Below are 71459 nucleotides of genomic sequence, written 5' to 3'. Positions count from 1 at the left end.
TGTCAGCACAGAGCCCGATGCAGGGCTCGAACTCACGGACCGCGAGATCATGACCTGAGCTGAAGTCAGCCGCTCAACCAACTGAGCCACCCAGGCGCCCCTATTTTTTTTATTTTTTAATTTACATCCAAGTTAGGTAGCATATAGTGCAACAATGATTTCAGGAGTAGATTCTTTAATTCCCCTTACCCATTTAGCCCACCCCCCTTCCTACAACCCCTCCAGTAACCTTCTATTTGTTTTCCATATTTAGGAGCCTCTTATGTTTGGTCCCCCTCCCTGTTTTTATGTTACTTTTGCTTCCCTTCCCTTATGTTCATCTGTTTTGTATCTTAAAGTCCTCATATGAGTGAAGTCATATGATATTTGTCTTTCTCTAATTTCGCTTGGCATAATACCCTCCAGTTCTATCCACGTAGTTACAAATGGCAAGATTTCATTCTTTTTGATTGCTGAGTGATACTCCATTGTGTATATACCACGTCTTCTTTATCCATTCATCCATCGATGGACATTTGGGCTCTTTCCATACTTTGGCTATTATTGATAGTGCTGCTATAAACATGGGGGTGCATGTGCCCCTTTGAAACAGCACACCTGTATCCCTTGGAAAAATACCTGGTAGTGCAGTTGCTGGGTCGTAGGGTAGTTCTACTTTTAATTTTTTGAGGAACCCCCCATACTGTTTTCCAGAGTGGCTGCCCCAGTTTGCATCCCCACCAGCAGTGCAAAAGAGATCCTCTTTCTCTGCATCCTTGCCAACATCTGTTGTTGCCTGAGTTGTTAACGTTAGCCATTCTTACAGGTGTGAGGTGGTATCTCATTGTGGTTTTAATTTGTATTTCCCTGATGATGAGTGGTGTTGAGCATTTTTTCATGTGCCGATTGGCCATCTGGTTGTCTTCTTTGGAGAAGTGTCTATTCATGTCTTTTGCCCATTTCTTCACTGGATCATTTGTTTTATGGGTGTTGAGCTTGATAAATTCTTTATAGATTTTGGATACTAACCCTTTATCTGATGTGTTGTTTGCAAATACTTCTCCCATTACGTCGGTTGCCTTTTAGTTTTGCTGATTGTTTCCTTTGCTGTGCAGAAGCTTTTTATTCTGATGAGGTCCCAATAGTTCATTTTTGCTTTTGTTTCCCTTGCCTCTGGAAACGTGTTGAATAGGAAGTTGCTGAGGCTGAGGTCAAAGAGGTGTTTTCCTGCTTTCTCCTCGAGGATTTTGGTGGCTGCCTATCTTACATTTAGGTGTTTCACCATTTAGAGTTTATTTTTGTGTATGGTGTAAGAAAGTGGTCCAGGTTCATTCTTCTGCATGTCGCTGTCCAGTTTTCCCAGCACCATTTGCAGAAGAGACTGTCTTTATTCCATTTGATATTTTTTCCTGCTTTGTCAACGATTAGTTGGCCATATGTTTGTGGGTCTGTTTCTGGGTTCTCGATTCTGTTCCATTGATCTGAGTGTCTGTTTTTGTGCCAGTACCATACTGTCTTGATGATTATAGCTTGGTAATATAGCTTGAAGTCCAGGATTGTGATGCCTCCTGCTTTGGTTTTCTTTTTCAAGATTGCTTTGGCTATTCAGGGTCTTTTCGGTTCCATACAAATTTTAGGATTGTTTGTTCTAGCTCTGTGAAGAATGCTGGTGTTATTTTGGTAGGGATTGCATTGAATGTGTAGATTGCTTTGGGTAGTATTGGCATTTTAACAATATTTGTTCTTCGTATCCAGGAGCATGGAATATTTTTCCTTTTGTGTGTGTGTGTGCCGTCTTCAATTTCTTTCATAAGCTTTCTATAGTTTTCAGTGTATAGATTTTTCACCTCATTGGTTAGATTTATTCCTAGGTATTTGCAATTGTAAATGGGATTGATTCATTGATTTCTCCTTCTGTTGCTTCATTGTTGGTGTATAGGAATGCAATTGATTTCTGTGCATTGATTTTATATCCTGCCACTTTGCTGAATTCATGGATCAGTTCTAGCAGTTTTTTTTTTTTTTTTGTGGAATCTTTTGGGTTTTCCCAATGATACACATATAGCGTATCATGCCATCTGTGAAGAGTGAAAGTTTGACCTCCTCCTGGCCGATTTGGATGCCTTTTATTCCTTTGTGTTGTCTGATTGCTGAGGCTGAGACTTCCAGTACTATGTTGAATAACAGTGGCGAGAGTGGACATCCCTGTCATGTTCCTGACCTTGGGGGAAAAGCTCTGTTTTTCCCCAAAGAGGACGATATCAGCATTGGGTCTTTCATATATGGCTTTTATAATCTCGAGGTATGATCCTTCTATCCCTACTTTCTTGAGGGTTTTTATTAAGAAAGGATGCGGTATTTTGTCAAATGTTTTCTCTGCATCTATTGAGAAGATCATGTGGTTCTTGTCCTTTCTTTTATTGATGTGATGAATCACAGTGATTGTTTTGCAGATATTGAACCAGCCCTGCATCCCAGGTATAAATCCCACTTGATCATGGTGAATAATTTTTTTAATGTATGGTTGGATCCAATTGGCTAATATCTTGTTGAGAATTTTTGCATCCATGTTCAGCAGTGAAATTGGTCTATAGTTCTCCTTTTTAGTGGGGTCTTTGCCTGGTTTTGGAATCAAGGTAACTCTTCATAGAAAGAGTTTGGAAGTTTTCCTTCCATTTCTATTTTTTGGAACAGTTTCAAGAGAATAGGTGTTAACTCTTCCTTAAATGTTTGGTAGAATCCTCCTGGAAAGCCATCTGGCCCTGGGCTCTTTTTTGGGGGGAGATTTTTTATTAGCAATTTGATTTCATTACTCGTTATGGGTCTGTTCAAATTTTCTGTTTCTTCCTGTTTCAGTTTTGGTAGTTTATATGTTTCTAGGAATTTGTCCATTTATTCCAGATTGACCATTTTATTGGTGTATAATTGCTCATAATATTTTCTTACTGCTGTTTTTATTTCTGCTGTGTTGGTTCTGATCTCTCCTCTTTCATTCTTGATTTTATTTATTTGGGTCCTTTCCTTTTTCTTCTTGATCAAACTGGCTAGTGGTTTATCAATTTTGTTAATTCTTTCAGAGAACCAAGCTTTTGGTTTCATTGATGTGTTCTGTTTTTTTCGATTTCGATAGCATTGATTTTTGCTCTAATCTTTATTATTTCCCATCTTATGCTGGTTTGGGGTTTTATTTGCTGTTCTTTTTCCAGCTTGTTAAGGTGTAAGGTTAGGTAGTGTATCTGAGACCTTTCTTGCTTCTTTAGGAAGGCCTGGATTGCTATATACTTTCCTTTTATGACTGCCTTTGCTGCGTCCCAGAGGTTTTGGGTTGTGGTGTTATCATTTTCATTGGCTTCCATGTACTTTTTAATTTCCTCTTTAACTTCTTGGTTAGCCCATTCTTTCTTTAGTAGGATGTTCTTTAATCTCCAGGTATTTGTTACCTTTCCACATTTTTTCTTGTGATTGATTTCAAGTTTCATAGTGTTGTGATCTGAAAATACCCACGGTATGATCTTGATCTCTTTGTACTTGTTGAGGGCTGATTTGTGTCCTAGTATGTGATCTGTTCTGGAGAACATTCCATGTGCACTGGAGAAGAATATATGTTCTGCTGCTTTAGAATGAAATGTTCCGAATATATCTGTTAAGACTATCTGGGCCTGTGTCATTCAAAACCATTGTTTCCTTGTTTATTTTCTGTTTAGATTATCTGTTCGTTGCTGTAGTTGGGGTGTCGAAGTCCCCTACTATTATGGTATTATTATCAATGAGTTTATGTTTGTGATTAATTGATTTATATATTTGGGTGTTTCACATTTGGAGCATAAATATTTATAATTGTTAGGTCTTCTTGATGGATAGACCCATTAATTATGATATAATGCCCTTCTTCATCTCTTGTTACAGTCTTTATTTTAAAGTCTAGATTGTCTGATATAAGTATGGCTACTCCAGCTTTCTTTTGTCGACCATTAGCATGATAGATGGTTCTCCATCCCTTTACTTTCAACCTGAAGGTGGCTTTAGGTCTAAAGTGGGTCTCTTTTAAACAGCATATAGATGGATTTTGTTTTCTTATCCATTCTGTTACCCTATGTCTTTTGACTGGAGCATTTTGTCCATTGACATTTAGAATGAGTACTGAAAGATATGAATTTATTGCCATTATGTTTCTTGTAGAGTTGGAGTTTCTGGTGGTGTTCGCTGGTCCTTTCTAGTCTTTGTTGCTTTTGGTCTTTTTTTTTTTTTTCGTCTTTTCTCCCCTCAGAAAGCCCACCTTAAAATTTCTTGCGGGGCTGGTTTAGTGGTCACAAACTCCTTTAATTTTTGTTTTTCTGGAAAACTTTTAAACTCTCCTTCTATTTTGAGTGACAGCCTTTCTGGATAAAGAATTCTTGGCTGCATATTTTTCTGATTCAGTACATTGAATATATCCTGCCACTCCTTTCTGGCCTGCCAAGTTTCTGTGGGTAGGTCTGCTGCAAGCCTCATCTGTCTTCCCTTGTCGGTTAAGGACTTTTTTCCCTTACTGCTTTCATGATTCTTTCCTTGCCTGAGTATTTTGTGAATTTGACTTTGATACGCCTTGTTGATGGTTGATTTTTGTTGAATCTAATGGGAGTCCTCCATGCTTTGTGGATTTTTATGTCTGTGTCTTTCCCCAGGTTAAGAAAGTTTTCTGCTATGATTTGCTCACATACCCCTTCTACCCCTTTTTCTCTCTCTTCATCTTCTGGAACCCCTATGATTCTGATGTTCCTTTTTAATAAGTCACGGATTTCTATATTTCTTAAATCGTGCTCTTTTGCCTTAGTCTCCCTCTTTTTTTCTGCTTCATTATTCTCCATAAGTTTGTCCTCTGTATCACTGATTCACTTCTCTACTTCATCCATCCTTGCTGCCGTGGCATCCATTTGAGATTGCAGCTCGGTTATAACATTTTTTATTTCATCCTGATTAGCTTTTACTTCTTTTATCTCTGCATAAAGGGATTCTAATCTATTTTTGACCCCAGCTAGTATTCTTATTATAATGATTCTAAATTCTGGTTCAGACTTCTTGCATGTATCTCTGTTGATTAAGTCCCTGGCTGTAGTTTCCTGCTGCTCTTTCTTTTGGAGTGAATTCCTTCATTTTGTCATTTTGAAGGAAGAAAAGGAATTAACAAGGTAAAAAAAATTAAAATAAAAAAACTAACAACACACACACACACACACACACACACAAATCAAATAAATGATGCTAGATCCTAGGTGTGTTTTGGTCTGGGTGTAGAAAGGAGCTTGATAGATTAGAGGAAAAAAGGGGAAAAAAGACAAATAAAAAAAAGAGAGAGAGAAAAGGAAAATGTTTGAAAAATTTTAAAATGAATACAATGAAATAGAATAAAATTAAATGATTTTGAAAATAATTTGAAAATAGAATTTGAAAAATTTACAAAAAAGTAAAAAATGTAGTAGAAAAAAATTAAAGAAAAATATTTTTAATAAAAATTGAAAATAAAAATAAACTTTTTCTCTTTCTGTATTCAAGAAAAAGAGAAGAAACAAAAAGAAAACAAAAGAAAATTGAATAGACAGACAAGCGAACAGACTGAAATATGATTGAAATTACATTGTTTTCCCCTAGAAGTCAAACTATGAAGCACTTTGTAGTCCGGAAACTAAGCAGGTGGAGAGACTTGTGGTATTTGTGAAGAGTGAGGTTGGCCCAGTTCCGCAGGACTTAGTGTAACAGCTCCGCTCTCCACTAGATGGCGCTGCTTAGCTTACTGGGGTGGATTGTTGTGGTGTTTGTAGGTGTGTTTGTGGATGTGCGGAAGGGGTGAAAATGGCATCCCCGGCTATTCGGTCTCTAGCATCGGAACTCTGCTCTCCCTGATTAGCAATTGTGCACCCATCCTTCGTCTCTGGCTTCCGTTCACTCCCCGCTTTTACACTGTCCTTGACCAAGCTGTCAGGTTGCCAGGTAGCACCTCCCTCCTGAGTTTTATCTCAGATACGGCTGTGTTTCCCAACCCCTCACTTCAGAGAGACTGCAGCTTTGACCTGCTGAGACCCTCTGCAGAAGGGTCTCACCAAGCAATGGCCAGGTGCCAGTTGCACCAGGAATGTTCGTGGGACCGTGCTGCTACCTATTCCCAGAGACTGCAGCTGGGTGCCAGCCTGCCCCAGAAAAAGTTCACATGATCGGGTAGCAGCAGCATTTCAGGGATTATGGAAAACCACAACACACATCTGGCGCCAGGCATCAGCCTTGACGACCTTGTTCCAACACCGACGAATGTGGTTGTACTCCGGGGTCTCCTGGCACCTTTGCCTGTTGGGGGGCGCACTGCCTCTACCTAATGTCCTCCCAGCAGGGAAACTGCCTCTGCCGTGTGGCCCCCCCAGACTTCACTCTGCTCCTGAGGATTTGCCTTTCCCACCAGAGCACCACCAGGTATAAAGCTGCGGAGTTTCAGACTCTGCACTCCCTCTGTTTATAGAGTCTTAATGGAATTTAAACCCTCTCCTTTCTCATTTCTCCATTTTTAGTTCAGCCCCTGCAGTCCCTGCGGCTGTTTCTACTTTTCCACTTTCTCTCCAGCTGCTTTTAGGGGGGTGCTTTTCCTGTACTTCCCCCCGCCCCATATCCGTCCACTCTCCACAAGCAAAAACAGCTCCCTGCCCTCTGTGGCTTCTCTCTCCCCCAGTTCACCTTTTTGCGCCACCAACCTGCTGAGTTCTGTGGTTCAGGTTGTACAGGTTGTTGTGTTAATCCTCAAATCAGTTTTCTAGGTGTGCAGGATGGTTTAGTGTTGATTTGGCTATATTTCATGGATGCAAGATGCAAAAAAAACTTCCATGCTGTTCTGCCATCTTGGCTCCTCCCCTACCAATAAATTATTAATTAAACATCATACTGTACTCAGATCTTCTTAGTTTTTAACCTGATGTCTTTTTTTTTTTCTGCTCTAGGATACCACATGCATGGTTCCTTAGGCTTCTCTTGGTTATGACGGTTTCTCAGATTTTCCTTATTTTGGATGACCTTGACAGTTTTAAGGAGTACTATTTGGGTATATTGTAGAATGACCTTCAACTGAGATGTGTCTGATGTTTTTGGTGGTTAGATTGGGGTAATCTGTTTTTGGGAGGAAGAGCACAGAGGTAAAGCACCATTCTCATCACATCACATCAACTATCAATACTCCATACTATCAATGTGAATTATCTCCATTAATGTTGACCTTGATCACCTGTCTTGAGATAGTGTTTCACAAGCTTCTCCACTGTAAAGTGACTCTTTTTTCCCCTCCCTTTCCACTTTCCATCTGTGCTCTTTGGAAGAAAGTCACTAAGCACAACCTACATTTTAGGGGTGAGGGGGTGTTATGCTTCTTGAGGGCAGAATATCTGCATATACTACTTTAAATTCTTTTGTGCTAGATATTTGTTTGTTCTCTCCCATTTATGTATGTACTCAATCATTTTATTTATATCATTGTGGACCTGTGGATATTTATTTTATACTTTGGGTTATAATGTGGTACTACTTTAATTTTTTTGCTCAAATTATTTCAGCTTTGGCCATTGGGAGCAGTTTCAGTTGGTTCTTGTATCCTTTTGACATACCTTGATCAGTGTGTGTGTGTGTGTGTGTGTGTGTGTGTGTGTGCGCGCGCACGTGTGTGCGTGTTTGAGCACTTCCTTATTTTCTGGTACTACAAGGTGCTTCAGACTCATCCTGTTTATTTCCTGACCCAGTCCAATGTCAGCCATTTCTCTAAAGAGTCCTGATTTCTTTTATTGGAGAATGGTATTAGAAATGAAGATTCGGGTGCTGGATGTACTTTTTGCTACTGGGGTGTCATTGGTTGTAGGCCCTCTCAGCTGACAGAGCAAGGAGCAGCAAGGACCTACTCATCAAAATACCTATAAAATTTATTTATGTAACCATTTCTATCTCTGTTAAGCTAAACATGAGTTTGTGCTAATGTCCAACTGTTTTTTTTCAACTCTTTTTTTAATGTTTATTTATTTATTTGAGAGAGAAACAGAGAGAGAGTGGGGGGTGGGGAGAGAGGGAGAGAGAATCCCAAGCAGGCTCCACATCGTCAGCACAGAGCCCAATGCAGGGCTCAATCTCATGAACCATGAGATCATAACCTGAGCCAAAATTAAGAGTCAGGTGCTTAACCATCTGTGCCACCCAGGTACCCCATTATTTCCAATTCTTATCCATTACCTCATGGATTATTCTAGCCTCCTTCTTTTATTTTTTAAAAATGTTTATTTGTTTTTGAGAGAGAGAGAGAGCAAGCAGGGGAGAGGCAGAGAAAGAGAGAAGGAGACAGAATCCCAAGCAGGCTCCACGTTATCAGCGCAGAGCCCAATGCAGGGCTCGAACTCACAACCATGAAATCATGACTTGAGCTGAAACCAAGAGTTGGACACTTAACCAACTGAGCCACCCAGGTGCCCCTAGCCTCCTTCCTTTAATTAATTGTAACATCCTACTCCAACAATAAGAAACCTGGCTTTCACCATCAGCCACTCATTACCTAGTTGTTCAGTTCCAGTGTATATGTATAGCAATAGCAGATTCGTTAGCCTGTATCCCCATGGGAAACAATTTGATCAAGTATAGTATACTACTATGTATATCTTCTTTTGCCTTTGGTTTTGCACCTTCCATTCATTTCTGAAGGATTTATATCAACACTCTTCTCCCCCACTCTATTCAGTGAAGTGGTTGCATATATTTGTAATACAGTTCAATTGCTTTGTCACATTCTGTGTTCCATCCTGGAATCCCCTGACAACTCCTGAATGGTTTTATAAAATTTGAATATACTAAGATTCACTCTTTGCGCTATAAAAGTTCTGAGTTTTAAGAAATAGTATCAAGTACTCATTCTCATATAGAATAGCTTCATCATCCTAAAAAAATCCTCTGTGCTTAATCTAATTACTCCTCTTCCTTCTCCTGGTTCCCCTGGCAACCACTGATCGTTTTTACGGTATTTATAGTCTGGCCTTTTCCAGAGTGTCATATAGTTCGAAGTATACAGCATGTAGCCTCTTCAGATTGGCTTTTTTTTTTTTTACTTAACAACATGCATTTAAGATTCCTTCTTGTCTTTTGTGGCTTGATAGCTCAGTTCTTTTTAATGCTGAATAATATCCCATTGCACGGATGTACTGTAGTTTTTTTTGTCCATTCACCTGTCAAAGGACATCTTGGTTGCCTCCAGTTTTTAGTGATTATCAATAAAGCTGCTATAAACATTCACATGCAGGTTTTTGGGTGGACATGAGTTTTCAGGTCAGCTGCATATACAGCTAGGAGTGGGACTGCTGGATCATGTGCTATAAGCTATCTATATCTTTATAGGAGATTGCCAAACTGTCTTCCAAAGTGCCTGAACCACTTTCCATTCCCACTAAAAATAAATGAGAATTTCTGTTGCTCCACGGTCTCACTAGTGTTTGGTGGTTCAGTTTTGGGTTTTTTGGTTTTTGGTTTTTGGTGTTTTTGGCCATTTTGATAGGTGCCTTGTAGTATCTCATTGTTGTTCCAATTTGCAATTTCCTTATGACAATAATGGTGAGCATTTTTTATATGCTTATTTGCTATCTCTGTATCTTCTTCAGTGAGGTGTGTTCTTATTGCTGAGTTTTAGGAGTCTTGAATGTGTCTATTTTTGGATACAAGTCCTTTACCAGAAAAGTAATTTGCAATTATTTACTCCCAGTGTGTGGCTTATATTGTCATTCTCTTAACAGTGTCTCTTGCAGAGAGTTTTACTTTTAATAAAGTAGTAAGTCCCACTTTCATAGATTATTCTTTTGGTATCATATCTAATAACTCTTTACCAAACTCACGCTCATATTGATTTCCCTCAATATTTTCTTTTAGATGTTTTATACTTTCATGTTTTGTATGTAAGTCTCTGACTAATTTGGGGTTAATTGTTGTGAAAGGTACAAGGTCTCTACCTAAGTTTGTTTTTCGCATGTGGGCATACTATTGTTCTAATGCCATTTGTTGAAAAACTATCCTTCCTCCATGGAATTGCCTTTGCTCCTTTGTCAAAGAACAGTTGACTATACATATGTGGGTCTATTTCTAGGCTCTCTATTCTGTTCCATTGTTCTACCTGTGTGTACTTTCACCAATACCATACTCTCTTGACTACTGTAGCCTTATAGCAAGTGTCGAGGTTGTATAGTATCAGTCCTCCGACTTTGTTGTTCTTCAGTATTGCGCTGGCTATTTGAGGTCTTTTGCCTTTCCATATAAAAGTTAGAATCAGTTTGTTTGTTTTAATGTTTATTTATTTTGAGAGAGAGAGAGAGAGAGAACACACATGTGTGTGCATGTGCACAGGTGAGGGAGCAGAGAGAGAGAGGGAGAGAGAGAATCGCAAGCAGGCTCCATGCTGTCAGCACAGATTCTGATGCGGGACTTGATGTCATGAACCCTGAGATCATGCTCTGGGCTAAAATCAAGATTTGGATGCTTAACCAGGATCAGAATCAGTTTGTTGATCTGAGCCCCAGAATCAAGTTTGTTGATGTCTATAATATAGCTTGCCAGGATTTTTATTAGGATTATGTTGAACCAATAGATCAAACTGGGGAGAACTGACATCTTCATGGATTGTTTCCTCAGCTACATCCAGTCTACTAATGAGCCCATCAAAACTATTCTTCATTTCTATCATAGTGTTTTTTATTTTTAGCATTTCCTTTTGATTCATTCTTTTTTTTTAAATTTTTCTTAACGTTTTTTAATTTATTTTTGAGACAGGGAGAGACAGAGCATGAACAGGGGAGGGTCAGAGAGAGGGAGACACAGAATCTGAAACAGGCTCCAGGCTCTGAGCTGTCGCACAGAGCCCGACGCGGGGCTTGAACTCACGGACCGCGAGATCGTGACCTGAGCCGAAGTCGGCCGCTGAACTGACTGAGCCACCCAGGCGCCCCTCCTTTTGATTCATTCTTGAAGTTTCCATCTCTCTGCTTACATTGCCCACCTGCTCTTACATGTCGTCTACATTTTCCATTAGAGCCCTTAACATATTAATCACAGTTATTTTATTTTATATTTTTAATGTTTATTTATTTTTGAGAGAAAGAGAGAGAAGTGAGTGGGGAAGGGGCAGAGAGAGAGGAAGACACAGAATCTGAAGCAGGCTCCAGGCTCCGAGCTGTCAGCCAAGCCTGATGCGGGGCTGGAACCCACGAACCATGAGATCATGACCTGAGCCAAAGTCAGATGCTAAACCGACTGAGCCACCCAGGCACCCTAATCACAGTTATTATAATACTCTGTCTGACATTCCCAATATCTGTGTGATATCTGCATCTGGTCCTGATGCTTGTTTTGTCTCTTCAAACTTTTTTTCTCATCCTTTAGCATGCCTTGTGATTTATTTTATTTTATTTTTTTGTGGGAAGTCAGGCATGCTGTTTTAGTAAATAGGAACTGGGGTAAATAACCCTCTAGTGTGACTATTTATGGTAATCTGGCTAGGAGCTGGGCTGTGCCTAGTGTTTCCTGTACATATAGCTGCTAGAGGGTTCGCATTCTTCTAGCATCTTTGTTTTCATCTTCCCTGTTGACTTTGGGCTTCCCTGGATTCTCCTCCTCAGAATCCGCATCTTGCAGCTCTTTCCACCTTAATCTATTATTATTCTAGAGCCCTGTTGTGGTGTGGGAAGGGGTGGAAGAGGAGAAGCGGTTTATAATCTTATGATTAAATGTCAGTATTTCCATGCACCTGTGTCCCTGGTCTGTGACTCTTGTGCATGTTTCTTAGCTTAATTCCTCTACTTAAGTTGATGCAGAAAGGCTAGTGGGAGCTGCAGTGAGAGAAATGTCCTTCCCCCAGATAGGATAAGGATTGGTAAAAGCCTTTTTCCCTCTAGAGCAGGCCTTTGTTTGGGAGAATACTCTGGGTGTATTTCACTACGGTTACTCTTTGCCTCCCCTGTCAAAACTGGGAGGAGATGTCTCTTGGCCCTTCATTCTGGGAATTTGGTGAAGTTCCTGGAGGTAAAACTCATGAAAGTATGGGGCTCTCCTTAAGAGTGTGACCCCCAGGAGTTTTTCACTCTCATGCTAATGCATACTCAGCCTCTGGAAACTTTTAAAAATCACCATCTCAGGATTCCTATCAGTTTATGATTCTAGTGGCTTTTGTTCGAGGTAAGCAGGTCTCAGCTATGACTTTTGGTATTCTATATGGTGGGAGATATGGATCTAATTTTATATTTTTCCAAATGGTGACCCAAGTGCCTGAGCATCATTTAGTAACAAGTTTACAAATAAAAGGAGTAGTACAAGGTAGTTTATTTGTGGTGGTATAAAGCTCCGTATATTGATTTGGTGGTAGTTACATGATTGTATACATGGACTAAAATGCATAGAAACCATGCACACAACTGCATACATGTAAAAAATTACGAAAACAGAATAAGGTGTGTAGGCTAGTTAATGGTGTTGTACCAATGTCAGTTTCCTGGATTTGCTCTTGTATTACATTTATATAAGGTGTCACCATTGGGAAAGCCTGGGTGAAGGGTATGTGGGACTCTATTATTTTTCCTGCTTCCTATGAGTCTATAATTTGTATCAAAATAAAGTTTTAAAAAATCCACCTCTCCTATAGTACTTTGAGATGCCTACATTGGATTTCTTTTTTTTTTTTTTTTTAATGTTTATTTTTGAGACAGAGAGAGACAGAACATGAACGGGGGAGGGTCAGAGAGAGGAAGACACAGAATCTGAAACAGGCTCCAGGCTCTGAGCTGTCAGCACAGAGCCCGACGCGGGGCTCGAACTCACGGACTGCGAAATCATGACCTGAGCCGAAGTCGGCTGCCTAACCGACTGAGCCACCCAGGCGCCCCACCTACATTGAATTTCTTAAAGTCCAGTTTGGTCAGGTGGCAGAACTGGTCCATTTATATTCATTATGATTACTGACATGGTTGGCTTACTTTTATTCTCACTTATATTTTGTGCAATTTACCCTGCCTTTTCTTTGCTATTTCCTGCTTGTTATTGGATAGGTTGAATTTTCTTTATCCCTCCCTTCTTTTCCCTTTGATGGAAGTTGTACATTCTATTTTATTAGTTTATTTTTTTAAGTTTATTTATTTTTATTTTGAGAGAGACAGAGAGTGTGAGTGGGGAGGGGCAAAGAGAGAGGGAGAATACCAACCAGGCTCTGCGTGGTCATTGCAACCCAGGTGACTGAGTCACCAAGGCGCCCCTCTAGTTTATTAGTTTAGGGATTATCTTTAACATCTAAAGACAAATTAATGATATCAAGATAATTAGGGATTATCTTTAACATTTTAACAGACAAACTTGATTTACCAAAATCCAAATTTAATTTATAAGTTAATACCTCTACTCACCTCCTGGATAATACAAGTATCTTACAATACCTTAACTCCAATATATCCAGGCTGCTGTGTATTATTGTTTATCACAAATTTGAATTCTACCTTGTATTTATACATCTCAAGTTATGTATTATTTCAGAGAGCACTTAGATTTACCCATGTTTACCAATTCTCTTTACTAATAATTCCTTCAATTCTTTTCTTCCTTTTGTGTTCAATTTCTTTTTTCTATTAAAAAAATTTTTTTTAATGTTTGTTTATTTTTGAAGGAGAGGGAGAGACAGAGCATGAGTGGGAGAGGGAGAGGGAGAGGGGCAGAGAGAGAGGGAGACACAGAATCTGAAGCAGGCTCCAGGCTCTAGCTGTCAGCACAAAGCCTGAGGTGGGGCTCGAACTCATGAGCTGTGAGATCACGACCTGAGCTGAAGTCGTACACTTAACCAACTGAGCCCCTATTTCTTTTTTCTTGATCTAGGAAATCATGAAAGTTTTTTTTTTTTTTTTCCCAGCAAAAATCTGGAAATGGTAAATGTACTCACTCTTTGTCTGCCAATGTCTTTATTAAGCCTTTGCTCTTAAATATTTAGGTGGATTTAGAATTTGAAGTTGATAGTTACTTTGTTTCCGCACCTCGAAGACATGGTTCTTTGTTTTCTGGTTTATATTGTTGCTATTTACATGTCTGCTCTCATTATAGCTAACCTTTCCAGTATTGCCTCATGGTCAAATACTGCTACTCTGACTCTTGCCATCACCTCCACATTCCAGTTGGAATAGAACTTTCTCTTACAATCTATTGGCTGGCCACACATAGGTATTAGAGCACTCGGAAAATGTAATCTTTATTCTGGTAATCATGTGCCCAGCTATTAATCTAGAATGAGGGTCAGAACTGGTTAATTCTTGAACTTTCCACCAGTAGGTGCCCAATAGATGTCTGAAGATGGGTTTTGTCAACAAATCTTCCTTCTCACTCATACTGGTCCGTGGTCAGGGCTTAAGGTGTTGCCAGAGGAGAAGGCCCAGGCATCAGAACCAATTTCTCGTCCCCAGACACACCCCTCTGGCCCAGGGGTTATTTCACTTGGTCCCAGGGAGGACAGGCTCCTCCCCCTAGGTCCCACTTCTGCCTGGATCTCAGCAGGGCTGTCTGCCCATCTCCTGGTACTCCATGTTGTGAGATCCCAGACCACCTCAGAGGTGCCTGGATAAATTCTTTCACTTTCTACCTCAGAACTAAAAAGAAACACTCATTGAGCACTCTCAGACACTTTTTCCTGTGGTAGGTGATTTCTCCATTTGACCTATGAAGAAGATGAGGCCCAGAGAAATTAAGCAATTTGGCTAAAGTCACACAGCTGGAGCCAGAACTCCATAACTGGAGACCTCCCAGCTCTCAGCTTTGGGCTATTTATAAGACTACACTTTTTTCTGAGATGGAGAAAGATGTTTGTGGCTTGAAGCAAACAAAGTTAAACTCTTGTTCTATCACAAATTTGAGGAGTGAATGAGGCAGGCAGGGTGCTGGGAAAGGGTGGCATACCCCCAGCCTTGGGGGGAAGCCAAGGATTTAAGTGAGTGTCCCTTTAAGCCTTTACCAATGAGCCAGGCCATTTGCAAGGCACAGGAGGATATAGAGGCAAGCTGAATAGAGCTGCAGCTTAGAACAACTACTTTGTGGGAAAATAGAACTAAGTCTGGGTACCCTCTAGCTGTGTGAGCTTGGGCAAGTGACTCAATCTCTCTGAGTCTCAGTTCAACATCTGTAAAATGGAAATAATGACACCTACCTCAGGAGGTAAAGCTTTTGGCAGAATACCCGGCACACGGCAAGCCTGTAGTGAACGGTAGCTGTTAGTTGTTGCTGTTTTATTATCATCACACCTACCGGGGAGACATACGCTGATGTGTGATGGCTGAGGGAAGGACTATGGGAATACAGGGGAGAGAGGTGGGATGCGTGAGTCAGGCCTTGAGGAGCGGGTGCGTCCTCCAGGCAGACAACTGGGTGCCATTCCAGACACACAGGCTTGCATCTGAACATCCGCAGGCTTCATCAGTGGGTGTCCTGGGCCTGCCCTTGACGCCCATGGACAGATGTGTCGTGTGACATCTGGGCTTGAGCTCAGTCCAGACAGCACTTGCAGGAGAGTCACTTCCCAGAGTTCTTAGGAGAATTCCCTGGCTGAAGGCCCTGTCTGCTCTAGCAGAGATGAGCTATTTCCAAACACTTGGTCTTAGATCTCAAGATGCTCTCCAAAGCTTCCTTCCTTCCTCCCTTCTTCCCTCCCTCCATTTATTTTTTCTTTTTTTCCTTCCTTCTCTCATTTCCTCGCTTCCTTTCTCCCTTCCCCCATCTCTTCTTTCCACTCTATTTGTCATGAAAGTTAACAACTCACACTTCCCTATTTACAGAGATTGCCGAGCCCCTTCTACAGAACACGACTGGACTTGCAGGTCAGACAACACCAGGACAATTCACAGTTCGTGGCTAGTGTTTCCCGCTAGGAGTCTCCTGGTGTCCCATTGCTAAATGCTTCCATACCGGCTTTCAACAAAGACATGGAAGCCACAGTCCAGATGCTACTGAAGAACAGGACCACCTCTCAGATGCTGGGGAATGCGGGTCCAGTGACATGCTGCATTCTTAAGAACTTTTGTTATGGAAACTTCAAACATACACAGAAGTAGAAATGATTGTATAATGAACTCCCACCTACAAATCACCCAGCTTCTGCTCTTATCAACTTTAGCCAATTGTGATTCCTGTCTCCTGCTCCCACATTGTCCCCCTTGCTGAACTGCTTTAAAGCACACCTTTAAGACACAGTGTCGTAGCACTAGTAATCACTTCACTGTGCATCACCAACAGATCACGTTGTTTTTACATAACTGATGTGCTATCATCAACCTAACAAACAATAACAGTAGACCTTAAATAATCTAATATTGAATCCACATTCACACTTCCCAGATTGTGTCAAAGATGTCTATTTGCAATTAGTTTCTTAGAAAAATATATTATCATCCCCATTCTACAAATGGGGAAACTGAGGCTGCCCTCCCCCAAAGTCTCAGAGTTAGTAAATAACAGATATGTTTCATATCAAAGACACTCCTGGATCTTTACCCTGCACTGCTGAGTCAAAGCTTTAAGAGTCCTCAGAAAGAGAGAGTATGGAGTTGCAAAGATTCTAGTCTAGGCCAGAGGCTAACTCCTCAAAGATGGATTTCAATGACATGCTCAGGGACTTCTCAACCAGGAGCTTAGGTCGGGGGTTCTGCATGGAGGAGTAGAAAAATCCCAGCTTTGAGTTCAGGGTAACCTGGCTTCGAATCCTGACCCAGCCACTTCCCAGTTAGTTATGTGATTTGGAAATCATTTCAGCCCTCTGACCCTCAATGTTCTTGTCCATGAAATGGGGACAACGCCTCCTGATTTAGAGGGTCCATTTAACAAATGTCTCGAGGTGATTAAGACAGGCTCTGCCCTCGGGACGCCTGGGTAGTTCAGTTGGTTAAGTGTTTGACTCTTGGTTTTGGCCGAAGTTGTGATCTCGCAGACATGGGACCAAGTGCCACGTAGGGCTTCTTGCTGAGTGTGGAGCCTGCTTGTGATTCTCTATTTCCTTCTCTCTCTGCCTGTCCCCTGCTTGTGCTCTCTCTTTCTCTCTCTCTCTCTCAAAATAAATAAATAAATATTTGGGGGCACATGGGTGGCTCAGTCGGTTAAGCGTCTGATTTTGGCTCAGGTCTTGATCTCGCGGTTCCTAGGTTTGGGCCCCACCTCGGGCTCTGTGCTGACAGCTCAGAGCCTGGAACCTGCTTCGGATTCTGTGACTCCCTTTCTCTCTGCCCCACCCCTGTTCGCACTCTGTCTTTCAAAAATGAAAAACATTAAAAATAAAGACATTGATAAATAAGTAAATAAACATAAAAAAAAAAAAAAAAGACAAGCCCTGTCCTCACATACGTCCATTTGGTGATTAAGCAAAAATTCACATAGAGAACCAGACTCCTGGGTGTTCATAGTAGGTACACATTCTTTCCCCCCTACACTTGCAGGGCATAATTCTCAAACCCAAGAAGTCCCTGGGTAGTTCCCACCTGCCTGAGAGATCCCGGTGGCCTCATCACAAGAATGCCAAGGGGGTATTGAGGGCTGACTGTATGCAGACACTGCTCCAAGCCTTGTATACAAATAGTGTCTCCGTGGATAGGGACTGCCATCTCCCCATTTATATGGATGTGGAGACCGTACCCACACGCTGTCTGTTGCCTCCAGAGTGCACGTGCTTGCTGAATCAGGTGGCCCCCGCTGGCAGTTCTGGAATGCAGGGAAGCCGGATGCCACGCTCATCTGCTGACCTGGCTTCCCTGGGGCCATCAGCTGTGCCCATAGGACAGTGGGAGGTTCTCTCATGAATCACGACCCCTCCCCCACCCCCCACAGGATAGTGAGGTCACCTAAGGAGGGAGCTGAGCTGGAGCCTCCCTTAAACCTCTGGTAGCTCTGTCGCAGTCCTGGCAATCTGCCCATGTCCAAGAGATAGGAAATGCCCTGAGGCTGTGCCTCTATCCTGTGTCAAGTTCACATACAACCAGGTGCTGCAGGAAGTAAAGTCTTCATTTGCCCCGAGAGGGGAAGTACCTTCACCTGGGATTAGGAAACAAACAGAAGGTGAAGATGGTTTGTTTTTTTTTTTGAGCACCTACTATGTGCCACTCATTGAAACCTTTAAATGACAGGAAGTATTCTATAGCCCAGTAATTCTTTTTTTTTTTTCCCCAGTAATTCTTTAAAAAAAAAAATTTGTTTTTAACATTTATTCATTTTCGAGAGACAGAGGACAAGTAGGGGAGGGGCAGAGAGAGGGGTGGACAGAATCCAAAGCAGGCTCCAGGCTCTGAGCTGTCAGCACACAGCCTGACGCAGGGCTTGAACCCGGGAACCTTGAGATCATGACCTGAGCCAAAGTAGGATGCTCAACTGACTGAGCCACCCAGGAGCTCCTGTAGTCCAGTGATTCTTAAACTTGAACAGGTATCAGAAGCACCTTGAGGGCTTGTTAAATACAAATTGTGGGTCCCACCTCCAGAGTTGCTCATTCAGTAGGACTAAGATGGGACCCGAGTATTTGCATTGCTAAAAGGTTTTCAGGCAATGCTGAATCTGCTGGTCCAGGGACCATGTTTTGAAAATAACTAATCAACTCAACTTCCTTTCCTCTGTGTAATGGTGGTTTTCAATTTTCTTCTTATCGACCTCCAGGGACAGAGGACTCATTGCCTGTTCTGCTGACCTGTCTCATTTCTGGATAGTTCTTACTGTAAAGACAGGAATTTTGTGTGTGTGCTTATGTCGAGATGAGAACTTACTCTAACTGCTTCCTCTGTAGCCCGTTCTTTCTGCCTCTAGACCACGGTCTCATCAGAAAGGAGCAGCTGGAAGGGAGAGACCTGTAATTTAAATGAGGGTCTCCCTCATCCCCACAGTCCACCAACCAATCCCTGTCTGTTCTACCTTCTAAATCAGGGCTGTCCAGCAGGAATGATTGTGAGATCTATGTACCCACAAAAATTTTTAAATTTTCCAATAACTACATTAAAAATAGCAAAAAGAAGCAGGTAGAACTAATTTTCCCATATTTTATTTCACCCAGGGTATCCAAAATAATATCTTTTTAACAAGTAACCAATACAAAAATTATTAGTGAGCTCTTATATATTCTTGTGTTTCATAGCAAGTCTTGGAAATCCGGTGTGTATTTTACACTTACAGCACATCTCAATTCTGACCAGCTATATTTCAAGGGCTCCATAGCCACACATGGCTGGTGACTACTGTTTGGGACAGTGCAATGACCACTGTCCCTAGTCCTTATCTCTCCTGCCATGGCTCATGCTCGCTGGATGCCTGCCCCTCACAGCCTCACCAATCCATAACATGACAGCCAAATTGTTGTCTAAAATATAGATTTGATCATGTCCCTCTTATGTGACTCCCCGTTGCTCTCAGGATAATATCTAGCCTCCTTGGTCTGGCTTCCGAGTCCCTGACTCTCACTTTCCCTTCTCCCACCCCCAGCATCCCCTACTCTCCTACTATACTGAATGATTCACAGATCCTCAACACAAGCAATGCCTCTTACCTCTAAGCCTTTGCACACATGGTTCCCTCTGCCTGGAATACCCTTACAATGCTTCTTGGGCTTCCCTTTCAGGTCACACAATCATTCAACAAAATTTATTGAGCACCTACTATGTGTCAGACACTGTTCTAGGTCCTGGAGCAAACAATACATAATGAGGAAATATGCATAATAAAAAACATACAGTATGTCACATGGTGAACAATAAAGCAGGATGACCAGGAAAGGTGGTGGTGGCAGTCACCACTTTGTACAAGGTAGTCAGGGAAGACCTCTTGGAGAAGGTGACATTTGAGTAGATACCTGAAGAAGTGAGGAAAGGAGCTAGGAAAAAGCATTTGAGGAAGAGGGAACAGCCAGTGCAAAGGCCCTGAGGGTGGAACCTAACTGGAGTGTTTGGGGCACAGTTTAGTGTAGCTGGGCAGAGTGAGAGAGGTCATTGAAATTAAAGTCAGAGAGAGCAAGAGGTGGGTTTTAGATGGTGGAGGGCTGTGTAAGTACTTGAGTTGTTTTTTGTTTTTTGTTTTTTAAGTTTATTTGTTTATTTTGAGAGAGCAAGAGAATGCGAGAGAGTGGGGGAGGGGCAGAGAGAATGGGAAAGAGAGAATCCCAAGCCGACTCTGCTCTATCAGCACAGAGTCCAACACAGGGCTCAATCCCACAAACAGTGAGATCATGACCTGAGCCTAGATCAAGAGTTGGGCACTTAACTGACTGAGTCACCCAAGTGCCCCAAGAATTTGAGTTTCATCCTGAATGAGGTGGGGGTCCTGGGAGGGTGCTTAGCTGAGGAGGGACATGAGCTGACTTGGTTTTTAACTGGATCCCTCTGGTTGTCACAATTAGGACAGCCACTGGGCTAAAGGCAGGAGCAAAGAGACTAGGGATCATGTTGCCTGGACCAGGGTGGCTGCCATGGAAGTAGAGAGAGGAGGCTGGATTTGGGATATGTTGAAGGTGGGGCCAACAGGGTTTTCCAGGTATGTCAGACAGAGTATGAGAGAGCAAAGAGTCAAGGATGACTCTGAGATTTTGGCCTGAGCTTAGCATTGAAATGACTCCTCTTCCAGGAAGCCCTCCTGGGAACCCACAGCTCCCTGGGCTGTGCCCTCATGGGGCCTGTCATGGCCTGTCTCTATCTGGCCTGGGTGCTCCCCTGGGCAGTGTAGGACTTGTTTACTATCCTGTTTCCAAAGTGTTCAATAAGTGAGTAAGAGGCAGAGGCAGGCTGAGCTGGGGTTACTCTTGGCCTCAGTGTAGGAGGTCAGGCCCCACCCCTCACCCCCGTGGGACCTGTGTTTTCCTGTCTGCACACAGCAGTGGATATTCTAGCCTTGGCCCAGTTTCCTCACCAGGAGAGGGCACTGCCAGTCCCATTCACAGGAGACCCCCAGTCCTCTGAACCCCGGGCCTCCTGTCCTGCTGCCTGCCCAACCTCACCCCTTGGGAAAGCATCGGGTTGGCCCACATGGCTGCATCCTGAGTCAATCTCACCCTTGAGGTGGAGGTGGGATCTGGGACACACCCCACCTCCTTCCTGCCCAGAGCTTGGCCCAGCCAACGGCAGTGCAACTACCCCCTACATCACTGCCTCCTGAGTCAGCAGTCATGGCCATGCCCAGGGGGTGGGTTTGGGGGTTTGGCTGCTCCATCTGCTGTGCCTGGGGTGTCATGAGCAAGACTCAAGTCAGACAGAAAGGCCTGGGCCCCCTGATAGCACCAGCAGGAAGGAATGCCACCCTGGTGAGTGAGTGGGGCCCAGGGCAACTCATGCCCCGCCCCCTCCCTGTCACTGGGGTGTGGCCTGGCCTCTCCTGCCTCCCTCTTCCCCTGCCCAGCCTGGCATCGGCACAGTCCACACACTGCTCTCCTTGCAGCCAACACAGGCCTCCCGACCACAGGTAATGGGACATGTGCTGGGTGAGGGGCAGGGTGAAAGGTTAGTTTTCAGAACAGCCTCTTCCACCGGCTGACCTGTTGTGGTTCCTAGGTGGGCCTGGACTTGAACCCCAGCTCCATGCCTTCCTAGCTGGGTGAGTGCCTCCGTCTCCATCTCTGGAGGTATCGGGGGAGGATGACAAATATTCACCTCCCTGGGTTGTTTTGAGGCTTCAGCCAGCCCGTAGCAGGTGACTGACTCCTGATTCTGTTGCTCACTTGCTGCAGGACCTTCAAAAACCCCTTGGTGCCTTTGAGCCTCAATTACCCCATTTGTGAAACGAACGTCCAGACTAGATCTCTAAAGGCTTCGCCCACTCTGCCCTTGTGGAACCAAACACTTGGGAGAACAAAGATGTTTCCCCCCAAAGCATCCCGGTCTCTGTGCTTTGCCAGCAGGTGAAGGCAGCTGCTCTCTAGACACTTCCTTCGGAGGCACCCTGGGTCCTCTGGCCAGGCCCAGTAGACTGGAGAGGGTGAGGAGGCCAGTCCTCTGCCTTGGGCTCAAAGGCACCTTTGGGGAGAAAATGCTGAACAGGCAGAGCCAGGCCTTGGGGGAGGAGAGGCCTGCTCCCGTCAGAGAGGCCCACCCAGGTGGCTTGGCCTGGAGGGAGCCCCACCCACCCCAGTCTCGCCTCCCCCCCACTTGCCCCTCCAGTGTCTGGAGCCCCCTCTGCTGGGAGCATCCCAGCCCCTCCTCAGAGACAGCCTTCCGGCTGGAGGCCCAATCCATTTTCTTTTTAAGGGCGACTAGAAAGATGACAGTCATGTGCTTATTATTTTATACTGCTTTGTTTAGAAATTGCCAGAAAAGTTGAGTCAGGAGTGTGTGTAAGGGAAGTGTGTGGTGTGTTTTGTTTGGGGTCCAAACCATGGAGATCTATACATAATGGGACCTCCCCCCACCCCCTCCCCCTGTCTCTGAAACTCCTAGAACTCGGCTAGTGTAGCCCTCTAAAATGCTAGGGTACCTGTGCTTTGAAATCCTCTCCAGGCTACCGTTTCAGAGAGATCTCTTTCACGCACTGGTTCCACACCAGGGATGTACTGGGCATGGTGCTGCCAGAGGCCTTATTTCACTCTTAACAGCAACCCGTGTGAGAAGTCCTCTTTTTTTCTTTAGTAACAACTTTATTGAGACATTATTCACATGCCATCAAGTTCCCTTTTAAAGTGTACAAGTCAGTGATTTTTAGTATATTCACAGAGTTATGCAACCACCACCACTTATATCTAATTTAGAATTTAGAATTTTTATCATCCCCAAATAAACCCCATACCCTTTAGCAGTTAACCCGCATTTCCTCCTTCCTCTGGCAACCACTCGCCTACTTTGTGGATGATCTCTATGGATTTGCTCATTCTGGGCATATTATTTAAGTGGAATCATACAATAAGTGATCCTTTCTGACTGGCTTTTTTCACTTAGCATCACGTTTTCAAGGTTTATCCTTGCTGTCACACGTCATCAGTCCTTCATTCCTCTTTGTGGTTGAATGGCGTTGTGTGATCATATCACGTTTTGTTTCTTCATTCATCAGTTGATGGGTTGTTTCCGCTTTGTGACTGTTGTGAATAAAACTGCTGTGGCCATTCGTGTACAAGTTTTTGTTACAATCCCACCAACTCTACACGAAGGCTCCAAATTTTCCACACCCTTACCAGCATTTGTTATTATCTGGACTTCTTATTGTAGCCATCCTAGAGGGTATGAAGTGAGATCTCACTGTGGTTTTGTTTTGTTTAAGTTTTATGTATTTCGGTATTCTCTACACCCAATGTAGGGCTCAAACTCACAACCCTGAGATCAACAGTCTTCAGCTCTTCCAACTGAGCCAGCCAGGTGCACCTCTCATTGTGGATTTGATTTACATTTCTGTATTGATGACATGTGGAACGGCATTCCGAGTACTACTGACCATTTCTTTAGAGAAATGTCTGTTCAAATCCTCTGACAATTTTATTTTAAATTAAATCTTTTCTAAGTTTATTTATTTATTTTGAGAGAGAGGGAGAGAGAGCACAAGCGGGAGAGGAGTGGAGAGAAAGAACGGGAGACAGAGAATCCCAAGCAGGCTCTGCGCTGCCAGCACAGAGCCAGACCTGGGGCTCGAACTCACTAACCGTGAGATCCTGACCTGAGCAGGAACCAAGAGTCAGAAGCTTAACGGACTGAGTCACCCAGGTGCCCCCTTTTGACGATTTTTTTTTTTAATTTTTTTTTCAACGTTTTTATTTATTTTTGGGACAGAGAGAGACAGAGCATGAACGGGGGAGGGGCAGAGAGAGAGGGAGGCACAGAATCGGAAACAGGCTCCAGGCTCCGAGCCATCAGCCCAGAGCCTGACGCGGGGCTCGAACTCACGGACCGCGAGATCGTGACCTGGTTGAAGTCGGACGCTTAACCGACTGCGCCACCCAGGCGCCCCCTTTTTGACGATTTTAAAATGAGGTTGTCATTTTATTTTTGAGTGGTAAGCATGCCTGTTTTTCCAAGGGAGGTTTCTGAGGCTCTGAGAATGAATGTGGTATGCAGTGATCTCAGTCAGTGGAAGGGATCTCAGTTCAGTGGTGGGATGGTGGGAACTGAATCCAGGTCTGTCCGACATTCATGAGCAAGCAAGCTCCTTCTCTCACTCTGGATGACTGCTTTCTGGTGTTCACTGTTGCCAATTGCATGTGTGAGGGGCGGGAGAGGGGGAAAGAGAGAAACAGGAAAAAAGATGGAAAAGAGAGAGAGGAGACAGACAGTGAAACTAAGATGACAGAATGAGAAAGGAGGCTGGATTGGCTTTGGCTGTTTTTATCTATTTACCTAGATATCTAGTTATTTATTTGAGAGAGAGAGAGAGAGAGAGAGAGAGAGAGAAAGTATGTGCAAGGGGAGGGAGGAGTGGAGGTGGAGAGGGAGGGGCAGAGGAAGAGGGAGAAAAAGAATCTTTAAAAAATTTTTTTTAATGTTTATTTCTGAGAGAGAGAGAGAGACAGAGACAGAGAGACAGAGAGACAGAGAGAAAGCATGAACAGGGGAGGGACAGAGAGAGGGGGAGACCCAGAATCCGAAGTAGGCTCTAGGCTCTGAGCTGTCAGCCCAGAGCCAAACATGGGGCTCAAACCCACAAACCATGAGATGGACACCTAACTGGATGCCTAATCGACTGAGCCACCCAGGTGTCCCAAGGGAGAGAAAGAATCTTAAGCAGGTCCACGTTCAGTGTTCAGAGCTCAGTGCAGAGTCCAATGTAGGGGCTCAGTCTCATGACTGTGAGATCATGACCTGAACTGAAATCAAGAGTCAAATGCTTAACCGACTGAGCCACCCAGACACCCCTGGCTCTGGCTGTTTAAATAGGCACCCACCTTGGAAAGTCAGAGCTGGGGAAAACCTTTTCAGAGTTTTTGGTTTCTTCGCATTAATCTGCAAACACTGGGGCGGGGAGGGGCTCTAAAATTTTTACTGGGGGCTACACCGCCCCCCCTAATTTTTCTTTGTTCCTAAATCTGAAACAAATCTGATTCAACCCCATAACCCAAACAGGGAGCAGTGTCCCCTAGTGTCTCACTGGGTTTAAGGATCTGGAGCCGTGGTTGTCACACTTTTTGATTGCATACGCTTCTCCAGAAAAATGCTTTAGGCACCCCCAACAGATACATATTTACTGACTTAGAAATTACATACAAGTACGTGATGATTGACTAATGTCTAAAGGCCCAATATACACTTAGAGTGAAATTAATCACGGACAATAGTGGATGGGAGTCCAACTCTAGAGTAGTTTTTCTGTTCTTATGTCAGTCGGCAATATACTGAGCGTATGAGATCCCATTCATTGTTGTTTTCAGTTGGTAAGGTGGCTGACGTAAGACTTGAGCGGCCAGCAGTCTGTCCCGCACTTTTCCTGCTGCCTGCTTGTATTTTCTCGATTGGCGTTATCTCCATCCTCAGTTTCTCTGCAGGGCTCTTTGAAGCCATTTGTCCATTCCGTGGAGGCTGATTTGCTTAAAATGCATTGTTCAGATCTATCCAACCTGGCACCACAATGTATGGCAGTAGGCTGAATGTAGAGAAACGAAAGACAAGGCCACAGCTTCCCGCTGGCCCTGGGAACCTCCCCCTTAGTAGACACGATGTTCAGTATCTGGTATACAGCTGGGGGTGCACATCAAGGTTGAACTATATACTGTTTAACTGTCTTTAGTCAAAAGTTAAGTAGAGAGACATAGACTGAGATTATAATTTGAAAGACTAATAGGTTCTGAGCTAAGGACATCTAAGCCAACCTCTGCCATTCCTCAGCTTGCCACCTCTCCTGGCAGGGTGCTCATGACCACCCAGAGTAGTGCCCTGCTCCTCCACCCACTTCTCGTGGGTCTGATCTTAATACCCCCCCACATCACCTGGATTATCTCTGTTTGTCCAGACTCTATTCTGTTCAAAACCTAGAATTGAACCTAGGATGGGAGATGGTGAGATATGGGTCACCTTCTTCATTTTAGGCTCTGTGCTTCTGTTAATGTGACCTAAGACTGTGTTAGCTTGGCTCTGTAGCTCTATCACCTTGTTGGCTCATACTACACTTCAACAAACATTGATTATGAACTTACTGTGTGCTAAACATCAAGTTAGATGCTTGTGCTAACATTTATTTACCTTTCAGAGGGTCTTTTAAAAATCCTAGGTCTTTCTCTATGAACATCCTCTAAGCTGGGCTCACCCACCTTCTTTCTGCACACTTGATGTTGTCGCGTTTTAGCCTTAGTGCCACCCTGCACTGCTCAGAGGCAACCTTAGGCCCTGGCTGCTTTGTTGGGTATGCTGTGGCCAAAAGAGTCCCCTAGATTCATGACAGGTCTGTCTGGCTGTGGTCAGCTGGCTGGGCAGCACGGCTTGTCGTCCCACCACTAAACTGCCCGGATGGACTTGGGACAAGATGGTGGAAGAGGTGCATGCTGCGGCGTCTTCCTTCTTCCTCTGTGAGGTTCCCTCCGTGCTTAGACTTCAGACTCAGATCTGAGTTCATAGCCAGATGCCCCACTGTGTGACCTTGGGCAAGTCCCTTTCCTTTTAAGGGCCTCGGTTTTGGTCTCTCGGCTACAATTCTGTGGGATTCTAGCTTGGAGAAAGGGAGAGACGGCCAAACCTGGGGAGCTGGGGTGGGTAAGGTGAGCCTGGGGCAGGAAGGGGGAGGGTGCTGAACGAAGAAAAAGGAGTGTGAACAAGTAATATAAAAGAAAGAAGGAGATGCTAAAGAAACTTTGCCAGCCTACCATTTCTTTAAGCTCTTAAATTTAGTATTTTATGACTTCTTTTTATGAAGCCCTTTGTCTAAGCCAGGGGCTAGAATATAGTAGAGAGCAAGAAAAACATGATTTTTATTCCCAGGGAGCTCAGAATTAGCGTTCTTTTCATCTCAATGCTCCCAGCAACCCTGCAGGACAGTGACACTGATCCCCATTTTACAGACAGGGAAACTGAAGCTCAGAGAGGTAAAGTGATTTACCCAAAGTCACAGAGCTGGGAGCAAAGTGATGAAGCATGACCTGAGTGGGCTCTGTCAGACCCCTTTGCTGCAGTGACTTAATCAAGATACCCTCAGTATAATGTCCTGGCTAAGGGCATGATAATTTTGTCATGAACTTTCCTATCTACAACCCCATACGAGCTCCAAAATGTGAATAACACATTATTCTCTCTTGTAGATGAGAAAAACAACCTACAGGGGGGAAGTGATGTACCCGAGGGCACAGAATGTGTTGGGGGCAGGGCCAGGACCAGGCTCTTGGTCTCATGAGAGCTGACTCAGTTTCCTCTCCCAGCCCCTGCCCTGGGACTGCTGAGAGGATTGACCACCCCACACCTTGGGATCCCAAAACTGCTGATAAGCTCTGCCCCTGGCTTCTGAGGGTCTGTTTCTGATTCATTGCCTTCTCCAACTATCCCGATGGAGGAATGGAGGAACTCTGGACTTGGGAATTGGCACTGTCCAAAGTGGGCAGCGACAGGGCCCAGGCCTGGACTTCAGGATGGAAAGGCTGACCCTGGGCATGTCAGGGATTGAATCAGATGGCATTTCCCAAAGCTGTGCCAAAAGACATTGAATGACATTCTGGGGAAAAGGACAATGCTCTTGCATAGTTTGGGGAAGGGTTGGATTTAATAGGGCAAAAGAGCTTTCACTCCTGCAGGCCTTTTCAGAGCCTTTAATATTCAATTGCACATTGTGGAGCTCCTAGATGAGGGCTATGAAAAATAGTGTTGCCCAAACTTCTCTGACTACAAAATCCCCTTTTTACCTGGAGTATTTCAAGGGGCTGCTGTTCCCTACAAGATACTGTATGTATCTTATTATTAGAACATGCTCTTCTGGGCTTTCCTGCAAGTCACATCAACCCTGGGGCCCAAAGTTCTTTGCTCACTCGATGAATCTTGAAGAAGTTAACTGGAGGGTCGGACTGGTTTTCTAGAATGTCAAAGCTGGAAGAACCTTATAGAGCGCATCCCAACTTCTAGATATGGGGAAACTGAAGCCCAGGGCAATCCGGCAATGCGTTTGGAGGGATGAGGCCAGAGGCAGGCAGGGAGGCTATTTTTTTAACACTAGGGAGAGGTTCTGGCAGTCTGAGTGGACCACACTCTGCCTAGCATGTGATGCCTTTGTTAACGATGCAGACTTCCCTGAGCCACATCCTAACCCTAACTTTGCTCCTAACACCAGCCCCCTGAATGAGAACCTTCCAAGGAGAGAGTTCTGGGACTCTGCCTGTCAACAGTGCTCCTGGGGAAATTGGATCATTAGCCAAATTTGGGAGACACTGAGCATGGACAAAGGGAGAGGATACTCTCATTTATTTATTAAGCCAGTGTGGTAGGCTTGTTGTGGGCATAATATCATTTAATCCCCACAACACTCTCAGAGACAGATATTAATACCCCATTTTATAGATGGGAAACTGAGGCTGAGAGGAGCCAGGCACCTAAGGACAGGGATAAGAACATAGTTACAACCAACTCCAAAGCCCTCAGTCCCCTTATCAAATCTCTTGGGAGGGAGGCAATGGAAACAGAAAAGCCAGGCCCTAGGGGCGCCTGGGTGGCTCAGCTGATTAAGCGATTAGATTAAGCAAGTCTGACTTCAGCTCAGGTCATGACCTTGAAGTTCGAGGACCCCTCGTTGGGCTCTGTGCTGACAACTCAGAGCCTGGAGCTTGCTTCAGATTCTGTGTCTCCCTCTCTCTCTGCCCCTCCCTCGGTCATGCTCCGTTTCTCTCTCTATCTCAAAAATAAACATTGAAAAAAAGAAGAAGAAAAGCCAGGCCCTCCTGATGGGAAAATGGGACAAGTTTGGGCTTTGCCTGGCTGGGAAGGAAATATTGGAGGCATCCTTCCTATCTCTGGAGTTTGGGGGCCCAGGAGCATGGTGGAGTCAGACAAGGAACCTGGTTTAGGAAGGAAGAGGCTCAGCCTCTGCAGGGCTCTAGGTTGTGGCGGGCACTGGGGGTTAGAGACTGTGGCAAGCTGACTAACAGCCCCCAAAATGTCTGCATCCTAATCTCTGGGAGCTAAGTTAGGTTACATGGCAAAGGAGAATTAATGTTGTGAATGGAAGTAAGGATGCTCATCAGCTGACCTTAGCACAGGGAGATGATCCTCGATGACCTGGGAGGGCCCAATGTCACACTGACACGAGGATCCTTAAAAGTGGAAGAGGGAGGGAGCACCTGGGTGGTTCGGTCGGTTGAGCATCGGACTCTTGATTTTGGCTCAGGTCATGACCGTAGGGTCATGGGATCGAGCCCTGAATTGGGCTCCACACTGAGCATGGAGCCTGACTGAGATTCTCTCTCCTTCTGCCCTCTCCCCTACTCTCTCTCTCTCTCTCTCTCTCTCTCCCTCTCTCTCTCTAAAATTAAAAAAAAAGTGGAAGAGGGAGGCAGAAGAGGTCAGCGTGGTGCAAGGTGAGGAGTTGAGCTGACAGTGCTCGCTTTGCAGATGGAAGAAGGCACCAGAAGCCAAGGACTGTGGGTGGCCTCTAGAAGCTGGATAAAGCAAGGAGATTAAGGGGGGTTGGGGAGGAGAAGCAGCAGCAAGGAAATTTATTTTCTCCTAGGGCCTCCAGGAAGGAACACAGCCCTGCTGACCCCTTGCTGTTAGCCCAGTGAGACCTGTGTTGGACTTCTCACCTATAGGACTGTGAGATGCTAAACTGGTGTTGTTTTAAGCCACTATGTTTGTATCACAAGTCAGAATCCTGAGAGAGAGAGAAAGAGAGAGAGAGAGAGGCTGATGGTCTGACCTGAGTTCAGGGCAGTGACCCGTCTAGAATTTCCATATCAAAGGAACTTAGGGAGCAGGTTGATCAGTTTGGGAGATGCTTGTCCTGGAGCTGTGTCTGCCAGACCAGGATACACTTTATTTTAGGGTGTGTGCCCGTCTGGGGTGGCTTGGGAAGCCCGAAGGAGATTCTGGAGATTCTTGCCCCCTTGGTGTAATCACGAGAAGAAGGGGCTTCAGTCCCAGGTGGACAAAAATGACACATGTCCACGCCTTGGGCAGCAGCTGCTGTTTCTGTTTCCAGTTCCCTTTACTGGCCGGGACCTGTTTAACTCTGGCTCTGCGTTTGTGGCTTCTAGGCACAACGCTGCAGTCTACCTACAGGAAAATGGCCATTAGCCTGACCTTCAGGGCCCAGGATGATTTTCCCCAACCTCACGGGGTTCCTACCCCTTCAACTTCCTGCCACATGCTTCTTCTAATAAACCTTTATCCCGTTCTGCCTTTTACCACCTGTTGAAATCCAACTCGGTACCCCCCAACCCCCGGCCCCCTCCCCAAGGCGGGGCACCGGAGAAAGGGGACCAGCTCCTGAATCCAGAGTCAGGGTTCTGGATCCAGCCTGGCCCCTGAGTTGCCATAAAACCTTTTACAGTTCCCTCCATTTTTGGGTCTCAGTTTTCCGTCTGTAAAATGGGACAATAATCCCTTCTCTGCCTCCCTTCTGGTTAGCATGAGGATCAAATGAGCTGCATAGGGAAGGCACTGTGAGGCTGTCATGGCTCAGTGTCCCCTAGTATCCCTCCCAGCCTGGGCCCAGGCCCTTGTGACAGCAGGAGCTTAGGAATTTGGGGCTGAACTGAAGGGGAAATCCAGTTTAGCAAGATCTGTGGGTGCAGAGGCCCTGGCATCACCCATGACTCAGCAGGGCTGGGCCTTTTTGGAGAAAAGCACTAGAAAGGCATTCCTCGCAGGCTCAGTCGCCGATAGGGGGTTACCTGCGAGAGGGGGTTTTAGGGGCCTCTAACCAGGATCAGGGAATGGAGGCTCTCAGCTGGAGCAGGGATTGGATTCGAGTCCACCGGTCAGCTGGGCGACCTTGGACAAGTCACTTGTCTGGCCGAACCTCAGCTTCTTCCTGTGTAAAATAAGACTTGCGCTCGTGAAGTGAGATCTTGGAGAACATGCCATGTTCTCTTTCCTCTCTCTGCTTTCTTCTTTCCTCACTTCTGTCTCAACACCCCTTGGTCCATCTTGCTTCAAAGGAGGTCACACACTGTGAACTTGACCTTTTAGAAGCCCGTCCCAGCGATCCCTCTGCCAGTGCCTGATGCTCTACCATTAGTGCTGTCCTTTTGAGTTAAGCATTGCCCTGCACATGGATTCTCGAGCTTTAATTTTTTTTAATTCTATGTATCCTTTCTCATAATAGAAATATGGGTGGAGGAGGGATGGGGCAAGGACGTTAAAAGGAGAAAGAGGGCTGCCTCAGTTCCAACCTCCATGACAGTTCCATTAGTTCCATTGCCCTTGCTTCTGATGGCTGAGCTGACAAAGTGCCGGAGGAAGTTCCTTTGGCTATGAGGACCCTGCTCGGGGCTCCACCAGTGGCTGACTACAAGCCATGTCAGCATCATTTGCATAGCACTCCCATGACTTAGTGGCTTCATTCCTGGTGCTAATGACAAGGGCCTGAGAAGAGGTGGCAGCTCACTCCTTCCATCTCCCATCGTGGACAAAGCAACTACTTTGTTCAGCCACTTACTAGTTATGGCCCTGAGAAAGTTTCTTAGTTTCCCTGTGCCTCAGTGTTCTTATCAATAAAATGGACGCAACCAGCGTGAGCCCTCACAGAGTCGTGGTGAGCACTCCGTGAGATAACATGTGTGACGTGCTTACATCGTTGCCTGACAGATAGTAAGTACTTTGTTGTCATGGTTGCCATCGTCATCATCACCATCATCATCATCACATCTTTCCTTTAGCCACGCCCTGTGTAGGGTTCAGTGACACAGAAATGAAGCAGTCTTAGTCTCTCCCTTCACCCTGGGTTCCAGCTCTAGTGGAGGAGACACACCCTGGGTGTGTCAGACCCTCTGCTGAGCCCTGAGCAGAGAGATCTGAAGGTGAATAAGAACAGTGGTCCCTGGAATTGTGCAACAAAGTGCCCTCCCTTGAGGAAGAAGAGTCTGGTATGAGGCAGAATTGACTAGGCTCAGGAGAGCAATATGCCTGGGGATAAGGTGGAGGTCCACTCTGGGCCTCCCCCAAATCCCTTCCTTCTTTAGAGTTGTTTCCTGCAACTGTTTCCCATGTGGGACAAAGCCCCTTGCCTGTATGCCTTTGCACATTGTTCCCTCTGGCCCTTCCAAACTCACCCCAGCATTCCCTCCTTCAGGAATCTTCCCTGACTAACTCTGGTCTGATTTGTCCCCTGGGCTCCCACAGCCCCCTGGTCTACCACAAAATTCCTTGAGGACAGGGATGTAACTTGTTCACCATGTATCCCCAATGCTAGCACATAGTAGGTGCTCAATTAACATAAATGTGATATAGGAAAGGGGAAGTGTGTATCAAAAATTCTGACTACAGGGGCTCCTGGGTGGCTCAGCTGGTTCATGTTCAAGGAAGGAAGGAGACCCAAGGCACAGCACCAGCACTGTTGGTTTCTTTTGTCAGGAGAAGCAAAACCTTTCCCAGAACCCCAGCCAAACCCCTGCTCACTTCTCCTCGGCCAAAACTGGGTCGCATGGCCACTCCCAGATACAAGGGAGGTTGAGAAAACAAGTATCTAACTGGAGCTGGAAGAACAAAATTGCAGTTTTGTTAGCAAGAAAGAAGGGCAGGGCTGAGTAGGGTAGGGTAGGGAGGATGAGGACTGGTTAGGCAACTAGCACAGGGCTTTATAAAGGAGGTGACATTTTAGCTGTGCCTGGAAGGTCAGACACTACTTTGGCAGGGCATGGGCAGGCCTGGGGCTGGACACCGAATGGTTGAGAGTAATAGGAGGTCTGTAAAAGAGGAAACTCACATTCACTGAGCCCTGCTAAGGGCAGGCCCTGGCCATCTTTCCTCCCTGTGGTTCTACCGTCACCAGTTCACAACTGAGATCACTAGAGCTGAGAGAAGGGGACCCGTCTGCCCAAGGGCATCCCATGCACAGGTGACAGGAATGTGGTTGGACCCTGGTCCGTCTGCTTGTATACACTATACAAATGCTGTCTTCAGGGGCGCTGAGGGGAGGAGGATTAAGGGAGTGAGGTAAGGAGGCTGGAGATTGGTTAGGTACTAGCAACTGGCACAGGGCTTCATGAAGGAGGTGGCATTTGAGCTGTGCTTGGAAGGTCAGATACAAATTTTGACAGTAAGAAAGAATGGCCTAGGTCTGGAGGCCTGACTTCATCTCAGCTGGCATTTATTTCACTCCTGCTTTATACCAAGCATTGTTCTAAATGCTTTACGTGTTTTAATTCATGCCATTTTCGCAACAACACTATGAGAGAAGCACTATTATTGTCCCCATTTTACAGATGAGGAAACTGCGACAGCGAGAGATTAATTTGCCCAAGATCCATAACTAGAAGTGTCTGATAGGATCCAGGCCCAGATGGCCTGCCTTTGAGGCACAGGGAAGGATATTGCCTTGCCAAGGTCTTGTGGTGGATTAAGAGTAGATTCTGTACCAGGGCTCCTGGGTGGCTCAGTCAGTTAAGCGTCCGACTTCAGCTCAGATCATGACCTCATGGTTTGTGAGTTTGAGCCCCACATCGGGCTCTCTGCTGACAGCAAAGAGCCTGCTTTGGATCCTCTGTCTCCCCCTTCTCTCTTCCCCTCCCCTGCTCACTCGCTGTCTCTCTCTCTCTCTCTCTCTCTCTCTCTCAAAAAAAGAGTAGATTCTGCACTAAAAACAACCATACATACATGTAAAAACCCAAAACTCATAGATACAGGGAACAGATTGGTGATTTCCAGAGACAGGGGCTGGGGATGGCTGAAATGGTCAGTCAAAAGGTACAAACTTTCAGGAATAAAATAAATAAGTCCTGGGGATGTAATGTACAATATGGTCACTATGGTTAATAATACAGTAGTGCATATTTGAAAGTTGCTAAAAGAATAGATCTTAAAAGTTCTCATCATAAGAAAAAGAATTTGTAACTCTGTATGGGAACATATGGTAACTAGATTTACTGTGGTGATCATTTCACAATGTATACAAATATTGAATCATCATGTTGTACACCTGAAACAGATATGATGTTATATGCCAATTATACCTCAATAAAAAATCTTAACACAATTACATTTTTAAAAAAGAATAGATTCTCTATACAAGTGGTTCTCAAGTGGGGGTGACTTTTGCCCCCGGGGGACATTGAGCAGTATCTGGAGACATTTTTGACCATCACAACAACTCGTTGGGGGATGCTCCTGGCATCTAGTCGGGAGGCTAAACACCTCGCACATACAAAGAATCATCGGTGCTGAATGTCAGGAGCGTTGAGGTTAGTAACCCTAATCTAAACTGGTCAGAGAGTAGGGAATCTACCCCAAGTTGAGGGCTTAGCCTCTGAACTGGGAGAAGAAATATGGGAGGCTTCCAAATGAAGCCTGCACAACAGGCAATGCTGCTGTAACAAATAGACCAAATCACAGGCTCAAATAAGAGAGAAGTTTATTTCCGTGCACATAGCTGATCAGAGGCAGGTTCGGATGGGCTGGTGGCTCTGGGGCATGAGGCCTTTCCAGGCTTAGATTTCCTTTTGACTTCTTGCTCAGGAATTCCCTGGGGTATTGGCTTGTTATGCATGAAGGAGATTGTTTCACTTCCCCCCACCCCCACCCGGTGTCTGAGTTCCAGCATATGCAAAGCAGGAAAGAGGAAGTAGAATGCAAGCAGAAGTATGCCTGGAGCTGACACCAGGCTGTATCACCTGTGAGCATAGATTGTTAAATCTTTAGGAACTTTGGACGCTGATTATTAAGCCCAACCTTTATTAAGTTATAGAAATGTACAATTAAGGGGCACCTGGGTGGCTCAGTCGTTTGGGCATCCGATGTCGGCTCAGGTCATGATCTCTTTGTTCATGAGTTCGAGGCCTGCATCAGGCTTTCTGCTGTCAGCGCCGACCCCGCTTTGGATCCTCTGTCTCCCTCTTTGTCTGCCCCTTCCCCACTTGCTCTCCTCTTCAGTCTCTCTCAAAAATAAACATTTTTAAAAAAGAATGTTTTAGGGGCACCTGGGTGGCTCAGTTGGTTAGATGGCCAACTTCGGCTCAGGTCATGATCTCATGGTTTGTGAGTTCAAGCCCCGTGTTGGGCTCTGTGCTGACAGCTCAGAGCCTAGAGCCTGCTTCGGGTTCTGTATCTCCCTCTCTCTCTGCCCCTCCCCAGTTCACATTCTGTCTCTCTCTCTCTCTCTCTCTCTCTCTCGCTCTCTCTGTGTCTCCAAAATAAATAATAAAAACATTTAAAAAAATAAGAATAAAAAGTTTTAATAAAAAAAGAAATGTACAATTAAATAAAATATATTAAAAAACAAAGTTAATACGTGCTCAAAATGTATGACTTCCTAATTTATTTCACTACTTTCTGCTATTACCTAGGCACTTGAGATTTTCATAGGTAGATTTTCATAGGGTAGAAACACCACATAATGTGTTCTATGGTACATCCCTTCCTGACTCTGCACTCCATGACCTCATATTGGTAGCTTGAAATCAGTCATGGTGGGAGTATTTACACCACAGAAAATAGTCACCTCTACAAATCAGAGCTTGATGGTTCGTTTTGTTGATGGTCTAAATGTTAGAAAGTGATCAAGAAAACACTAATAATGCAGATTCAACCTAAAACTGGGTTGCACCTACAGCCATTACATTGTAAATAGCACAAGTTGAGAAAATAGTCTTCTGGAATTTGAAAACTAATGCGATTCAGCAAAGAAGTTGCTCATATCACTGACAAACTGTGACAATGAATGCCTTGGTTGTTTCACTTTTGTCTTACTCGTTAATGTGAAAGAAAATATCAGCTGACATTTACATTAGGAGTATTCACGTTCATCAATCATGTCGGCAACTTTTTTGCTGAAACTGATAGTAATCAATAACTTATAGTAGTTTGATTTTGACACTATTGCTGGTGATGGACTTATAAAAAACTGATAGCAGGTTTTGCAAGAAATTCCAAATCACACTGAAGTTACAGGTGTGTGGGATTTGCAATAAAGAGTACTGTATATTTTATTATTTGTAAACTGTATGCTATGCATTTTTTACATCAGTAAACTTATAACAAATGTGTGTGTGTGTGTGTGTGTGTGCATGCGTATGTACTTTTTTTCCTGGAGAGCCATTAAACAGTTACTGTCACACCACCACACGTATCACATCCACACACATTCCATTGGCAGGAATGTAGTCAAATGGCCACACTTAGCTTCAAGGGATGCTGGGAACATAGTCCGTAGCTGGGTGGCCATGTGCCCAGCTAAAATAAAGGCTTTGTAGGGAGGCCCTTCTCCATATATCTTCCCCACCGAGAGCACTAGCTGACTCTGGTCAGCCGTTTGGATTTTCCAAGGCCACAGTTATGGCCTTCTTGTACGTTCACCTGAAAGCCACCCTCCAGAGTTACCTCTAGCTCCCTCTCAGAATTTCAGGAAAGTATGGAGTATAGTGTCCTGATGAGATAGATTTCCAAACTTTGCTCTTCACCTTCAAGTGCCTGCTTCCTGCCCTTACCGTCACCATAATCGTGGATGCTGGAATTCCATGGAAATGCATGGAAATGCTGGAAAGGCATTCCAGCAGGGCCGGACTCCAGAGTGGCCTTTGAGTAGTTTTGTGCCCCAGACCAATGTTTTGAGGTGTATTCATATGGGTTCTGTGCCTCTATAAGATAGGGGTAATAAAAATACCTTGAAGGGTGATTGTAACAGTCAAAGGAGACAATATTTGGGGAAGTTTTGTTGTCTAGAAACTATAATTCAAATGTGAGGAGCAATTAAGCCAAACTCCTACCTGACTTTGGTTTGTGATCAGGCTCAGAGAAGCCCTTTGTAAAAGGGCTTAAGTACTGATATACACTGATATATACTATTCTGATATTGGCATATTACATTTTTAACTAAGGAAAGATTCTTGGCTATTTTATTACAACAAAAGCAATACTGTTAAAAATTTAGAAAATGTAAAGTAAAAATAAGAAACGAAAAATACATTATATCACCACTCAGAGATAACCACAATTTATATTTTGATAGAGCTCCGATAACTATTAACTCGTGGTCGTGTTTATTTGGACTCCAACCTACACCCTCCAACCCCCCAATAAGATCATGTTGAAGAAAGTCCCAGACATCATATAATTTTATCATAAAAATTTCAGTATTTATCCTTACATTTACAGACACTTTAACTCAATATAACCTTATATAAATATCACACCTAGGGGCGCCTGGGTGGCTCAGTCGGTTAAGCGGCCGACTTCGTCTCAGGTCATGATCTCTCGGTCCGTGAGTTCCAGCCCCGCGTCGGGCTCTGTGCTGACAGCTCAGAGCCTGGAGCCTATTTCAGATTCTGTGTCTCCCTCTCTCTGACCCTCCCCTGTTCATGCTCTGTCTCTCCCTGCCTCAAAAATACATAAAACGTTAAAAAAAATTTTTTTTTTAATAAAATAAATAAATAAATAAATAAATAAATAAATATCACACCTAAAAATACATGTTTGGGGCCAGGGGGCATGTTAGTTATCTCTGTCTGTACCATCCACTCAATTGTGCTGTGAACCTCAAACTGCTCTAACAACTAAAGTCTATTTTTTAAAAAAATAAATAAGTTACCAATATTATCAAAAGATGATCATTATTTAAATTTCCCTAATTGTATATTCTTTTTTTATAAGTTGTTTTCTTGTATTTTTGAATATTGGGTGTTTGTCTTTTTCTTCTTTATTTGCCAAGCTGTTTACACATTAAGGGGATTAACTGAGGTGAAATTAATTATTATTGTTATTCTAATTACTTACTGTTATTCTTCCAGGGAAAACCATGGAGACTTCAGGACCTTCTTCCCAGACTCAAGATCACAGTCGAGTCCCTGGAGAAACAGAAGATCTGGACTGTATGTTTGCCTCCTCTCACCCTCTGGGCAAAGCCATGTGGGAGGTAGAGTCCAGCAGTGCTGATGAACAGAAGGCTCTGCTTAGCTCATGTTTCACAGTGGCTCAAGTCACAGTTGAATCCTCTGGAGAAGTAGTGTTTTACACACACACACATGCACGCACACACACACTTGGTCCAGTCTGTCCCCTAGAACTCTTTAGCTTTGCAGACCCTCAGTTGCTTCCCAAATCTCAAGGGGGTTCTGGGGACTTAGGAGAGGGTCTCGCACTGGGGAGAGTTCCGAGAAGGTGGGAATGGTCCTGCTCGGCCCCAGAATGGGGGATGAGAGGGTTCGCTTGACCAGATCATACCTGCCCTGTAATTTACAGTGAATCCTACCTCGGCGACACAGTCTAGTGACCTCTGGGCAGGATGGGGGCTGAAAAGCCCCTCTCTAGTCTCCATATTCAGAGAAATTTATGCCTTGGGCCTTCCTAGAGCCCCCGAGGCTTCTGAGAATTCTGATCTCCTGCACCTTCCACTGGCCCTACATGTTTGGGAAAAGATCCCAGCCATTCCTGGCCCCCAAGTCCAAGGAGACACCTGGGGAGGTCTTGGTGGTCTCTGGGGTAGGAAGGGCAAGAAACACTCATCCTTGCCTATGTGTGCCTCCCAGATGGAGAGACGGATTTCCACAAGCAAGACAGGGAAGCTGGACTCTTTCCTCAAGAACAACCCAAGAGAGACAAGTGTTTTTCCTCCTCCTCCTCCTCTTCATCTTCTTCCTCCTCTTCCTCTTCGTCATCCTCCTCTTCTTCAGGTATAGCAAAGATTAGTACATATGTATATATATTCATAATATTATTCAAGAAAAGCATTTACATGAGAAAACAATCCCCCATAATCTCCTGCCTTGATACTTCAACTCTATTTTTTCATATTCCCTTCCAGACCCCACCTGTCGATATATGCAACTTGTACACAGTTAATAACTGACCACACAGACAATTTGGTACTCTGTTTAAAAATTCTTGCCGTCATATCCTGAGTATTTTGTTATTCTGTGATATCTTTGCAGCTAATTTTCATGCTTCCCAGAAACCCCCTCAAGCGGCTGCGTCTCATGTAAAGTAATTTTAGGCTTTTCAGGAGCACTCTGCTGTTGAACTCAGTGCACCAGCCTGCCTAGGTCCAAACCCTTTCTTTGCCACTCACCAGCTATGTGTCCTTTTGGGTAAACTGCTAAACCCAATGTGCTTTGGGGCCCCCATCTATAAACTGGGGATGATAGCAAAAGCTACTACCTCATGGAATTGTGGGCAGGATTACATTCTTTACACATCTAAAGTCTTAGCACCTTGCACATAGTAACAGCTCTAAAAAAAAAACTGTTAAGATTATCCCCTGGAGTGCCTGAGTGGCTCAGATGGTTAAGCAACAGACTCTTCATTTCGACTCAGGTCATGATCTCGCAGTTTGTGAGATCAAGCTCCATGCTGGGCTCTGTGCTGTCAGCCGGAGCCTGCTTGGGATTCTCTCTTCTCCCTTTCTCTCTGCCCCTCCCCGACCTGTGTGCTCTAAATAAATAAATATTTAAATATCTAAAATTAAAAAAAAAAAAAGTAGGAAAAGGAAGAGAAAATACATTTATAACGCAATGAGGTAAAAAGAAATCTGCTTACGGGGGCGCCTGGGTGGTTCAGTCGGTTAAGCATCCAACTCTTGGTTTCGGCTCAGGTCATGATCTCCTGGTTTCGTGTCGAGCCCCACATCGTGCTCTGTGCTGGCAGTGTGGAGCTTGCTTGGGATTCCCTCTCCCTCTCTTTCTGCCCCTCCCCCACTGCACTGTTTCTGTCTCCTTCAAAATAATTAAATTAAAAAAAAAAAAAAACTTAAAAAAAAAAAAAATCTGCATTTAAGTAGACCCAGACAGTTCAAACCCTTATTGTTCGAGAATCAAGAATGGATATACACACCCATCCCCGATTAGGTTTAGCCCTGGAAGAAGAGTTTCTCGGTATTAGGGGGCTCTTGCTTGTCCTTTTTTTTTCTCTTCCCTGGGTGGGAGGTGACATTCTGTCTTCCCATTCAGGTTGACCCTCGGGGGTGCTGCTCCCCTACAAATGTCCTCCCCCAAGTGTGACCATAAGCCCCTTTCCTCAGGTCTCTGCAGCACACATGGGACTGCCTGTGATTAGCAAAACTGAACACTAAGGAAAAAGCAACAAGAAAAGAAACACAGAAGCACAGAGACATGCTGATATCGGGATTCTGATCTCTGATCCACAAAGGCTGGTCTGCTGCTAGAACTCACACCCTGCCCATGCTTTGGGCTTTGCTGGTGACCATTAGCCCTTTCGACCCCAAGCCTGGCTGGCACTTCACTGTATCCTCAGCCTTCCTCCATACTGGGGACCCTAACTCATAGTCCAGCAGCCAGTACTCCTCTCCCTATATATCTTTTTTAATGCATCCTGTTGCTTTTTAATTAAAACTTTTTATTGTGCAAGATTGCACATAGAAACACTGTAAAAATATGGAGCATATAAGGAAGTAGAAAGAAGAAGAAAATCACCCTTTGCTCTGTCACCCAGAGATAATCACTGAACACATATTACTGTGTTTCCTTACATTTATTCAGTAAATATTTGTTAAGCACCAACATGTGCCAGGCTCTGGGATGGATACTGGGGTACCAAGTAGCAGCAAACTGTGACTCTTTCTGCCAGGGTTACTTTTTTAAATAATCGAATTAGAGAGCACATATAAAAATTGTCCTCATTTTAGAAAGCATTTAATACTATAATACCTTTTATAAAAAATTACATATTATGAATACATCATAGAGAAAGCTAAAATAATGTTCATTTTTCATGTTGAGGGAGGTTGTCCCTGGCCGATAGAATTTGGAATAATGTTTTGTTTCATTTTCTGTGTTGTTTTATATTTTGCAAAACGCAATGAAAAAGTTTTTTTTACATTGATTAATATTTATAAAATACAGAAAAGAAGAAAATAGAAGCTAACCAAAATCCCATCTTCTGAGATAAATACTGCCGTTGCAATCTTTTTTTTCTTAATTTAATTTATTTTTTAGAGAGAGAAAGAGGGGCAGAGAGAGAAGGAGAGAAAGAATCTCAAGCAGGCTCCATGCTCAACGCCGAGCCAGACACAGCGCTCATTCTCAGGACCCTGAGCGCATGACCTGAGCCAAAACCAAGAGTTGGAAGCTCAACCAACTGAGCCACCCAGTCACGCCTGCTGTTGTAATCTTGATGTACTTCCTGATGCCTTTTCCTCTGCACCTAGCTGACATCACATATGCGCTGATTTTAAAACACAGTTAATCTAGCTTCCTGGAAATTTAAAATTTATCCACGATTAAGCAGGAGCTCCGCAAGCACACTGAGGGACATTCACGCTGCCAGAGCCATTCGGTCATCCTCAGGAAAAGGGAGCCCTCTGGACCTGAAGCCAGGAACTCCTGGCTCCCAGGCCTGAATTCCTGCAACACTGACTGGTCCAAGTGCTAACAACTCTGTCATTCTTCAAGTCTTGATCAAGCTCCTCCTCCCGGCTGGGCACCCTTAGAACAGTAGGGACCCAGGCCTTGTCCTTCAGGAGTTCAAGATGGTTGGAGAGACGAACACCATCACCGCTGGCCCTCATGCCCACTGTGTCAAGCACAGATAGCTGATGCGATCGTAACCCAGATGAGGGAGGGTGGCGATTAGCGTGAACTGGGGCAGTTAGAAAAGCCTTCCTACTCCTTAATTTTCAAGATAAAGGAGACAAATGGGAAGGGCTTTTCCAGTGGGAGCAAAGAGAGTCAGCATGATGTGGGGACACAGAGATGACACAGCCCCTGTGCTTATCATAGGATGCCTCAGGTGACCTCATCTTATCTTCATGAAAGCAACAGTGGAAATATTAAATGAGTTGTCCAAGGTCACACAGAAAGTTTGTGGCTGATCTCCTACCCCTCCCTCACCACCGCCCCTCCCCGCCAAACAGTGCTCTTTCCTCCAGATCACACTCCTCATATAAGCTAAATTCTGAGAACAAACATCAGAACGAATGTATTTCAGGCTCATGCCAGGCTGAGGTTCTCCTAGAGTTTGTGTTTGTTCCTTGCAGGGAGCAGTGATGAGGACCAGCATCCCAGAGTAACTGGAAAACGTCGGCAGAGCCAAGGGGCTGGACACCCTCCCAGGGACAGCTCACCTGGTAGGCGATAAGCCTTGCCATTTCTCCTTTGCCCACCCAGCTCCTGATTGAGTTTCTCAGTGGGAATGAGCATACCTGCGTGAAGATGTTCTTCACAGGGTGCCTGGGTGGCTCAGTCGGTTGAGCGTCTGACTTCAGCTCAGGTCATGATCTTGCAGTCTGTGAGTTCAAGCCCCGCATTGGGCTCTGGGCTGACAGCTCAGAGCCTGGAGCCTGCTTCTGATTCTGTGTCTCCCTATCTCTCTGCCCCTCCCCTGCTCATGCTCTGTCGCTCTTACTCTGAAAAATGAATAAATGCTTAAAAGTTTTTTTTTAAGGATGTTCCTCACAGCAGTGTTTATAGTAAGGCACCAATGGCAAGCAGCCTCATGTCCAATGACAGTAAAATACACCCTTCCCTGGCTACAGTTCTGTTCTTCAAACATCTCTGAAGTGACCAAGAAAGATGCTAAATCATATGACTGGTTTGATCTCATATATACTCTGTAAAAATTCACACATACGTGGCCATAAATAAGACTGGAAGGAAAAATAGCAAAGCGTCAGGAGTGGTTATCTCTGGATATCTCTGGATGGTTAAATTGTGGGTGATTTTTGGCTTTCACTTTTTTGGCTATAAAAATTATACAGTGAACGTGTTCTATTTTAACAACCAGAAGAAAACTTTTGCAAAAATAAAAAATTTAAATACATTTTGGCCTAAGTGGGTTGTGGGAAGAAAAGACCATGAGGTGAAGAGTCTGTATTAATGCCTAGTACAGAACCTGGCACACAGAACCTGGGAGATGTTTAATAAATGCTGCCCAGGAAGTTAGAGTTGAGTTCTGGGCTCTATTTTTGAAGATAAAAGTGATTATGATTGCAGGTTTTGGTTACAGATCTGGGTTTGAACCCTGGAATTGCCACTTACTGGCCACGTGACCTTCAGGGAATAATTTAACTTTGTGGCCCTCAGTTCCCTTACCCATAAAATGGGGGAAGAAGAGATACTCATACCTTCTTCATTGGATTTCCATAAGGATCTAACAAAGTATTTTTTGTTAAGTTTAGTTTTTTATTTTGAGAGAGCACACAAGCAGGGAAGGGGCAGGGAGAGAACCCCAATCAGGCCCCACACCGTCAGCACAGAGCTCAAGGCAGGGCTGGATCTCATGAACTGTGAGATCATGACCTGAATGGAAATCAAGAGTTGGATGTTTAACTGACTGAGCCACTCAGTCACCCCAGGGTTCTAACAAAATGTTAAATATAAATATCTAAGTTCCGTGTTAGTACATAATAAGTGCTTAATAAATGGCAACTCTGACTATTGACTTTGAAGGAGGCTCAGGTCCTCTCAGACCCTCAGGACCTCTCAGACCCAGGTCCAGGAAGCTGACCACAGTTGCCTCTGATCATGTGGGGGGAGTCAGACAGCGTAAAGGGAAAGTACTCGTGAAGGCTGTCTTGCCTCTTAAAGACTGCCAGGCTCACCCCAGCACAAACAAGGCTTATGTTACTTTTTAAGACTTCAGATGTGTGGGAGATGGAAGCTCTTCTGGGATACTGTGACTGGGAAGAGCTGGCTAAAAGGATGTTTCCACTCAGGTGCTGTGCATGAGGAGCCTGACCTTTTGAAGGATGAGCTTCAGCTCTATGGAGGTAAGTCATCGTCCAGTGGCCTTGGAGAAAAGGGAACTACACAAAGACGTGAGCTCTCTGGACTTTGTGCGACAGAAACAAGATCATGAGGGTGTTTCAATGGACTGAAAAGTGCTAGGAAAATATAGGAAATATGGCCAGATGAATGGTTAGAACATTGGCGGATGGGGATGGGGGCAAGCATTTTCTACCATGGGGAGACTGCCCCGGATTCTCTTCTGAACTATAATCTTGACTTGCAGGGCGACCTAGATAAGTCAGCCAATCTTTCTGGGCCTGAGCTTTCCAACCAGCGAAATAGAACATGATTAGCACGCACTATCTTGGAGTAGTGGGCTATGTACACATGCATGGGAAAATTAAGGATCTGATCTCTAAATACTTCATGGAATAATCATCTCCAGACATAGTGGTTATTACAGCAAGGAGTTATAGACATGGCACTTTGCTTGGTAGCACTTTGATGAAATGGGTGCAATTTGTAGGAATGAGCCAGTTTGCCAAAGAAGCCTAACAAATGCGTACTGCAGATACGAAAATGAAAACCTGTTTAACTTTGTTTAATCCACATAGTCTCCTAACACCTGATAATAAGGTGTTAGATAATAATTCTAAGAAAGGTAAATAGAATATTTTAATTTCTGCATCAAGATATTACCTGTGTCTTCCTCTGGGTGGTAGCATTGTGGGTAAATAGTTAATACTGTTTTATTTGCTTGCCTGAACTCTTTGTTTGTTTGTTTGTTTGTTTCTTTCTTTCTTTGTTTCTTTCCTTCTTTCTTTGTTCCTTCCTTCCTTCCTTCCTTCCTTCCTTTCTCTCTTTCTCTCATTCTTTCTCTTTCACAAAGCCAAGTGTTACTTGGTTTAGGAAAATGTTTTTAATTACTCAAGTACTGTGGGAATGGTTTCACTGGGTGTAAAATGAAAGAGAGAGAAATGGTTACATTTACATATATTTAAAAATGTTTTTTTCTCATCATAAAAGTAATTCATATTCACTGAAAGGTAGATATCACCACAGTTTGTGAATCTGTGAATTACTTTTTCCCCCCAAGACCTAGGAGATTCTAAGTAAATTACACTCCTAGAGTCTCATTAATTCATACTGTTCTCGGTATGTTCTCCGTACCCTCAGTACTGACCCCTCAGGTCACCTGCAGATGATGTTTCCTATTTGCATATCAACATAAAGACCTATTTGCATAAAAACAGTTCAGCGTGTTTATTGTTGTGTGCCGAGTGCCGTCTTCTGATGTTTGTGTCCTGAGGCTGACCCAATGAAGAATGGGAAGTGTACAGATGTGGTGACTACCTGTTGGAGGGGGGAGTGGGGATGCTACAAGGGGTTCTCCCTGCCCTTGAGGGAAAGGATTTGACAGGCTGGGAGAGAGGTCCCCAGGAGCTAGAATAAGCACCAAGAATCAGGATGAATGGGGTGGGTAGGCCACCCTAAACCAGATTAACTGGGGAGGCAGCAGCTCAGGACAAGTACAGAGGGCTCAAATCAGCCTCAGCCGCCCAGACAAGGAGCTCAACACTCAGCAGAGTGTGGGGCCAGAGTTACCAATGTGCAGCCCAGCTTGGTTCCCATGAACTCAGGGCCTGGTGGGGCTGGGGCCACATGGCTAAGTGTCGTCATCTGCATCTGTGTAGTCATGAACAGGCAGAGGTTGCAAACTGATGCCCACAGGTGTGCAGATGTGTTTTATCTAGCTCAAGGAGTGTTACTATTATTATTATTATTATTATTACATTTCATCAATTGTACAACTCCTACTTTTTCACATTTAGGTATCTCTAAGGTCGGGATGCATCTGAAAATTGCTGGCAACTTACAATTAAAATTGGCAGTGGTTTTCCTTACATAGTAATATAGAAAATAATGTCATTTCTCACAAATGATGTCTTTGGTTCAGTGGAATACAAGAGGTGCCCACCTTTTCTATAATCAAGAAGTTAATGTAGGGGCACCTGGGTGGCTCAGCCGGTTGAGCGTCTGTCTCTTGGTTTCGGCTCATGTCATGATCTCATGGTTCGTGAGTTCGTTCCAGCCCTGCATCGGGCTCTGTGCTGACAGTGTGGAGCCTGCTTGGGATTCTCTCTCTTTGCACCTCCAGTGTGTGCTCTCTCTCTCTCTCTCTATTAAAATAAATTTTAAAAAAAAAGTTGATATAAAAACTGGATTTCTGGCCTCTTGTGGGAAATTGGATGACCTGTAACACTGGACAGGCTTTTCTACAGTGGCTTTTGGTGGCTGGTGGGTAGTGGTTCCCCCTCGAGATGGAATAGCCCTCCAGCCTGCTCCAGTCACCTCTTGGCCCACTCAGATCAAATGGAAAGTCTCTGAATGAGATCCATCTGTCCCACAGTATAACTGCTCCCCACCCAGAGGATAATGGATATGTGATCACTGATTTTCCTTCTGTGTAGGTGTCCCCGGAGAGGTGGTGCCCTCTGGAGAATCAGGTGAGTGTCCAGTTAAGGGATAGGGGTTGTCAGTGCTGATGACGAACAGGTCTGGGCGTTTTGTTTCCCCTGAGAGAGCCAGCTGCTATCAGGGTTCGTGGGTGTGAGTTGGGGACTCCAAATCCACTTGCAGACCTGGGGCTCTGACCTGGGCTCAGTCAGGCAGGGGCCCAGTGCAGATTAGAAAGGGGCTTTAGGCAAGAGGCAAGGGGATTTCAGTCAACAATCAATAGATAGAAAGATCCCTTGGGGGCTGGAGAATTTGACTTGGGATTTTCAGAGGTGACCTACTTCCTCTGCTAGGGTGGAGGCACCTGTTAAGGGCCCAAGCTAGTCTGGCATTAATGTTATATTTCTGATTTCCAGGACTCCGAAGGAGAGGCTCTGACCCAGCAAGTGGTAAATACACAAACTCCAAGAGGAGAGGGGGAGGTGGCCTCCATTCCGGGGGGGTTAGGGCAGGACCAGACAGCCTGAGAGAGTGGGTCAGTCAAGCAGGGACTACATCACCAGCCAGAGTGTCACCTTGATTCTGGGAAGGGCTCTCCAAGCTCAGGAGAAAGGAAACAGAATGTAGACTCAGGTTGGGTAGAGAGGAAGGGGTCAGTGGGGGTCCCAAGGACAGACACACCCCACCTTCACAGCTTTGCCCTGATTGGCCCTGTGGTGAGTGCCCTCTGACCCAGGAAGAGGAACCCAGGAGAGCTGGTCTGAGTGAGGCAGAGAAGAGAAAACCCCACCTGGCACCCCTCTTCAAAGTAAACACTCATCTCTCTCTTGTTCCTAAGGAGAAGTGGAAGCCTCTCAGTTAAGAAGACTGAATATAAAGAAAGATGGTAAGTGGGTGCCTGGGTGGCTCAGTCAGTTGGGCGTCTGAATCTTGATCTCGGCTTAGGTCATAATCTCATGGTTCGTGAGACTGAGCCCTGCGTTGTGCTTTGTGCTGACAGTACAGAGCTTGCTTGGAATTCTCTCTCTTCCTCTCTCTTTGCCCCTCCTCCCCCTCAAAATAAATTAAAAAAAAAAAAAAAGATGGTAAGGAATTTCGTGTCCCAAAGCTATTTCTACCTGTCTGTCTGGTCCAGATTTCTGTGGTTAGAAAGTCCACTGGTGGCCTAGAAAAAGAGGTGGGCGATCACAGCCCACCTCTGTCATGTGTGGTGTTTGCAAACACCTCAGCTTAGAATCATGGCAAGAAGGTGGTATAATGACTCCCATTGTGCAGATGTGGAAGCTAAGACTCAAGGATGGCGTGTGGGCTTTCAGCTAGCCAGTAGCACGACCTAGACTTGAACCCTGGTCCTGTGCTCTTGCTGCTATACACGGAGTCAAGGGGATGATAGATGCCCCCCAGGCCTCTGGTCATGATAGGGAACTAGAGGGGGCAAGGAAGCCCTGAGGTTAGATTAGCCTAGACTCTAGAGAAGGAGTGATAAGAACTGGAAGGAATTCCTTTGCTCTAAGCCTGGAATCTGCGAGGGCTTTAAGGAGAAGGATGAGAAAGGGATGTGAGACCAACGTGTTTGATTAAACAAATGGAAGTTGTCCTTGAAACATTTAGGGTTGTATCAAAAGGCCACCTTTAGGGCGTAGGACACCTGGGTGTGAGCCCCTGACTCTGTCTCTGTCCAGCTAAAGGAACCAGGGCTTTAGAACTTTCCTGGGCTATGAAATGTGCCTCACAGGAATAACACTGAGATTCCCAAAGTGCGGGACAGGCATTATACCCGAAAGCAAGAAGGTGATTCCCCTTTCCACTCTCCTTCCTAGAGCATGGTCTTAGTTTGGAACCCCTGTGTCTTTAATGCCACCTGTCATTGTCATTGTCCTTCGGACACAGACAGCAGAGCCTCCTCTCATCACGGCCCCTTGACCGAGTCCAAGGCCCTGTGTTCTCTCCCCAGTGCCTGGCAAAGCGCAGGGAGACCTCACTCCAGAGCACACCTGAACACCTGCCCAAGGCCCAGACCCTAGTCTTGGCTCCTCTCCACATCTGTGTTAGCTAGGAGAACCCTCCAAGCCTGCAATTTCACTTCTGGGCATCGGGCCCACAGAAACACGTGCACAGATTCATGTGTAGTGATGTTTGTGCAGCATCAGTGGTAACAGCAAAAAACACTTCTAGGTTTATCAATGAGGGACCAGTTAACTAAATTGGGTTAAGTTTATACCATGGAACACTGTGCAGCCGTCAAAAAGAACAGGGCAGATCTATTATGTTCTAAGATGGAAAGATGGTCCTAATCTATCCATGAGATGAAGAAAGCAAATGATAGAGCAGCAGGTATACAAATTGGTCCTGCTTTTTTAAAAATTCAAGTATAGTTAATACACGGTGTTGTATTAGTTTCGGATGTACAATATAATGATTCAACAATTCTATACATTTCTCGTTGCTCATCACGATAAGTGTGCTCTCAATCTCCTTCATGTATTTTACTTATCCCCTGCCCCCCCCCCCACCTGCCCTCTAGTAACCATCAGTTTGTCCTCTGTATTTAAGGGTCTGTTTTTTTGTTTGTCTCTCTTTTTTCTTTGTTCATATGTTTGTTTTGTTCCTTAAATTCCACATATGAGTGAAATCGTATGGTATTTGTCTTTCTCTGACTGACTTATTTCACCTAGCATCATTCCCTCTAAGTCCATTCAGGTCCTTGGCTGAGTAACACGCATATCCACTCAACTCTCAATGGATACTTGGGCTGCTTCTATAATTTGGCTATTGTAGGCAATGCTGCTATAAACATCAGGGTGCATATATCTATTTGAATTAGTGTTTTCTTTTTCTTTGAGTAAATACCCAGTAGTGGAATTACTGGATGGTATGGTAATTCTATTTTTAATTTTTTTAAGAAACCCCGCATTGGTTTTCTACAGAGGCTGCACCAGTTTGCATTCCCACCAGCACTACACGAGGGTTCCTTTTTCTCCACATCTTCGCCAACACTTTTTATTTCTTGTGTCTTTTACTTTAGCTATTCTGACAGGTGTAAAGTGAAATCTCATTGTGGTTTTCATTTGCATTTCCCTGACGATTAGTGATATTGAGCATCCTTTCATGGTGTCTGTTGGCCATTTGGATATTTTCTTCAGAAAAATGTCTGTTCATGTCTTCTATCCATTTTTTAACTGGATGATGATGATAATGATAATGATGACGATGATGATAATGAAGACGATTGTTGTCGGTGTTGAGTTGTGTGAGTCCTTTGTATATTTTGGATACCAACCCCTTATCAGATATGTCATTTGCAAATATCTTCTCCCATTCACTATGTTGCCTTTTTGTTTTGTTGATGGTTTCCTTCACTGTGCAGAAGTTTTTATTTTGGTATAACCTCATTTGTTTAATTTTGCCTTTGGGTCTCTTGCCTCAGGAGACCTATCTCTAAAGAAGCTGCTATGGCCGATGTCAAAGAAATTACTGTCTATGTTTTCTTCTGGGGATTTTATGGTTTCCTGTCTCACATTTAGGTCTTTAATCGATTTTGAATTTACTTTTGTGTATAATGTAAGAAAGTGATCCAGTTTTATTCCTTTGCTGTACAGTTTCCCCAACACCATTTGTTAAAGAGACCGTCTTTTTTCCATTGCATATTCTTCCCTCCTTTGTTGAAGATTAATTGACCAGAAAAGCATGGCTTTATTTTTGGACTCTCTGTTCTGTTCCACTGATCTATGTGTCTATTTTTATGCTAATACCACACTGTTTTGATTACTAAAGGTTTGTAGTATATCTTAAAATCTGGTATTGTGATACTTCCCTGGTTTTGTTTTTTAAAATAGGTATATATATGCCTGGAAAGGCTTTCACAATCACTGCTTGCTTTTAAGGAGGGAATTTTATAAAATTTTGTAAAAAAATGCGTTTTTTTACAATCGCATTTAATACTCATTTGACAAATACAGTATGGCAGCTCTATATGCCTGGCAGTGGTTTATTCTCTGAGCAAAATCCCTGCCCCAGCATCCTACTGCGGAGGACAGACAAAATAAATCTATTTTGTATTTTTTCTTTGTTTTTTTTTTTGAGAATAAGTGTGGAAATAAAAATATAACAAGTTGAGTGGTGTCGGTGTTAGAAAAATAATAAAATGAGATAAAGCCTGGAAAGGAGTGGGATTTGGGGTGCTGTTTTAGTTCGGCTGGTCAGGAGCCGCATCTCTGACTAAAGTCACTTTGGAGCAGAGACAAGAATACTTTTAGTAACTGTAAAAAAGAGAGAGAGAAAGAAGCAAATAGTAATATCCACCTCTGCCTTTACAGATGAGTTTTTCCATTTTGTCCTGCTCTGCTTTGCCATTGGGACCTTGCTGGTGTGTTATCACTATTACGCAGGTGAGGGCCATGGGAACAGGGACAGGGTGGGGGGATAGGAGGGACCAGACCTGCAGGCTGACCATTCTCTTCCTCGCTGCCCTTGCAGACTGGTTCATGTCCCTTGGGGTCGGCCTACTCACCTTCGCCTCCCTGGAGACCGTTGGCATCTACTTTGGGCTTGGTAAGTCCCCCCAGCCCCCAGAGACTCTTTAGGGTGGTGGCCGGACTGCCACGGACGCTCGCCAAGGGCCAGAAAGCCACAACCTAAACATTTTTTAAAGATTTCCTTATGCTCATGTTTTCTTCCTGACCACTTTCAAGGTCAATGTGAGGTCATTGGCAAAACCTCATGGAAAAAATGGGCAGCTCCACAAAAATGCAACAAAAACAGTTTAAAGTGGCAAACAAACAGAATTAGCCAGATATGGAAAACAAGGCAGTTCATGGAGTTGGGTACTGAATCCACCGAGTTTCCTGGCACTGTTATTGCTGTTTGAGGTCATTGTTTTTAATAATAATAACTCCAGTACTATTATCTAAGCTTAACCTGCTGCCTGAAATTCCACCATTAATCCTTGTTTGTGTGGGGTAGGCCTTTGTCCGAGGGTAGGTGAGGGCTGACCCTGCGTCCCTTGCTGGGGCACAAAGCTCACGTTCCTTTCTCTTTGTTCGTGAGCAGTGTACCGGATCCACAGCGTCCTACACGGCTTCATCCCCCTCCTTCAGAAGCTTAGGCTGATGGGTAATGTTTACATTCTTCATATGTTCACCTCCTTCCTCCGGATCAGGGTCTTTGGTTGCAAATAAGGCTTAGCATACAGGAAACAACAGCACAGGGCCTGGAGTCAGGGGCCTGGGTTCAAGTCCTGCCTCTGCCGATCTACCAGCTCTGGGGCCCAGGATTGTCTTTCAGCCTCAGTTTCCTCCACCGGGCCGTGGGTGTAATAATACCCACTGTGCAAGTATGTTGTGCAAACTGTGGGAGGAATGGAAGCAAAACACCTGAAGGGTGGACTACAGTAGAAAAGTGAAGGGCATCTGGACATTTCTCCTTTCTCAGAGAACTTTACACTAAACCAAACACTATCTTCACCATGATGTTATTTGCCTACTGGGCGTACCTCAGTCATGTTGCACTTGACTGATGAGGAACCTGAGGCCCAGAGAGGTAGAGTGACTTGGCGAGATCACACAGCTAGTGTGGCTGGGCTGGGTTAAAGGAGATCCCCTTTTTTTCTTTCTTTCTTTCTTTCTTTCTTTCTTTCTTTCTTTCTTTCTGACAAGCAGCTCTTTGCTTACCATCACATCTTAAAACTGAGAGACCAGGGGGCTGTGTGTCTCTGCACCGGGGATATCTGTCTCCTGTAGCCCATTTAATTCCTGGAAACCTGTGCCTTCTAGGGTGACTGCATTATCCCAACTGTGAGAGATATTTGGGCATCTGGGGGTGATGGTAGAAATGAGGCCTTGCCGCTTCAGAATCCCAGGCTATCCTGCGGGCTTTGCTTTCCAGGGTTCAGGAAGACCGACTGAGGCTGAGGCAGGGCCGACAGCCAGGCTGAGCCCCACCATGATGGCCACTGCATCTCCCGAGTGCACAAGGACAGAGCCACGTTCTGGGAGACACGCGGGCGGGCTAGGCTAGAGCAATAAAGAGAGCTCTTTTCCTTCCATGTAGTCTGAACGTTGGCACCGGCCCAGGCCTAAGTATCATTCGGGCAGCACTGGCATGCAGTCCAGCTGCCAGGATGACATGCAGAGGGAAGGTGCCAGGCCTATCTCCTCCAAGTTACCTGGATCAAGCAGGAGGATTCTAGGATGTCACTGCTCTCAGGAGACAGTAGGAGACCCCTGGGCCCTACAAGCTATAATCTGTGTGGGCTTCAGATTTCTCTAGAGTCCCTAGGGCATCCAGGTGGGCTCTTCATCTTTTGAATCAACGAGGAAAGACAGACAGCCCACTGACATAAGGCAAGGAACCATCATGCCAGGCCCCCAGGTGAACCTGATACAGGTGAGATGTTGGGGACTAAAGCCACAGCACCTTGTCTCAGCCCCATCACCTAGCACCAGCCCTGCTGCCTTGGATTCCATCAAGATTCAAATAAACATTTTCTTCCCTGGACTAAAAAGAATCAGCTAAATGTTCCTTCAGGTTTCTTGAGCATGAGAACACACTGGGAGTCTCCTTTGACCCCATCTAGTTGGGGAGGGCACCTTGTCTACTGGATAAGGTGTAAAAGGGAATAAATGTAAAGTCCCTTGATGGCACAAGTTCAGAAACAGGGTTTTACAAACATTGCTATGAAAAGATCTGGGGCTGTTAGGTACTCTAAGCCCAACAAATACCAAAGCAGTAAAATAGGAGCACACATACACAAAAATCTGTTGCAAACTTGGGTTTCGTAAATGGAGGTACAGAGTCTAGATTGAAGGAGGTGACAGTAGATCCTACTTTACACAGCTAGTCCACACCAACAGCATGTATTCAGATCTGGATTCGCATGTCAAGAACAATAGTGACAAGCTAGAGAACACCCAGAAGAAACCAGAGTGAGAAAATAAAGAACGACCGAAGAAATGAGAACTCTTCAACTTGCAGAAGAGGAAAGTGGGACCTTCACTGAGCTCACAGACTCTTGGAGGATATTTTCTCAAGTGTTTTTGATGGTCCAGGTACAGTCACATATGTTATCTGGTTTAATTCTCATAGCAGCTTTGAGAGGTGTCAATCATCCTCATTTTGCAGATGGTGAAACAGAGACTCAAAGAAGTTTAGTAACTTGTTTGAGTTCCTACAGTAAGTGGCGGAGCTGTGATTTGAACCCAAACCTGTGTTCTCCTTACTCTGAGCTTCCTTACAAAGTGTGGCTAGTCTCGGCCCCCATCCCAGGCACAGCAGCCCTGAGGCTGCTGCAGTTTTTCCCAGTGTTTCCCAAACTTTGGGATTTCTCAAAGTTAGAGAATATTTTTTACAAAGTGACAGGAGGGGGGCGCCTGGCTGGCTCAGTCCGGGGAGTGTGGGACTCTTGATCTCAGGGTTGTGAGTTCTAGCCCTGTGTTGGGTATAGAGATTACTTAGAAATAAAACCTTTAGGGGTGTCTGGGTGGATCAGTCGGTTAAGTGTGTGACTCTTAATTTCGGCTCAGGTCACGATCTCATGGTTCATGAATTTGAGCCCTGCATCCGGCTCTCTGCTGTCAGCACAGAGCCCATTTTGGATCCTCTGTCCTCTTCTCTCACTGCCTCTCCCCCACTTGCTGTCTCCCCCCCATCTCTCTCTCCCTATCTCTCTCTCTCCCTCTCTCTCTCTCTCTCAAAAATAAACATTAAAAACAATCTTTAAAAAGAAGAAAATCTGGGGCGCCTGGGTGGTTCTGTCGGTTAAGCGTCTGACTTCAGCTCAGGTCATGATCTCACAGTCTGTGAGTTCAAGCCCCGTGTTGGGCTCTGTGTTGACAGCTCAGAGCCTGGAGTCTGCTTCAGTTTCTGTGTCTCCCTCTCTCTTTGCCCCTCCCCTGCTCATGCTCTGTCTCTCTCTGTCTCAAAAATAAATAAAAACATTAAAAAAAAAAAAGAAAATCTTAAAAAAATAATTAAATAAAATAAAAAGTAGGAAGAGGGCTGCCAACTCTCCCTTGATAACTGAGGACAATAAAAACAACAAAAAACATCAACTTTCAGCATCATTTTGTGAAAGAAACAATAGTTTTACACCAAAAAAGCAGGGAAATTATCATCAGAAGCAAAATAAGGTTTTAAATGAATAAATGGAGCTTTATGAAAATGGTACTGTATGAAAATGCCCTTTTTCCTCAAATCACTGTGGTTTGGTAAAAAAAATCTTCTTTGGGAAACCATGAAACTAGAGAATTAAATTCCTGAGGACTCGTACATCCTTTTTTTTCTACTCGTGTTCTAAGACACCTCTCTCAATGAAGCTTAAGGCATTATTTCAGAAGAATAGTGACCTACGGGTAGGGAATGTTCTTTTAAAAAAATTTTTTTTAATGTTCACTTATTTTCGAGAGAGAGACAGACAGACAGAGCATGAGCAGGGGAGGGACAGAGAGAGAGAAGGAGACACAGAATCCATAGCAGGCTCCAGGCTCCGAGCTGTCAGCACAGAGCCCGACGCGGGGCTCAAACTCACTAGCTGAAGTTGGATGCTTAACCAACTGAGCCACGCAGGCGCCCCTGGGAATGTTCTTGATAGTCACAACTGTGTTGTCTCTCGACACTCAGCTCTGAGCCTGACCCTGACATGGACACCCATGACATAGTTTTCCCCCTTTACTCCTCTTTTTCAAGGCTGTTTGGTTGTCCTGGATCCATGCAAGTTTTAGGAGCAGCTTGTCCAGTTCTGCAAAGAAGCCAGTAGGAATTCTAATAGGGTAGCAATTGCATCTGTAGATAAATTTTAAAAGCCTGGTGCTTCTTTTTTAGTGATTTATTACCTCTTTAACATTTATATTAGAGAAAAAAACATTACCCCAAATCTCAGCGCCCAAAATCAACCACGGTTGATGTTTGGGTGTGTTTCCCATGAGCCTTTAGTGCACGAGTAATTTATTTTTACTTTGGGCCCTTTTCTCTTGCACTTATAATAAGGATTTTTCCATTATATAATAAAGATATTTCCATATGTATCTTTTCCAGCCACTGTGCTTTTCATGCTTTGCATGATAATCCCTCTGTATCTAGGTAATAATATCAATAGCTACCATCTGTTCAGCACTTCTTACCTGCTGAGTATGGAGCTATGTACTTCATGTATATCACATCATTTAATCTTCTTGGAAACCCCATGAGGTAGCGTCTCCATTTTATTTATTTTTTTTATTAAAAAAATTTTTTTAACATTTATTTTTGAGAGAGAGACAGAGTGGGAGTGGGAGACGGGCAGAGAGAGAGGGAGGCACAGAATCCAAAGCAGGCTCCAGGCTCTGAGCTGTCAGCACAGAGCCTGACACAGGGCTCGAACCCACGAACCACGAGATCATGACCTGAGCTGAAGTCAGATGCTTAACCAACTGAGCCACCAAAGCACCCCCAGGATTTCCATTTAAGAGATGAGGAGAATGAAAAATGGTTTGTGAGGTTTTGATTTCAGGCATTTGTGTACAACTTGCTTCTAAAGAGAGTCTACAATGTACAAGTCAGGTATTAATCAAATGTACAAATAGGACACAACTTTTCGTGATAGAAATATGAACTTACTGACTTGAGGATGGTGTGGTTATAGCCTCATTTTATGAGAAGGTTGGGTCTTTGTGGCTGGCTCTGGCACTGCCTGGCTGTGATTTTGGTCAAGACCTTCTCTGTCCTGCCCTCAGTGTCCTCAACTGTAAAATGAGGATCACGGCAATGCCCACCTCATGGTGTTGTGGCAAAGACTACATGAGATAATTGCATAAGATCTTTTTTTTTTTTTTAAAGAATCATCCAGGGGGTGCTTGGCAGGCTCAGTTGGAAGATCATGTGACTCTTGATTTGGGGGTCATGAGTTTGAGCCCCACGTTGGGTGTAGAGATTACTTAAATAAATAAAACTTTAAAAAAAATCATCCATAAAGGATTTTTATTAGTTGCCTAGTTTTATGTCTCATATATTATAATAATTACTTTATTAAAACCCCATGATTTTTAAAAATCATAACGTTTTATTAAAACCCAACTCTCGGGTCGCCAGGGTGGCTCATTTGGTTAAGCATCTGGCTTCGGCTCAGGTCATGATCTCACAGTTCATGAGTTCGAGCCCCACATCAGGCTTGCTGCTGACAGCACAGAGTCTGCTTCAGATCCTCTGTCCCCCTCTCCTCCCCTCCCCTGCTCTCTCTCTGTTTCTCTCTCAAAACTAAAATAAACTTAAAAATGTGTTTTAATTAAAAAAAAAAAACACCTCTTGATCTTGGCTCAGGTCTTGATCTTATGGTTTGTGAGTTCAAGCCCCACGTCAGGTTCCTTGCTGACAGGGCTGAGCCTGCTTGGGATTTTGTCTCTCCCCTGCTCTTGCTCTCTCTCAAAATAAATAAATAAACTTAAAAAAAGAAACACCTTATAATTGGAGGTTTTTCAGGTTTATATTATTTTATTTGAAGGCAATCCTTTGTTTGTTTATTTGTTTTTGCTTCTGTTTTTATTATTCAAGTATCGTTGATGCATAAAGTCTTCTACACAGTCTCTGGCACAGAGTAGGTTCTCAATAAGAACATGTTATTGGAAGGTCATTGATCAGAGCAGGGCCTACATCAGATCTCTTAAGTCAGGCAGGCCAAGTCAGCCAGATGTAGAAAAATGGGAAATTGGGGTGAGGCAACCAGGAAAGCTGATACCTGACCAAAGGGGTCAGCTGCTGTCCAGCTTCACCCAGGCAGGAATAGCAGCTAAGTGGTACCAGCCAGAGCCAGTCAGGAAAATGGAACCACACCAGGTGTTTCAATAGAGAGATCTAATATAGGGGATATGTTAAACAGGCACAGGTGGGTTGAAAAGGCAAAGGGGGTCACTGAGGTATCACAGAGCCTAAGAGAGAGAAATAGGTAACGCCTAGGACTGGAGAACAAAAGAAACAGGTTTGAGATTTACAACCAAGAAGCTCAGGAGAGGGCCCCACAGAGCTGTGTCCCAGACCTCTGAGGAAGGGGCACTGCCTGGTAGGGCTGGTGTCCCTCAGGAGGCCTGATGAGGCTAGTTCAGGACCAGTGATGTCTGACCTCCAATCTCTGAACAGAAGCCAGATGTTTTTTGTTGGCAACTAATTTTTTTAAATTTCAAATTATACTGTGGAAAATGGCTCCTCAAAAAAATTAAAAGTAGGGGCGCCTGGGTGGCTCAGTCAGTTGGGCATCCAACTTCAGCTCAGGTCATAATCTCATGGTTCATGAGTTCAAGCCCCGCATCGGGCTCTGTGCTGACAGCTCAGAGCCTGGAGCCCGCTTCGGATTCTGTGTCTCCCTCTCTCTCTGTTCTTCCCCCGCTCACAGTCTGTCTCTCTCTCTCAAAAATAAATAAAGATTAAAAAAATAAAAAATAAATGTCAGTATTTCTTTAAAAAAATTAAAAGTAGAATTACCATGCAATCCAGCAATCCACTTCTGGGCACACACCTCAAAGGATTGAAAGGAGGGATTCAAAGAGATATTTGCACGTTCTGTTCATAGCATTATTCACAATTCTAAAAGGTAGAAGCAACCCAAGTGTCCATCAGTGGATGAACGAATGAACAAAATGTGGTCTCTCCATAAATGGAATATTCTTCAGCCTTAAAACGGAAGGAAATTCTGACACGTGCTACGACATGGATAAACCTGGAGGGCATTACGCTAAGTGAAATAAACCAGTCATAAAAGGACAAAATATTATATGATTCCACTTATATGAGGTCCCTAGAGTAGTCAGATTTATAGGGACAGAAAGTAGAAAGGCCAGAGTCAGGGGCTGGCTGGGGGGGGGGAGTTGGGAATGGAAAGTTCATGTTTGATGGGTACAGTGTCACTTGGGAATGACGAAAAAGTTCTGGAATGGTTGGTGGTGATGTTTGCACAACAATGCAAAAAGTACTTGATGTCACTGAATGTGTACACTTAAAAATGGTTAAAATGTAAATTTTATGTTACGTGTATTTTACCACAATTTTTTAAAATTCAAATTATTTGTGGCCAAACAAAGCTGGATCTGGCCTGCAGGCCATCTGCGTTGGGGGGGCTCTCCATAGTGTTAAGCTGGAGGTGCACACAGAGTGGGACCAGAGCAAGAACAAGGATACAATCATTTCTGCTCTGCTTTCCAATTTGTCCCCACAGTGCAGTTGGGGACATGAGTTCAGTTCTAGTTCTGCTGCTGGTAATCTTGGCCTCTCTGGCCCCAGGTGTCAAAGGAGGGGCTCAGGTGGGTCATGCCCTGGGAGAAAGCCCCCCCACTCTCTGGATCTCGGGGGGGGGGTGCTCTGTCTGCCCTAGAGTGTTGCCCTGCCCCAGGGACCCCAGCCCCCAGCACAGCTTTTGGACCTTCTCATTGCCCCTCTGCTCAGCTAGAGCTCCAGGCCAGGGCCAGGCCAGGGTCTGATTACACCTCAGGCGTCAAGCAGTTTCCCAGTGCAATGTGTGGTCTAAAAATAAAGCACTAAACCCTAAGCCCAGGAAGGCAGGATTGCAAGTGGAGGAGGGAGGGAGAAAGCACTTGGATCAGGGTGGAATTCGATCTCTGTTGCCCTGGATTCTGTGCGGTGCATTTCTGTTGTAACCACTGGAGAGAACATGGAGTTATGAGGATATTTTGAGGCCATTACAAGCCAGCTTGCTCTGGGAAGATAGGAGAGAAGCCGGAGAGGACTGTGGTAGTTGTTTGTCCATTTCTTCTGACACAACCACAGGAATCCTCCGTCTACTCCAGAGGACATGGGCCTGGACCAGAGATAGAGCCAGGGATGCTGCTCACTGAACTTGGGAAGCTGGGGAAAGCACTTGACACTGAGCTAGGCTTTGATGGGAGAGATGTAGGGAAGGGCCTTCCAGGCAGAGGGCAGAGTGTGGGCAAGGGCATAGGGGAATTAAAGAGGGTACATGTCTCTGAAGAAACAGGTAGTCGGTCCAGTGTGCTTGAGGCACATAGACTGCACATAAGAGTGAGGATTAGCGGGGCAACAGAGCACATAAAGTAAATTGTCCCTTTTCTCCCAGCAGGACTTTGAGAGCCAGGATAAGGATTTAGCCCAAGGACACTGAGAAGCCATGGAAGGTTTGAGCTGAGGAATGGCACAGTGAGATTGCATTTTAGAAAGATCACTCTGGCACCACTGTGCGGGTTGTGGAGTTGAAGAAAGTGAGCTTCACAGGGCCCCTGGGTGACTCAGTCGGTTAAGCATCTGACTTTTGATTTCGGCTTGGGGCATGATCTCACAGTTTCTGGGTGTGAGCCTGATGGAGGGTTCTGTACTGACTTTGTGGAGCCTGCTTGGGGTTCACTCTCTCACCCTCTCTCTCTGCCCCTTCCCCACCCACGCCGTGTGTGTGTGTGTGTGTGTGTGTGTGTGTCTTAAAATAAACTTATTTAGAAGAAAGAAAGAAAGAAAGAAAGAAAGAAAGAAAGAAAAAATGAGCCTCATAGACCTTGAACTCCAAGGATTGTAACTGACAAGGGCTGTTCTGCTCCTTGTTTGCATCAAGGCCATGCTTCCCATGGGATGCTCCCAGCCAATGACAACACAAGGGGAATACTAAGGCAGGCCCATTCCTGGGAGACACAGGACTGCCTGACATCTGCCAGACCTTCCTCAGACAACCTGCCATACTAGACCCTTCCATCCAACCTTCCTTCCCTGTCTTCTTCACCTGGGCTAGATGGACATCACAGCCTGACAGCTCTCCCAGCCTTCCACTCCCACTTTTCTCTTGCACAGATGCTTCACCTAATAAAATCCTTCCATAGTTTATCCGATCCTGGCACGAGTATCCCAGAGGGCCCAGACTAACGGGGTGAAACTAGAAGCAAGGGATACCGGTAGCCACAGGAACAGAGACAAAGGGTGAATTTGAAGACATCTTAAAGGTCTAAACCACAGAATGTCTTCAAGTGTGTGCACCCACCCTTAGCCCCCTGGGTTTTCCTCAGGGTTCAAGCTCTTGACACCGAGCATGAGAACTGTCTATGTCCATCTTTGTCTCCCCCACTAGACTCTGAGTTTGTCCAATAAATGAATGAGTGAGTGAGTGAATGAATGAATGAACAAATGAAGTGAAGGAAAAAGGAGAATCTGGGATGATCCTGGTGCTCTGGTTTGGGCCACTTGGTAGATGGTTGTAGTTAATTTTTGCAACTTGCTCCCCTGGTGTCTTTTGCCACTACAGTTTCCTCTGAAGAATAAACCTACACCCTTTTGTGCATCAAAGGACACTAACAAGAGAGTGGAAAGACAACCCACTGAATGAGAGAAAGTCTTTACAAATCACATATCCAATATACCCAGAATATATAAAGAACGCCTGCAATTCAACAAGAGCAAAAGCCCAATTCAACAATGGAGGGAGAAAAGGCAAAGGAATTAAATAGACATTTCTCCGAAGAAGATGTGTACAAATGGCCAGTGAGCCCGTGAAAAGGTGCTCAATATCTTTAGTCATTATGGAGTTGAAAATCAAAACCACAATGAGCTATCACTTCACACCCATTAGAATGCCTATTACATTAAAAAACAAAACAAAATAGGGGCACCTGGGTGGCTCAATCGGTCGGGCATCTGACTTCGGCTCAGGTCATGATCTCACAGTTCACAAGTTCGAGCCCCGCGTCGGGGCTCGCATGTCTCTGAAAAACTGGTCATTTATTAAAATATCATTATTGGGGCGCCTGGGTGGCTCAGTCAGACGTTTAACCAACTGAGCCACTCAGGCACCCCCTACACCTCCTTTTCTATAAAGTGAGTCCTTTGGACTAATGTGATATTTTCTTTTTTTTTTTTTTAAACACAATTTGGGGCGCCTGGGTGGCTCAGTCGGTTAAGCGTCCAACTTCAGCTCAGGTCACGATCTCGCAGTCCGTGAGTTCCAGCCCCGCGTTGGGCTCTGTGCTGACAGCTCAGAGCCTGGAGCCTGCTTTGGGTTCTGTGTCTCCCTCTCTCTCTGCTCCTCCCCCACTCATGCTCTGACTGTCTCTCTCTCAGAAATAAATAAACATTTTTAAAAATTAAAAAAAAACGTAAAATAACAAGTGTTGGTGAGGATGTGGGGCTGGACCATCTCCCAGACCTTCCTTGGGCATTGCTGGTCAGAACATAAAATGATGTAGCCACCGTGGAAAACAGTTTCATAGTTTCTCAAAAAGTTAAATACAGAATCCAGCAATTCTAGTCCTAGACATGTACTCAAAAGAAGTAAAAACAGGAATTCAAACAGGTACTTGTGCACCAATATTCATATCAGGATTATTCACTATGGCTAAAACATGGAAGCAGCCCAAGTGTCCATCCACTGAGGAAAGACTGGATAGACGAATGTGCTCCATCCATACAATGGGATATTATTCAGCCATAAAAAGGAAGGAAGTTCTGATACATGTACAACATGGATGAGCCTTAAAGACATAATGCTAAATGAAATAAACCAGTCATAAAAGACCAAGCGTTGTATGACTCCACCGATATGAGATAACAGGAGGCAAGAGATGATGGTGGCTCGGATCTAGTTGCCATCCACTGAGACCAGACAGGCTGGGCTGGGAATGGGGAGATGGAATGTTGGGAAGAACAAGGTTCATACTGTAGCCTGTCAAGGTTGAGATGCTGACAGACATCCAGGTAAAAAATGTGGGTGGTTGAGTCTGTGAGTCTGGAGATCTAGGGGGAGGTCTGGGCTGGGGATACATGTTTGGGAGACATCATCATGAAGATGAAATTCAAGGCCCCAGGACTGGGTGAGATCCCCAAGACTGCAACTACAGGAAAGAATCACAACCCTCCCTGGAGAGGCCCCATCATCTTTTATTTGTTTTTACCCTCAACCTCTTGTTTTCCCAAATGGAGAGGTAGGGAAAGGGTGGTTTGAGAAGAGGAAATAATGTGTGCAAAGGCTGAGAGGCTCTCTGACATCTAGGTGGGCACATTGGGTACTTCTAAAGAGGTCAGAGATCAGTGGTATGAGGGGAGTGGCTGGAAATACCGTGGTGGGGCAATGGGAGGGCCAGATATCAAAGGGCCTTGACTGAGGAGGACCTGGGGCTTTTCCTGATGGCCGTGGGGAGCCATAGAAAGGAATTGCAGGGAGAGGGATGTGAAGCATTCAGCTCTGAGGTTTGGAGAGCCCCCTCTGACTATAGAGTGGGAATAGGCTGGTCGAAGCCTGGGTGAGAGGAAACTGACACTGAGGAGGAAAGATATTGGCCCAGAGGACATGGGTAGTCCTGAGCTGTGGGAGGACTGGGGCAGGCAAAGGATCAGACGACAGCAGGCTGGTGCTCCCTCAGTGACTCGGCCGCTGAGCAAAGAATTCTGGGAGGATGCCCTACCCACTGGGAAAGGCTCAAGGCTACTGAGCACAGGCCCTGACCCATCCCAGCCTAGGAGGCCGAGCTGATGGTCAGAGTGGACCAGCCAGGGTTACTGCAGAGACAACCCCAGCTGTAGCAGTTGTCCCCAGATCTGGCCTGGGGAGGAGGAGGACTGGGCCTCCTGAAGGAAGCCCAGGCCCTGTCAAGATGTCCTGTGTGCCTTCAGTCAAGTCCTTGCCCCTCTGTGGACCGCAGTTTCCTCACCTGGAAAATAGGCTTCCAAGAGAATGCAAATTTTCTAGGGGAGAAGCAAAGAATGGGGCTCAAAAAGGCTTCTTGCAAAGTGGCAAAGTGGAAAGGAGCTGGCTTCTTTCTTTCTTTCTTTTTTTCTGAGGGGGGAGCAGTGCAAGTGAGCGAGGAGCAGAGAGAGAGAGAGAATCCCATGAGGGGCAGAGAGAGAGGGAAAAATAAAGGCAGAAAGAGGGAAAGAGAATCCCATGCAGGCTCTGCATTGTCAATGCAGAGCCCAAGGCAAGACTTGAGCTCACCGGAAGTGGGGCTGGAACTCACAAACCTGCAAGATCCTGACCAAGTCAAAGTCAGATGCTTAACTGACTGAGCCACTCAGGCACCCCAAGAAGCTGGTTTCTAATTCTGACTGGCTGTGTGACTTTGGGCAAGTTACTTCATCTTTCCCAGCCTTGACTTCCTCATCTGTGATATGGGATGATAATATTATTACTATCTCATAGAGCAGTTGTGGGAATAAATGAGGGGCACTTATAGTCCTTGGCACCCAGTAGGGGCTCAACCAAGGTTAAAAATGCACCATTCCTTCACCTCTAACATGGCCCTTACAGGAGAGAACAGGGCCCAAGAGGTGGGCCTTTGCAGATTTAAGACTGCAGTGAGAGGGTGGCCTGCGGGGCTTCAGGGGACCCTGGGTAATCTGAGAATTGGGAGGGGAGCCTGGGGTAGAAGGAGGAGCAAGGAGAGAGAAGAGTGTCTGGGAACTGTAGGGGGCAGGGTGGGGAGTGATCTCACCTCCAGAAGGCAACTCCAGTACAGGGGTATCTGAGGGAGGAAGAGAGAGGGGACCTGCCTGCCCCATCTACCAGGCCAGTGGCCCATTCTCAGCATAAGTAAGTCGGACAGGGATACAGCAAGGATGCCTGGGTCCCAGGAGGTGAATTTAAGGAATCTTGTAAGTTTCAGAAAGCAAAGTAAACGCTGGTTTGGAATAGTCTGGAGTAGTTGTGTATAGTTGTAACTTGATTGTTCTTACTGCTGCAGAGTGGGAGCTCTCCAAGCATGGTCCTGGACCCAGTGCCAATCATCACCACCACCACCGTCATCATCATCTCTGTACTTGTTAGAAATGAGATGTCTTGGGGTGCCTGGGTGGCTCAGTCTGTTAAGCATACAACTTCGGTTCAGGTCATGATCTCACTGTTCATGGGTTGGAGCCCCCACCAGGCTCTGTGCTGACAGCTGGGAGCCTGGGGGCTGCTTCAGATTGTGTCTCCCTCCTTCTCTTCCCCGCCCCAGCTCATTCTCTCTCTCTGTCTCAAAAATAAATAAACATTAAAAAAAAAAAGAAAGAAAGAAATGAGATGTCTTGGGCCCTTCTCCAGACCTATTGAATCACAAACTTTGTGGGGTGAGGTCTGCAATCTGTATATGTGATTGGTATTTTTATTCTTTTTAAATGTTTATTTTTGAGAGAGAGAGAGAGAGCAGGGGAGGGGCAGAGAGAGAGGAGGACACAGAATCCAAAGCAGGCTCCAGGCTCTGAGCTGTCAGCACAGAGCCTGATGCAGGGCTTGAACTCATGAGTTGTAAGATCATGACCTGAGTGGAAGTCAGACGCTTAACCTGACTGAGTCACCCAGGCACCCCTGCATATGTGATTTTTAAACACCATTGAAATATAATTCACATGGCATACAATTCATCCATTTAAAGGTATAACTTGAGGTGCCTGGGTGGCTCAGTTGGTTAAGCTTCTGAATCTTGATTTTGGCTCAGGTCACGATCCCACAGTTCATGGGAATTCCTGCTTGGGATTCTGTCTCTCCTCTCTCTCCTCTCTCTCTTTGCCTCCCTCTCTGTCTCTTTCAAAATAAATAAATAAACTTTAAAAAAAAATTAAAAATAAAATAAGGGTATAACTCAATAGCTTTGGTTGTAGTCCCCGAGTGATGCACAATTATCATAATCTAGTATAGAACCTCTTCATCACCCCCCACGAAAACCTTGTCAGCAGTCACTCCCCATTTCCCTTTCCCTCAGCCCATGGCAACCATAATCTACTTTCCGCCTCGATGAATTTGTCTATTCTGGACATTTCATATACACAGAACTATATAATGGGTGGCCTTTTGCATTTGGTTCCTTTCACCTAGCATAATGTTTTCAAGGTTCATCCATGCTGTACTGTGTGCCAGCACTCCATTCCTTTTCATGGTGGAATAATAGTCCATTGTATGGACTATTTTGTTTATATGTTGTTCTGTCGATGGGCACTTGGGCCATTTCCACTTTTTGGCTGTGATGAGTAATGCTGCCGAGCATTTGTGTACAAGTGTGTAGTTTTGTGTTTTTTTTGTTTTTTTGTTCTAGTTTTAATTTTTTTTTAACGTTTATTTATTTTTGAGACAGAGACAGAGCATGAACGGGGGAGGGTCAGAGAGAGAGGGAGTCACAGAATACGAAACAGGCTCCAGGCTCTGAGCGGTCAGCACAGAGCCCAACGCAGGGCTCGAACTCACGGACCGCGAGATCATGACCTGAACCGAAGTCGGATGCTTAACCGACTAAGCCACCCAGGCGCCCCTGTTTTAGTTTTAATTTAATTTTATTTGGTTTTTTATTGTGTTACTTTTTAAAACATGTTTATTTATTTTAGAGAGAGAGAGAGGGACAGAGTGCGAGCAGGGGAGGGGCAGAGAGCAAGGGAAACACAGAATCCAAAGCAGGCTCCAGGCTCTGAGCCATCAGCACAGAGCCCAACGCAGGGCTTGAGCTCATGAGCCGTGAGGTCATGACCTGAGCCCAAGTTGGGACACTTAACTGACTCGGCCACCCGAGCGCCCCTATTGTTTTTACTTTTTAATTTACATCTAAGTTAGTCAGCATATAGTGCAATAATGATTTCAGGAGTAGATTCCAGCGATTTCGTGTACCAGTTTTTAGGTGGACACAGAGCCCCCCAGGTGATTCTGAAGCATGCTCAAATTTGAGAGGCACTGCTGTGGAGTATTCTCTTGGGCGAGCATGTCACAGTTTATCTCTTCTGTTCCTGATGAACATTTTGGTGGTTTCCAGTGTTTGGCTTTTGTGACGATGATGCTATGAACATTGTGCACGTCCTTCCTGGTGCAGGGATTCCTGGTGTGGAATTGCTGGTTCAGAGTGTGCATATATTGAACTTTCCTACGTTAAACCGCACTCCTTTCCCAAGTGGTTGACAAATTATCCTCTGACACATCCAGTGACATTATCAGGTTACCAACACTTGGTATTGATGTCTCTTTATTTTAGTTTTAAGTGTGTTTTTTTAAGTTTATTTATTTAAGCAATCTCTACACCCAACATGGAACTTGAACTCACGACCCTGAGATCAAGAGCCCCATGCTCCCCTGATTGAGCCAGCCAGGCGCCCCATTGATGGCTTTTTAATTTGGGCCAATATGTTAGGCATAGAATGTTATCCTGTTGTGTTTTAATTTGCATTTTCTTGTTTGTTAATGAGATTAAGCACTTTATTAGTTTTTTTTAACATATTTAGTATCCTTTTGAATTTCCCCTTTTGGGAAGAGCTGGATCAAGTTTTTAGCCCATTTTTTCTCTGTCGGTTTGCTTACCTTTTTTCTATTGATTGTAAGAATTCTCGATGTATTTTCTTTTAATATTTTTATTTATTTTTGAGACAGAGAGAGAGAGCATGAGCAGGGGAGGGGCAGAGAGAGAGAGAGAGACACAGAATATGAAGCAGGCTGCAGGCTCTGGAGCTGTCAGCACAGAGCCTCACGGGGGGCTCGAACTCACAGACCGCGAGATTGTGACCTGAGCTGAAGTCAGACGCTCAACCGACTGAGCGACCCAGGTGCCCCTCTCGGTGTATTTTTGATGCTATCCTTTGTCTAATATTTGGTGTCTAAATATATATGTTTCAGTGATCTTCTCTCATCTTTTCACGTTTTATGGTGTTAAAATCTCTAATCTTATATTCAACAATCTCTTATCTCTAAAGGAACGAACAATGTATTGGATGGATTTGGGGCTTTAAAATGATGCTTTGGAAAACAGCATCACTACTGTGACATTCCTGCCTAAATATATAAACTGAATCTCATCATGAGGAAATATCTGGCAAACTCAGATCAAGGGACATTTTACAAAATAACTGATCCACATTCTTCAAAAGTGTCAATGTTATACGAGACAAAGGAGCTGTTACAGATTAATGGAGGCTAAAGAGATATCACAAGTGAATATAAACATGATCTTGAATTGTCTTCAGTTATAGAGGACATGATTGGGATCAATAAAACATTGCCAATGTGTCACTATTAAGACATTATTAATGTATCACTGTTAGTTTCTTGGCTTTGATCACCCTACTGTGTCTATGTAAGGAAATGCCCTTGTTTTTAGTAAACACACACTGAAGGATTTAGGATAAAGAGGGATCATGTTTTCAAGTTGCTCTTAAATTCAGGAAAAATGTACTTAGGGAAGGATAAAATAAATGTGGTAATATGTTAACATTTGGGAATCTGGTGAAAGGGATTTGTTTTATTCTTGCAACTTCTCTTTATGTTTGAAGTCATGTCAAAAAAAAAAACCAAAAAAAAAAAAAAATCTACTCACCATAATAGCTGCTGAAATCCAAGATTAGCCAAGATCAGGAACTAGAGATTTCTGCTACAAACACAAACGACCCAAAAGAAAAGCACCAAAAAAAATTTTGAATAGGCACTTTGAATTAGAGGAAATGCCATTGGCCAATAAACATGAAATATGCTTTATCTCATTATCGGGAAGTAAATTAAAGAAATTAAACTAAATTACATTAAATATAAATAACTACAAACTAAAATAAATTACGCAAAATGACCATGAGATACCACTCCACAGCCCCCAGATTGGTGTCTGGCAATACCAGCTGTGGCCCCATGGAGCAGTGGGAATGACCTACTAATGGGGGGAGATGTACAGTTTTATTTATATAAAGTCTCCAAGTAGAAAGAACCAAAGCCATATTGATTATGGACACATATACAGGTAATAAAACTGTGAAGAAAAGCGATACGCAGATCACTAAGCGTAGGCAAAGTGTTTAAACTGTAGAAAGAGCGTGACTGCGCAGGAAAGGAGGCAGGTGCAGGAGGTCTGAGGTGCTGGTAGGTTCTCCTTTGCCTGGGTGGTCGTTAACCTGCGTGTTTACTTTGTAACTATTTTCCAACTGGTGTGTCTATCTTGGATACCTTTATATGTATTATATTCCACTATAACAACGGTTTAAACCAAATCCTATATTAAAAACAAAAAGTAGGGGCATCTGCGTGGCTCAGTGAGTTAGTGCTGGACTTGAACTCAGGTCATGATCAAGCCCAGCTTCGGGCTCTGTGCTGACAGCTCAGAGCCTGGAGCCTGCTTTGGATTCTGTGTTACCCTCTCTCTTTGCCCCTTCCCCGCTCATGATCTCTCTCTTTCTCAAAAATCATTAAAAAAAAAAAAAAAAAAAAACAACCAAAAAACTAATCTTTGCTCTTTGCTCAACTGAAGATACGATTACAGCATGTGGACACAAGAGGGAGCTCTAACCAGTGAGCAGCGGCGAAATGAGGTTTCCTAGCAACGGAGAAAAACATTAAAGAGGAAATTTGCCCAGAGTAGTTAACCTGTATTCTGGCTCCTGCACCTGCCAGGTCAGCCCCAGGTCTGTTTCTGGTACGTGGAGTGTCTCTATTGGGTCTAAGAGCGTCTCTGACCTTTCCTGATGGGTTCTTCTCCCAAACGCGAGGTCAAGTCTGCAGAGCTAGAGAGGCTGCGCCCTTGCGTGCCTGAACTTTGTTTTCTCCCCCATGTCAGATAATTACACCCTCAGGCCTTAATGGACGGCACTTCTCCATCAAGGCTACAAACGCGTCATCGTGTTTCCCTCAAAAAACCGGAAGAGATTAAGAGGGGACTTTGCCCATAGCCTTGTAAGGCACCAGGTTGCAAAAGAAGAAGGCTTTCAAGATTTGGGTTGTGGTGAAAAGTTTTCTGGATTGTTGACAAAACAGAAGGTTTTACAATGACTAGGTAAATCTGATGCTAAGTTGGGTAATGGTGATGCACAGATGCAGAATATACTGTGTGAAAGAGCTTTCCCAACTTCATCTCAATTTCACAATTAGTCTGGTATCACTCCATTTTGTAGATGAAGAGACTGAGGCCCAGAGACGTTAATGGGGAGAGGTCCAGAGCTTTCCTCCCCAGCTCAATCTCCGGAAGAATAAATATTAGTTTATTTATTTATTTTTTTTAAACGTTTATTTATTTTTGAGACAGAGAGAGACAGAGCATGAACGGGGAGGGTCAGAGAGAGAGGGAGACACAGAATCCGAAACAGGCTCCAGGCTCCGAGCTGTCAGCACAGAGCCCGACGCGGGGCTCGAACTCATGGACCGCGAGATCGTGACCTGAGCCGAAGTCGGCCACTCAACCGACTGAGCCACCCAGGCGCCCCGATATTAGTTTATTTTGAAAAGAGAAGCTGTTCATTGTCTCCAACAATCAAAGAAATGACAATTTAAACAACAAGAAGTAATTTATTTTCTCTGTTAATTAGCAAAACTATTTTAAATCATGACATTTCTCATTGTTTAGAAACTGGCAGTCTTGTGCAATGTTAGTCTTAAAAGTGTTTCTATCCTTTGATCCGTCAACCTCACTTCTAAGAACCTATCCTAAGGGCATAATTTGAAATCTGGGGAGAGGTGTATGTGCAAATATTGGTGGCAGTATTATTTATGATGGCAAAAATTGAAAACAACACAGGGGGAAAGGTGACCAAGAGAACAAAGTAAAATTAATACCTCCATTAAAAAAAAAGATGATGATGGGGTGCCTGGGTGGCTCAGTCAGTTGAGCCTCTGACTTTGGTTCAGGTCATGATCTCACAGTTCGTGAGTTCGAGCCCTGTGTCAGGCTTTGGATTTTGTGTCTCCCTCTCCCTCTCTGCCCTTCCCTCCCTTGCATACACTCTGTCTCAAAAACAAACATTAAAAAAGAGAAAGAGAGAGAGATGATGATGATGGTGATGATTCTAGAGCCCATGGCATCACCAGAAATGCTACTGTGTAATATTAAATGAGAAAAAAAGGCAGCTGCAAAATGTCCTAGGCACTAATCAAGTTTATAAATACATAGCTTCCCATTGGTGTAGGGGTACAGATAAAGTGGGGGAAAGAAAAATCATAGGAGAGGCGGGAATGCTTTTTTTCTGTTTTGTTTTTTTTCTTAGCATTTTTTCTTCACTTAAACTCAGAGTTTCCTTTTTCTTCTTTTCACTGTTTTTTTTCTTTTACTGGGTATCTTATGTCAGTTGGCAATGTAATGTTTACTTTAGGGAAGTCATAAAATATAAGAACATTGAAATATTTCCACTCAGAAAGAAACAATCTCTAATAACACCTTAGAGCAATGGTTCTTTTAAAAAAAATTTTTTTAATGTTTATTTATTTTTGAGAGAGCGAGAGTGCAAGTGGAGGGGGGGCAGAGAGAGAGGGAGACACAGAATCCAAAGTAGGCTCCAGGCTCTGAGCACAGAGCCCAATGTGGGGCTCAAACCCACAAGCCGTGAGATCATAGCCTGAGCCAAAGTCAGATGCTTAACTGACTGTGCCACCTAGGAGCCCCTAGAGCAGTGATTCTTAAACTTGAACATGTAAACAGAATCACCAGGAAGACTTGTTAAAACTCAGACAGCTGGGCCCCACTGCAGAATTTCTGTGGGTGTGAGATGGGGCTCAAGAATTTACATTTTTTAAATGTTTTATTTATTTTTGAGAAAGAGAGAGAGAGCAAGAGAGGGAGGGGCAGAGAGATGGGGTGGGGGGAGACAAAAAATCTGAAATGGGCTTCATGCTGACAGCAGAGAGCCTGATGCAGGGCTCTAACTCACCAACTGCAAGATCATGACCTGAGCCGAAGTCAGAGGTTCAACCAACTGAGCCACCCAGGCGCCCCCAAGAGTTTACATTTTAAATAAGTTCCCAGGTGATGCTGATGCTGCCGGTCCCCAAGCCACACTTAGAGGACCACCGCCTTAGTGTATAGCCTTACAAAGTCTTTCTATGTGTCATGCCAATAAATTCCTCACCAAAATATGATGGGCATTTAGGTTGTTTTTCCAGGAGCATTCTCATAAGCTAAATCTTTGGTGCATCCTTAATGATTATCTGAATAATTACAATTGTCATAATAGTTAATTATCTTAATTATTAAAATTATTCAGATTAAGTTTCCAATTCTAGAAATGGAATCGTTGAGTCAAAACATGTGTGTGTTTAATTTGGGCTGGCAATTCTTTTGCCTCTTTTTTTTTTTTTTTTTTTTTCCATCACGATCCTGGAAAAATCAAATGAGGAAACATCCTGGCATACAGCATTTGGAAATAAAGCTCATCCAAAAAGCGGCCAGGAATAAAAGCTAACAAAACTTTCTCAACTGGGTTTGATTTCCCACTCTTAAGAAATTAGGCAGAATTGGCCCCATTTGATCCCCAATTTAGCCTTCTTAGGGGAACTTCCAACAAAAAGCGTGATGGGTGTGTATGGACATGTAGCAATTCAGTCAGATCTTGTTTTTCACTTTCCTAAATTCACTAATGACAGCTGTGGGCTGGATATCTCATAGGGTTAAATGCAAAAGCTTGTGAGTCAAACATTTGACAAAGTGGAAGGTTTCACAATAAA

The 71459-nt window shown here is 44.4% G+C and overlaps 1 protein-coding gene across 4 annotated transcripts; it reads left to right on the top strand.

Annotated features, from left to right (window-relative positions):
* Positions 1 to 21338: 21338 nt before the first annotated feature.
* On the top strand, positions 21339 to 54493 carry TMEM40 (transmembrane protein 40). Of its 4 annotated transcripts, XM_049641014.1 has the most exons (12): positions 21339 to 21435; positions 37790 to 37870; positions 38528 to 38671; positions 41989 to 42078; positions 43666 to 43719; positions 46150 to 46185; positions 46552 to 46584; positions 46974 to 47021; positions 50452 to 50523; positions 50612 to 50686; positions 51185 to 51247; positions 52019 to 54493. In XM_049641014.1, exons 2-12 carry the CDS (start codon positions 37798 to 37800, stop codon positions 52036 to 52038), a joined length of 708 nt encoding a protein of 235 aa, XP_049496971.1. In that variant the 5' UTR covers positions 21339 to 21435; positions 37790 to 37797; the 3' UTR covers positions 52039 to 54493. The 4 variants fall into 4 exon arrangements, with proteins under 4 accessions (XP_049496971.1, XP_049496969.1, XP_049496968.1 ...); XM_049641012.1 differs by lacking the exon at positions 38528 to 38671 and having other exon boundaries at positions 21364 to 21435; XM_049641011.1 differs by lacking the exon at positions 41989 to 42078 and having other exon boundaries at positions 21364 to 21435.
* Positions 54494 to 71459: the final 16966 nt, after the last annotated feature.

The sequence above is a fragment of the Panthera uncia genome, chromosome A2, assembly GCF_023721935.1.
Source record: "Panthera uncia isolate 11264 chromosome A2, Puncia_PCG_1.0, whole genome shotgun sequence".
NCBI classification, from domain to species: Eukaryota; Metazoa; Chordata; class Mammalia; order Carnivora; family Felidae; genus Panthera; species Panthera uncia.
Note: the sequence above shows the minus strand (reverse complement) of the source record. Positions and strands in the feature narration are given on the sequence as shown.

Coding starts and splice junctions, on each gene's coding strand:
- TMEM40 (XM_049641014.1), top strand. CDS start 37,798: ATGGAGACTTCAGGACCTTCTTCCCAGACTCAAGATCACAGTCGAGTC. Junction 47,022..50,451: donor ACTGAATATAAAGAAAGATG/GTAAGTGGGTGC, acceptor CTGCCTTTACAG/ATGAGTTTTTCCATTTTGTC. Junction 50,524..50,611: donor GTGTTATCACTATTACGCAG/GTGAGGGCCATG, acceptor CTGCCCTTGCAG/ACTGGTTCATGTCCCTTGGG.